This window comes from Ictidomys tridecemlineatus, chromosome 1, assembly GCF_052094955.1.
Source record: "Ictidomys tridecemlineatus isolate mIctTri1 chromosome 1, mIctTri1.hap1, whole genome shotgun sequence".
Taxonomy (NCBI): Eukaryota; Metazoa; Chordata; class Mammalia; order Rodentia; family Sciuridae; genus Ictidomys; species Ictidomys tridecemlineatus.
Genome location: NC_135477.1, coordinates 105,019,168 through 105,091,256, shown reverse-complemented (window position 1 = coordinate 105,091,256; position 72,089 = coordinate 105,019,168).

Genomic DNA, 72,089 nt, shown 5'->3' with positions numbered 1-72,089 from the left:
GGAATGGAACCAACATTTGACCCAGCTATCCCACTCCTCAGTTTATACACAAAGGACTTAAAATCAGCGTACTATAGTAATGCAGCCACATCAATGTTTATAGCAGCTCAACTCGCAATAGCTAAATTAAGGAACCAACCTAGGTGTCCTTCAACAGATGAATGGACAATGAAACTGTGGCACATATACACAATGGAATATTACTCAGCTTTAAAAGAGAATAAAATTATGGTACTTGCAGGTAAACGGATGAAGTTGGAGAATATCATGCTAGCAAAGTAAACCAATCCCCCCAAAACCAAAAGCCAAATGCTGTCTCTGATAAGTGGATGCTGATCCATAATTGGGGGGCAGGGAGATGGAGCATAATTGATCGGGCAAAGGGGAAGAAGGGGAGGAGAAGGGGAATGGGGGCAAAAAAGATGGTGGTATGAGATGGGCATCATTACCCTAGGTACATGTGTGATTGTACATATGGTGCAATGCTACAATATGTAGGACCAGAGAAATGAATAGTTGTGCTGCAATTGTGTACAATGAATCAAAAATGCATTCTGCTTTCATATATACCTAATTGTAATAAATAAATACATAAATTTTTAAGAAATAAAATAGAAAAGACAAACAATTGTATAACTCCAAGAAATTAAAATTATATTGGAGAACTGATGAGTGATTAACTAGGGTTAATCAGTGGAGAAGATGAACTGCAAAGAGAGTACAAAAAGTTCTATAATTTTGATTGTGGTAATTACTACATAACCACATACAATTTCCATATATCATAACATAGCTCATTTAAAATTGGTGATATTTATTGTTTGCAAATTATACCCCAATAAAAGGTGTATTTTATTTTAATAAAATAATTTCAATAAAATAAAAAAAAGATACAAAATCTATCTTGATTCAGGGATCCAAGCAAGTACTAGGAATTAAACTGCTATAGATTATCCTTGAGATGATGTTTACTTACTCTCCCTGACCTGAGAAAAAGGCAGGAGGATAATCATATATTATGATAGAAACTAAGCCTCAAAAAATAACTAGTAATAAGCAGTAAGAAAATGTATCATTAAAGTTTTCATGCAGAATGATGCTTCAGAATGAAAAAGTCGTGTTTCTTCAAGTGGTATGATATGTAGTCAAATTATTTGTATCCCTTGTTTTCCAAATTACATTCAGCCTAATGTTTTACACTTCATAGGTGCTTGTGGTTCATAAAAGTAATATTTCATAAAATGAGATACTGTGAGCATCTGTTACAATGTATTTTTTGAAGAAAGTACACATGCAAGAGACTAACCATATGCTTCAATAAAAAATATGCACTTTTCAAAATGCAAACTCAGTGTTTATTTATTATTGGAGCTTTTAGCATGGATAATACACTATCACAGATACTATGTGGTGCTTCAAGAGACAAATTGAGGAATACTAATGTTGGGGGCCAAATCCTGGCCCCACCACTTCTTGACTGTATATATTTGTGGTAAGGAACTTCTCTAAACCTAAGTTTCCCTATCTGTAAAATGGAATAGAAATACTAACTATATTATTGTCAAGTTTTATAGCCTAATGACACATCATAATGCAGCAATACTATATCTTCTCTGTCTAGTTATCACTCAACTAAATTATTTTTTATTACTGTTGCCATTGTTGCTGTAATACAAAGTTCAGTAAGATTCACTCACTATTCTCAAGTCTTGCTTCAAGAGTCTTGAAGAATAGGATGGGAGAGGAGGTGAAGAGTGGAAAGATGAGAGAAAGAAATGCATACATATAACAATAATATTTGCTGTGTGATATAATAATATTGACACATTCATGTGAAAACTGTGTTTAAATTCAATTCAACTGTGTTTAAATTCAAAGTCGGGTGAAAGGACCAAGAAAGTCTTCAATAGGAAGATGCAACCTGAGAAAGCATATGGGAAGCTGCATATAATTTCAACAGGCAAAGCATCAACATGAACAAGCTGGAAAAGAAACAAAAGGCATGCTTGGAGAACACAGAGTCAGAGGTGACAGCAGTAAGAAAAAATATAAAAATATTATTTAAATGTAGGCTGGACATATTTCTAAAGGTTAATAATGTCATGCTGAAAGTTTGAACTCAAATTAGACAAAGTTATATATTCAGCTCGTCATCCGGAGATTGAAGTCTGTTTATAGTAAGAAATCATAATAAGAGTTCTTCTGTGGTCCTAAAGTCAGAGGCCAGTAAGTGTGCTTTATAAATTCTTTGAATTGCGGTAAATATTATTGTGGTTAACATTTTAGAATTACAGAAAAAGTTTTATAACATCTAGTTAAACACAGAATTTGCACTTTCTCTAATCTTTCTTTCTCTCAAATAGTAATCAATGAAAACAGACCATGGATAAGGATCATATATCACAGATATTTTGAAGAATATTTATAATACCTGGATAATTGCCCACATTAAAAATAATGTCTTCAAAATCAAAAGATAATCTTCAGATATTCATTTTATATAACAAGTAGTTATGTAGCTCCAAACTTTATGTCCAACTAAATTACACTAGACTTGGTTTTATAAAGACTTGAAAAAGGGACATATAAGTTTCTCTTCTGTCACAGATATCTTCAAGAGAAATTGAGATATACATGCTAAAAAAATAATAACAAAACACCAGGATAAATAGAAACAATAAAATTGAATGTGGAGAGATTTAACATTTTTTGAAGCCATCTATTCTACATTACAAGATACATTTTTGTTTCTCACAGAATTCATGCAGCAGCTCCATTTTTGCAGGTCAAAGAGATTATCAAGGGGTTTTCTTCCCTACATGTGTGGCCAAGCCTGAACTCTAGAGCTAGAAGTTCAAAATGGCAAGTGCTGCCTCTTAGAGGTTTTGTGGTCTTAGGTGTTAAGCCTCTTAAAATCTCAGTTGCTTCATCAGTCAAACTGAATAGAACATATTTAATATACACAGGTATATTGAGGAGAAACTAAAAAGTCTATGATAAATAACAATTCCCTATGATAACATTTTCAAAAGTATTTAGTGAGAAATCCTAGACCTGGAAAATTGCTGTGACCAAAAATGATTCTGTAGACTTAGATTGATCTTGATAACTCTTCAGTACCAAATTTTAACCTTTGGAGATTTATAGAGTTCAATAAAGACTACGACAACAAAAAAATCTCTTAAACTTTATTTCATCCATAACCTTCTAATTTATTTTGATACAGAATACTGTTTTTCTCTTCTTTACATTTGCTTTTTCTTTTTTGGTTGAATTGCTGGTTGGTTAGTTGGTTAGTTTTTATATAGCATTAAGCCAGAACATTGTATAGGAAGTTTCCTATAATACAAAATTAGCATTCATAGGAAGCATGAAAAATTCAAATAATAAAAAGTTCAAATGAGAATGACAAATACAACTGGTTTTAGAGCTTTACAAAGGAATTAAACTTGATGCAAAGATACAAATTCAGACAAACAGAAAAGAACATGTTATGTACATAATGAATGAAATCCAAATGGAAAGTTTGTAAAGATAATAACAGTGGAGATACCAGATAAGATGGCTTACCATACACTGAAACATAAATTCACCAGGCACTAAATTCTCACTTAGGATATGAAAAAAAAATGTGACAAACAAATCTACAAAACTAAGTACAATATCCTGTAGTTATCTTTCTGACAAATATTTCTGGGGAACGTAAGTGTTCGGTCATTCAGAAAGTGTTCACAGAAAATCTCCAAAGCAGTATATAATTGTTACATGAGAGAGCAGAGTACTGGCTTATGAAAGAAAATTAGAAAGTAGTGAACTGGAGAAGGAAAATAAACAGAGAGACCAGTGAGTCAGTTACTGTTTGAATCCAGATCTAAAATGATGAGAGCAGTAGGAAACAAAGAAAAAGATTAAATTAGAAGTGAGTTCTGGGTATCAGTGACCAAGGGAGATGATAATCAAGACTAAGAATGGCTTAACTTTGGAAGCAGGTCTTTAAAGTACAAGTTTTGATACATTATGATTTGTGAATCTGTTTTAATGGATCAATACCAACATTTTATTGCATGTTCTTGAAAAAGAAATGACAATATCACAGAGTACTTGGGTAACAAGTATTGTTTCATGAAACTTTTAATCCAGAAATATGTATTATAGATTTGTACACTTGGTCATATGCTGTCCTAAACTAGTTTAAGATACTATTCAACTAAGAAATGAAATAAAGCACTCAAGTTAGAAAACAGGAGAATTTTAAGGAGAAGATATTATCAATTACCAAATGCAAAAGAACCAAACAATGCTTTCTTAGTAAAATGGTTGGATTTTTGCATAAAGTAGACCAATCAGAAAAAAAGCAGACAGTAGACCATTAAAGAATACAATTTTTCTATTATTTATTATTTATGGAATATTAACTTGGTAAACCAATACAGCTCAGTAAGATGCAAAGTAAACCAAGCATTTAAATTACTTTCATGTTTCTGATAGACTTTTCTCCTTTTAGCTAAGTCAATTTCACTTCACAATGCATCAGTTTTAAGCCCTTCAGTGTATATTACTAAGAAAATCCTTGATTTATGAAACATAATTTTTAAAAACTATGAAACAAATTACTAGCAGTATAAGCAGTAGAAACCATCCTTAAAACGATGAAGGTCTGGGGTACAAATAGCATATGCCTATAATTCCAGAAACTTAGAAGGCTGAGGCAGGAGAATCACAAGTTCAAGGTCAGCCTCTGCAACTTAGGTATGTCATGAGCACTTGGCAAGACCTGGGGTCTCAAAATAAAAAAATTAAAAGGTCTGGGAATGATGCTCAGTTGTCAAGCATCCCTGGGATCAACCCCCAATACCCAAAAGATGTGAGGGGATGAAAAAAAGGTTCTATTTACACCAAAAGCCTTGAGCAAAGTAAAAGCTATGCTGTTCTTAGAAAAATTATACCTTGATTTATGCTTGTTTTCCCTTTAATTAAAACACTACATCAATTACAATTATTTTAAAATATTTTTTAAAATATTGCTCTATGTTAAGGTGAGATAGAAGACACAGCTGCTATTGTCAGTTGTCGGTGTATTATTTGACATTCTATACCTGTTATGGGTATATTTCAACAAATGTTAAATTCAAAGAAAATCATTGAGTTTCTAGCATGCCAGGGTTTTGACCTTGGTTTCTTGTACTTAAAGAACTAACAATCTTGTAAGAGTTTAATTATGTAATTAACAACATTTAAGGCAGAATGTGCTACATGTCATGCTAGAGACAGAATCTAGAGTCAAGGGGGTTTCAAAGGATGAAGATATCATTTTTATTAGGATAATTGCTGAAGGTTTCATTGCTGAGAGTTAGCAGCTTTTTGACAAAAAAACAATTCTAACGAATAAAAATTAAGAGGAGGTATTTATGATCTAAGGAGAAAATCAAGATGAGGGATAAAGAATCAAAGTTCAGCCAGTCAGAATGTATAATGGCTAAAGAAGAATAGAGAATCCTGTGGTCACTTACCCAGAACCCCTTTCAGGAATAAAGGTCATTTTCCTCTCACTTTGGGGGATGTTGCCAGCTTACAGCCATTAGATATTAGTCCCCTCCAGAAATATCTTGTGCCTAGAGATGGCCACCTGGATCAATTTTACTCTTTCATTTTGGGTCAGTTCACATTTAATGACTGATTGGTGAGGACATTCAAAGACCCTCACAGCAATGCAGGACAACTCTGAGGCCATCCCAGCTTCAGAGTTCCCAATCAGTTGAGACCTTTATTGAGACTGCATCATAGCCCAGCATCTATCTCTGCAAAATTCATCTTCATTTATTTCCCTTACTGCACACTAATATTTCATCTTTGTTCTTTTTAGGGAAGTCAGTCTATGAAAAAGATGAATTGGGAGGGATTTCTGATTTTTAAGATGGAGAACAGAAATTGTTCAATTTATCCTCTAAGATACCTTCCAAACTTCACAAGCACAATAAGAAATAGAAATGTCATTCAATAAAACTAGGAGATCTCTTAATACCTGAATGCAATATGGGAAAAGGAAATAGAGACCAATACATTTAGCAAAATGTGAATGATGAGAACTCAAAACTGAAAAAAGTAATTTAAAAAGGAGAATCCTAAGGAAACAGAAACAACAGAGTATAGCAGCTAGGTTCAAAGAAATCATCTGCAATATCCTAGGAGAGATAAGAGAAGAAATTGTATATTGAAATGAGACATAGATTGCTATAAAAACATAAAAAAAAAACATCAGGGCTGGGGCTGTAGCTCAGTGGTAGAGCTCTGGCCTCGCATGTGTGAGGCACTGGGTTCTATCCTCAGCACCATAAAAAAGATAAATAAAGATATTGTGTCCATCTACAATTAAAATATATATGTAAAACATTAAAATAAGTTCTTGTAAATTAGAAAACAGTTAATACCATTTCAAAACAAATAAAGTAAAATTTTGAAAATTTCTCTGGAAATAGGTTGAAAAGAAAAGAGATAGATTAGGGAGGGGAAAATGCAAGTATTATTAAGGAAGGACAATATGCAAGTAAAAAGGGGAACCATGGGATATTGCTCTAGTCAATGACATGTAAATGAAAGTCCTTAGTTAACACCTTCTGGGAAAATATTTTAAAGGAAAAACTTCAGAAAAACCATGTTTTCTGCCCTTTTCCATCTCTTTTTTTCCTGTCTAAAAGTAGAGGAGATACTGGAAATAAAACATTCATCTTGCAACCTAGAAGTACCCACATGATATCAGAAGCCACATAAGAGGAAATGAGAAATCTGAATGGAGCTTATGACCTTAATGGAGCTTGAACATAAACCTTGAACCCCCTCTCTCTGAACTTCTTACCATATAAGTAAAATCTAAATCTTTTGTATAAGGCATAGTGTAGTTAAGTCTTCTATGATTAGTCAGTGCAACCCTATTTCATTATTATAGCACATTAATTAACTTAGCAAAGAATAACACTTAAGACATCACAAGGAAAAAAACTCTAAATATTAATTTCACAGAAAATTGTAATGTAACCTAAAATATTACAGACTAGCAATATAGGGATGTTATCGATCAGGTTTCCTCAGAGAAACAGAACCAATAAGAAATATGCATGATTAATAGATAAATATGATACGTCTGAGAGAGAGCATAAATAATTGGCTTATGTGGGTTTGAAGGCTAAGAATTCCAGTGATCTGCCCTCTGCAAGCTGGAGATCCAGGAAGGCCAGTGTGAGTCCCAAGGAATGAAAAGCAAGGAAGCCAATAGAATAAACTTCAGTCTGAGGATAGGAAATGAGATAAGTCCCAGCTCAAACAGTAAGGGAGAAAAATAATGGCAAAAATTTCTCCTTTTGCCTTTTGTTCTCTTGAGGCCCTGGGGGAGTTGGATGAGGACCATACACACTTGGGAAGGCAATCTACTTTGCTGAATCTACTGATTCAAATGCTAATCCCAACCAGAAACACCCTCACAGGTACGTGAAGAAATAGTGTTTAATGTACGCAGAAATAGTGGTTAGTGTGCATACTCTGTATCCCAATTTGACACATAAAATTAATCATCACAGGGGGAGTTGCAATATAGCATAATTCATTATCTATCACATTGAAGCTTAAATAAATGTCTCAAATTAATGAATTTAGACGGAGCATTACAAGCATATAATTTAAAAATCTGGACATGACTATTAAAAGTACATAGAAAAGTTGAAATTAGACACCAAAGAAAGGGCTAAGTTGGGGATTGAAAAAGACATGCAGCCAGAGAATGTATTTTTAGTGGTAATCTCTTTAGCACCATTAGACATTATTAAATGTTCTGCATGTATTTATTTTCAATTTAGAAATTATTTCAAGATAAGGAGTGGTTGCCACTAGTCCTTAACTCTGCCCTTACCCTCAGGTCTTCAAACATTAAAAATTTGGTTGAATACAACTTTCATTTTCTTAAGTGGTCCATGAGTATTTTAAATCAAAGCCCTTCAAGTGACTTCAAGTATAAAATAAGAAAAGTGCAAACCATTTTAAATCTCAAAATATTCCTTTAGGGTGGTTGGCAGATAAACATCCACACACTCCACCTTGTAACTCTTCACTGTCCCAATGTTGAGCATCTCTATTTACTGCTAAGTATAAAGAACTGGTGAAATTCCTAAATTAAATATTAATAGTCTGACAAAATGTTGCAAGCAATCTACTTGGCCATATATCTTACAAATGAGGACCAAACACCATCTATTGTCACCATGATTTTCAAGGAAAAATATGTTACATTCACAATATAAGAAGAGTATAATCTCAGAATAAAAGGAACTTTATAAAATCAAACACAATCAGTTTTATTAAAAATACAAAACAATGTGTTTCTATTTTTCTCACTAGTGAAAATATCATCATGAATGGAATGGCATTTAGGAAAAACTAAATTAAAAAATATCAACTAAATGAAACACTCCAGAAATGCAATTTTATACTATAGCCACAACTGGATTTTGTCTTCAGGGATTCTGCAAAATTCAGCAATATGCATTTAAAAACATGATCCTCTATTTGCTAACAGTCAAGCACACTAATAGTTAACTTAGAAAAGTTAGTAGTCATGTTTTAAAATAATATTCAACTGATATCTAAGAATGAGTATCCACTGAAAATTCTTCTGAAATGAATTTCACATCATTCTGTTATTAAACCCCAAATCTAGCAAACTTTGTAGAAAACAGAACAAGGGCTTATTTATCTTTTAAACTGTAAGTAATCATAGATAGTCTTAACTGTATGAACATCTAGTCATCTTATTTTAAATTAAATTGACCTTTTCTTCTCTGCCTTAATTTATTGCTAAAGGTAAATCTCACCAACTAATTAATCTGCTTAACTTCATTTTCTTCTATATACAGACAAGCTAGATATTCAAGATTCATATTCAAAATGAAAAAGTCATTAAAATTATGTTTACATGTTCTCAACTTTAAAAAGACAATTTAAAATGGATAAGAAAACCTGCAAAAAAGGTGACTTTTTAAAATTTAAATATGAAATTTTATTTCCTTCAGCACAATTGTTAGAAAATTGTTAAGGCCAATCTTTCTGACTTTTCAAGATAGAGACAGGAGAGACACATAAATAGACAAACATGGTGGAAGAGAACAGAAACTTACAGTATATAAATAAATAAGTACATTTTGTGCTAGTATAAATTCTGGCTTTTGAAATTTTAAAAATTTGGCTAATGTTTACATTTCACATTCACATTTAAATCTTTCATATAAAAGCTACTTTTATTAAAGATTTGAGATTGACAAATTTACCTCCTCGATTTTAATTGTTCAAACTTCTATGTAAAAGTGAAGTTGTTTGAAAAGTTATGTAGTTACATAGGATTATTCACACAGAATGGAATTAGTTTTCCATGTACTTTGTATTTCAGAAGTATTCATAACACTTGAGAGTCAAACTTGTGACGCTGAATTTTGCAGGTGAACATCCTGCTGTCCCTCCATAATGTCTGTTTTGTCAGAATGCAGAATAATAGATACAAATGCAAATAATTTCATATTGACCATTTTATACTCAACATTTTTAAGATCAAAAAAATAGACTCCCAAGTATACTTTGTCTAGGGGGCTGTCATCTCAAAGACACATTTTTAAAAATAACCATAGCATTATATCACCTTTGAGTTCCATTTTAACAGGAACTAGTTGTTGAGCAAAAACTGGAATTTCACCAAGGAATTTCAAATACATGTAGAAAAATTCCTTAAAATTTATTATGCCAATTCTATGTTTCAGAACACATCTCACCTGCAGTTGTCTGTTATTTAATCTTTATCCATCAGTGTTTTCCCTCTGTCTATTCCCAACACACACCAATATCCAAAGTAGAATTTGTGAAATACAAGCCAAATTCATCTCCTCAGCTTAGAAGTTCATAGTGATCTCCTAGTTCTACTAGTTAAAATACATCTAAAATCACCCATGTCATCTTGCTCTGTCTGCTTTAAAATCTTCATGTCAAGCTACATACCACCTCATTTCATCCATACTGGCTTTCCTTAATTTTCCAACCACACTTTCCTCCTCCTTACTCCAGGGTCTTATAAAAGTTGTTATTTGTGTCTAGAGCATTCTCCTATCTCTTCCTTCTTCCTCTACCTCATTTGTTGACATGGTTGTATCTGAGATCAAGCTGCAATACCTCAGGAATACTTTTCCCAGGCTCCAGCCTGTGCACGTTCTGTTATAAACTCTCAAATTTCCTTGCAATTCTTCATCATTGGAATTTATCATCCTTGACACTTCTTTTCCAACATCTAACTACTCAACAAAATTCTGAAAACAAAAGAGCAAGGATTGTATCTATTTTATTCATTGTTAGCTATCCCAGTACCTCCCATGGGATACAGAGATATTTAATAAATGTCAACAGAATCAATAAATGCAAAGAATTAGGATTTCACGTTACTAAGAATTTACATAATAAACCAAAGTGTTATAATTTGGATCTGCAATGTCCCTGAAAGGCTCATATGTTGAAGACTTGGTCCCCCGACTGGTAGTGTTATTGGAAGATGGTGGAAATTTGAGGAGGTGGGACATAGTTGAAGGAAATAGGGCATTGGAAGGGTACCCTTGAAGGGTACATAGAACCATGGCTCCTTCCTCTCTTTCTCTTTTCTTCTAGGCTGTCTTGAGCAATTTTTATTTACCACACCCTCTCTCCCTTACCACTAGCCCAGAAACACCAGAGCCAAATGACCATGAACTGAAACCTCAGAAGCCATGAGCCAAAATAAATCTTTTCTCCTTTAACTTTGTTTGTGTCAAGTATTTGTGACAGCAACAAAAGTCTGTCACAGAAAGCAGTGAGAAGGAGTTAATCAGATCTGAATATGCACATGTGCAGCTGAAATAGGGAAAGTGTCCAAACAAAGAAGAAAAATGGGGAGGGAAACTAATGAGACTGCTTTGAAAACAGCCATAGAAGAGAATATTAAACTGAACTTAGCTGATGCAGAGCTACACAGCACACTGGTATGGTTTTGTTGTTGTTGTTGCTAGGTTTTTTGTTTTTGTTTTGTTTTGGTTTGGTTTTGATTTGTTTGTTTGTTTGAAAGGGAATATTGTGGCAGGAAGTCATTTTGTGAAAGATCACACCTTAGCTGGAAGCAATAGGAAATTTTAAACTCCAGCATCTTCTCACTTCTGGAGATGGCAGCAAATTTTGCCATAGGAAAATGACTTTACATTATGTTGTGAGATTAGGGTATGCAAAGGCCACCAAAAGCCCCTGCCTACTGTTTCACAAGCTGAATTGGGGCAGGGAACAATCCTTTGCCCAGGCTCACCATGCTTCCCCCTAGTGAAGCACTGACCTACCTGGACAAACTCACCTGCCCACTAGCAGAAGATGCCCTGTGAGCCTATAGAGGAAGAGGACTGTTCAATGCCTGTACACATGGTGGAAGCTTCCAGAGCTACCTTTGTAGAACTGAAGAATGGAAGGTTGAGAACTGTGTTAACAGCACTGGGTGTGACTTTTCCCCCTTGGGAGTCAACATAGTTATTGCTTGTATCAGGCTTCCAGTCACACAAACTGAGATCATTACATTTGTATCGCCAAAGAATTTTTCATCATCTAAACCTTACAAGGAGCTACTAAGCTGATCAGGATACAGGGATAATAGATGTGGTAAGAAATAAAGGCGCAGTGCCCCATCTCAGCCTGAATCTTGTTGAGTCATTCAGGGCTCTATGCCCAGACTTATAGAGAGAACACATTGGAGCTTGAACATTTACCACACCTCCAATAACTCACCAGCTCCTAATTCAGAATTCCCCCAGAGTCTCTCCATCACAAATATCTAACAAGGAGGAAATTTAGTCTTTTCAATTATACTTCTTGATTTTGCTTGTTTAGTTTTCTATGGAGATAAATTTTGATCCTTTTCATTGATTGTGACTATATACTTTTAGTTGTAACTGTGTTAAAAAAGGTGTTTTTAAATAATTTGTTAATTATATTTACTCTTTTTTATTCTTTCTCATTCTATACTCTTCTCTTTTGTACTTCTTTCTTTTCCTTTTTTCTTCTTCTATTCCTTTTGTCCATTTTTTATTTATTTTGTTTTTATTATATTTTGACTTGTCTACTTATTTTAATATTTTTTTTAATTGTAGGCAGACACAATCTCTTTATTCCATGTGGTGCTGAGGATCAAACCCAGTCTCACATATGCTAGGTGAGCGCTCTACCACTGAACCACAACCCCAGCCCCAATTTGTCTATTTTTTGATTTAGCTATTTCATCTTTCCTTTTTTTTTTTGAGTTGTATATTTTACATCTTTTTCTGGTTATTTTGTTTTTGTTGTGTTTGAATTTTGCCCTCATCATTTCTTTTTCTCTTATCTTTCCCTGTTTGATATACTTTAAAATGAATTTTACATGTTTGGGGCTGTACTAGAGATTGAACTTGGGGTATTCTGCTGCCAAGCTACATCCTTAGACCTTTTTATTTTTGTCTTTTAGATTCAGGGTGCACTCTTGCTAAGAGGTCTAGTGGGTTAGTCAGCTTTTCATCATTGTAAACAAACTAACAGACAAGAATAATTTGAAAGAGAAAAGATTTATTTGGCTCACTGGGTCAGAGTTTCAAGAGTTTCCACCAGTTTCAAGGCAGAAATATCATGGCAGAAGGGTATTGTGGAGGAAAGCTTCTCAAGACATAGCAGCAGAAGGAAAAGAGAATGAGGAAGGAGCAAGGTTCAGATATAGTCCCCAAGAACACACCCCAAGTGACCTACTTCCTTCAACCATGCCTACCTGCTTATAATTAACATGGAGTACTCCTTTCAAATTTTAATCTATCAAATGGATTAATCTGTTGATGATGTCAGAGCTCTCATAACCCAATCTCCACATCTCTGAAGATGGCTCTCTTTGTTTAGCACATGTATATTTGGAGGGACATTACAGATCCAAACCACAGCACACACACGGACTGGCCTGAGACTTGTCATTCTCCTATCTCAGCTCCCCACAGTGGATGGGATTACATGGTTGCACTAGTGTGCTCAGCTAATTTTGTATCCTTTATTGCTTTATTTCTTCAGTCTTTTCTGTATACTATTACTCCCCACTTTTTCTCATCAGTTAGTGGAACTATAGAAAGCATTTTATATTAGTGTTAGAATATAGTTTGTTGTCAAGCTAACACAGTTACGAGTAATCATTCTCTCCTCTCAAATTGGGGCTGGCAACTGAACACACATAGCACTTTAAGCACAGTAAGTAAGAACTTAGATACTGAGGTAAACTCCCAATATGAGGAATACCATGATTAAGCAGCCAAGCCTGGTGGCACATGCCTGTAATTCCAGTGACCTGGTAAGCTGAGGCAGGAAGATCACAAGTTCAAGGCCACTTTCGGTAACTTAACAAGACCCTCAGCAATTTAGCAAGACCCTACCTCAAAATGTAAAAGACTGGGGATGTAGCTCAGTGGTAAAGCACTCCTGGGTTCAATCCCCAGTGCTGAAAAGAGAGAGATTGAGAGAGAGAGAGATAAAGATAAAGAGAGAGAGAAAGAGAGAGAGAGATAAAGATAGATAGATAGAGAGAGAGAGAGAGAGAGAGAGAGAGAGGAAGCAACTCACTAAAAAAAAAAAAAACCCTCACACAACAGTGGAAGAGATAGGTATCCCAAAAGACACAAATATCAACATAGAAATATAGTAAAAGTGAACAAACAAGCAAAGAATATGCTCCAAAAGTACATGCTTCTTCAATAACTAAATCCATGGATAAGTGGAGGAAATGTCAGACAAAGAAGGCTAAAGGTTTATTGTTAAAATGATCAGTGAACTAGAAGAAGACCTAAGGAATTAAAACTGTGGGAGGTAATATAGACTACGAAAGACTGTTTCTCTATAGAGATAAAAATTCTGAAAAAGAATAAAACAGAAATCTAGAAAACGAAAGGCCAAGTATGTCAAATAAAACAAATCATTTGAAAATCTCTCCAACAAAACTAGGTAAGTAAAAGACAGAATTTAAGAGCTTGAAGAAAAACTACATGAATATGCACATGGTAATAAAGAAAAAAAAAGAAAAGAAACTATTATGAGAATACACAATATTAAGAAACCTAACTTAAGTCTCATAGTTATTAAGGAAGGAACAGAGATACAGGTTAATATCATTGATAACTTATTCAGTGAAAGAACAACTGAAAATTTTTCAAACTTTGCAAATCAGATAAACATTCAGATACTAGAGATATTTAGAAGCCCAAAATAGACAAGACCAGAAAAGAACCTGCCTATGATATGGCATACTTAAAATGCCAAAAAATTCAGAGAAAAGAAATAATTTTGAAAGCAGAAAGAGAAAAACACCAAGTCATTTACAAAGGCAAACTAATCAGTATAACAGAAGATTTCTTAGTAGGAACCCCAAATGCCAGAAGGACTTCAAATGGAGTATTTCAAGCTCTAAAAGAAAATAACTGCCATCTTTGATTGCTATATCAAGCAAAACTGTCCACCAAAACAGGAGAAAAAATAAAAACCTTTTGAGATAAACATAAACTAAATGAATTCATAATCACAAATCCAATATTATGGAACATAAGGAAAGTAATCCTACACACAGAAGAAATGGTAACAAGAAGATGTAATGATTATAAATACTTATAACCCTGTTTCAGTCCACTTGATTTCATAAAACAACCACCATTTGACATAGAGTCTCAGATAGACCCTAATATAGTAATAGCAGGTGGCTTCAATATACCTCTTTTACTAAAAGATAGATCATCCTGACCTAAAATCAACAAAGATACTACAGATTTAAAACATACTGTAAATCAAATAGACTTAAAAGACATTTCAAGACTATTTCATCCAATAACAGCTAACTGTACTTTCTTTTCAACTCTATTGAACTTTCTCCAAAATTATGTATTAGGCCACAAATCATATCTTGTTTGTTTGTTTATTTTTGTGGTGCTGGGGATTGAACCCAGGGCCTTGTGCATTCAAGGCAAGCACTCTACTAACTGAGGTATATCCCCAGCCTAATCAAATCTTAAATGAATACAAAAAATTGAAGTAATTATTTGCAACTTTTTGGATCCTAATGGAATTGCATTAGAATTCAACAGCAAGAAAAACAATTGAAATGAAAAAAAATACTTGGAAATTGAACAATATCCTCTTAAGTAACAATCAGGTTATCAAAGTAATCAGAGGTGAAATTTAAACATTATTAAAATCAAGCAAAAATAGAAATACAACATACCAAAATCTCTGCAACACTGTGAAGGCAGTTTAATAGAAGAAATGTTGTGACTTTGAGTGCCAGCACGCACACACCAAAAAAGTCAGAAACATCTCAAATAACCTATTGGCACATCCTAAGGTTTTAGGAAAAGAAGGACAAATCACTTGGAAAATTTGTAGAAAGAAAGAAACAATAAAAAGGAAAACTGAAATTGATGAAATAGAGAGTAGCAAAAAAAAACAACAAAGAAGGGCATCAATAAAACAAAAAGTTGTTTCTTTGAAAAGATAACAGAGATGGATAAATCTATAGGCAAACTGTCCAAGACAGAGGAGTAGAAGATCCAAATTAATAAAATTAAATACAAAAAAAGGAGATGTTACAACAGACAACATTGAAATTCATAAGACCATTTGGAACTATTTTGAAAACTTGGTATTTCAATAAATTAGGAAATCTAGAAGAAATTAATAAATCTTTAGACACATGTAACCTACAAGAGTTGAACCAAAAAGATACAGAAAACTTAAACAGTCCAATAACATGCAGTGAGATTGAAACAGTAATAAAAAACAATATTGAAAAACTAAATTGCCAATATCAAAAAGGAAACAGGTACTTTATCAGATGGATATTGAAGGAGTAAGAAGATATTATGGAAGTTTTATGTCCAGGCATTTAGAAAACTTAGGTGAATACATTTAGAGAATGAATTAACAAATACTGGTATGCTGAAACAATGAAATCCTACATAAAGGTATAAGTAATAAATTATTGCTACTTATATAAATAAAACTCAAAATATTACCTTAAATCTCAAAATATTACAACTTATATGAAGATCAATAAAAACAAAAGTAAACTATGTATATAAACAAAAAATGATTTTAGTTTAGAAGAGGTTTGGAAGTGCTATCAACTAGAAAGAGAAATAAGGGACTTTAGAGGACATTGTATGGTTTAAGTGTGTCCCCCAAAATTTGTGAGTTAGAAACTTAGTCCATAACACAGTAGTGTTGAGAGGTGAGGCCTTTGTGAAGTGACTGGATCATGAAGAATCTTGCCTTTTGGATGCATTAATCCAGTCATAGATTAATGGGTGCTCTCAAGGGAGTGGCTTTGTTATAAAAGAATGATCTCTGTGTCTTGCTTGCTCTGTCTCATTATGATGCAGCAAGAAGACCATCAACTGGATATTATGAGAAATTAAGCCTCAGGAAAATGGCTTGAGTGGCTGTTTTCTAATCCTTTTAATGACACATAGCTAATACCATTCTAGGGGCATAGAAGATAAATCAATTCACTATAAATATTGTGTGCATTTAGGCATTAAGATTTAATTCTGTCCTAGATCTCCTGTTGAGAAACACTGTCTAGGATTGTGCTATACCACTGTAGCACTAGCCCCATGTAGTCATATGAATTTAAATTTAAATCATTTAAAATTAAATAAAATTTAAAATTCAATTCCTCAGAATACTAGCAATATTTCAAATGCTCAAAAGTCATATGTGGTAATTGGCACCTATACTGGACAATACAGATATAAAACATTACCATCATCATAGATAGCTCTTTCAGACAGTGCTTATCTATAGATCACAGTTTCTTAGGCTTTTATAGATGTCAAAGCTCAATGAACTTAACACTAATAATCTGTGCATATAACCAAGCATTGTAGTCCATGACTATAATCCCAGCTACTCAGGACACTGAAACAGGAAGATCTCAATTTTGAGGCCAGCCTGGATATCAAATGAGACTCTTTCTCAAAAAAAAAAAAAAAGCTGGGGACATACATAGCGCTGTGATAAAGGATCCCTGGGTTCAATTACAAATGTGGGTAGGGGCAGAGGCAGGTGTACATCTAATTATATGTCAATTTTACCATATTTTTTAAAAAATAAGAAACTAATACAAATAAGATTTTGAAGTCCGATTACAATACAGTCTCAATAAACATGAAAAAATATATATATTTTTTCTGTCAGTTTTCACAACATCAAAAATATCTACTAAACTATAACATTTCATAAGGTTACTAATCTTGAATAATTGTTTCTTGGGGCTGGGGATGTGGCTCAAGCGGTAGCGCGCTCGCCTGGCATGCGTGCAGCCCGGGTTCGATCCTCAGCACCACATACCAACAAAGATGTTGTGTCTGCCAAGAACTAAAAAATAAATATTAAAAATTCTCTCTCTCCTCTCTCTCTCTCCTCTCTCACTCTCTCTTTAAAAAAAATATAAAAAAAGAATAATTGTTTCTTATAAAAATGGCAATTTGGAAATGTATATCTGGGATTTAATTCATTTGAAAATATAATTAATACTCCCAGGGCTGGCCATCACTAATTTTGTCTTAAAAGAATTACAAGACCGAGGATATAGCAGTACAATTCACAATGTTCAGAGAATGCAGTCAGGCTCAGTGTACCTCAATGGATGAAGAAAATGTTGACCATATACACAATGGAGTTTTATGCAGCCATAAAGAAGAATGAAATTGTGTTAGCTGCAGGTAAATGAATGGAACTGGAGAAAAGCATGATGACTGAAATAAAAGAAAGTCAAAAGTTGTATGTTTTCTCTCAGATGTGGAATATAGAAAAAAGGGGGGACCGGGATTTTCTTGACCTCTGAAACCATGAACCAAAATAAACTTTTCCTTTTTTATATTGTTCTTTTCAGGTCTTTTGGTTACAGTGACAAAAAAAAGTAACTAAAACAAAAATTGGTACCAAGAGTGGGGTTTTTGCTATAACTAACCTGATCATGTGGTTCTTCTGAACCTTTGGAGCTGATTTGCTACGGGTGGAATTTTTAAATACTTAGAGATGCAAGCTGGAAAAGCTTTAGAATGTTTTAAGCGGAGCTTAATGGATGATTCATGTGAGAGCTGTAAAGACCCCAAGGCTGATAGGATTGTGGACAATAAAGACTGCTCATGAGGTTTCAGAGGAGGAGGAGGAATGTATTAGAAATTGGATTATAAGCCATTCATGTTATATGCTGGCTAAGAAGTTGTCTATATTTTGCCCCTGTCCTGAGACTTCTGTGAGGCTCAATATAAAGATAATAGATTAATTAATCTTGCAGAGAAAATTTCAAGGGAGTAGAGCATTCAGGCAATGGCATGGATATTGTTGGCAGCTTTTAGACAAGCTTACTGTGATAATCAGGAATAGAAAGATTTGAAAAACATGTTAGCTTGGCCAGAAAAGTGAAAGTAAAACTGGGTCTAAGAAAATTGCAGTTGATAAAGACATTACATCCACTAAAGAAATGCTAAAGGCTTTACACATACACAATAGGAAAGATAGCTAGAAAGCATCTCAGGAATTGACAAGACTACATCCATCTCAGGTTCAAGGTTAGAAAAGAAACAATAGCTTTATGAAGAGACCACGGGAAACCTAGAATATTGTTCCACCATGGCACTCAGAGGGTCCAGGAGGCTTAGCTACGGCTCAAGAAGGTGGTGGATCTTGGCATCAAACACATGGTGCTGGTTTTTCAGGAGTACAGAATGCTGCGGTTAGGGTTCATGATTTCCACCAGGATTTTAAAGGAAGGCCTGGGAGGTCAGGCAAAGTGTAGCAAGGTTAGGGTCTCTGTGGGCAGCCCCTGAGAGGGCACTGCATAATGTGAGAAGAAAACTGAAACTACAATGGAGACCCTAGAGATTAAGAGATGCCAGTACCACGGGACATGTGCTGAGGAAAACTGAAGGAGTACCAAAAACAAGCCTGAGAGACTACATGGGCTGCAGCCAGAAGGGTCATAGGAGAGGAGCTACACAAGCCCTTTGGAGCAAACATCACAATGCCATGTATCCTATTTAAACTCAAAGACAGAAGAAATTTAGGCTTAAAACTAACAACTAATGCAGGATTTGCCCTGTGTTTATTTTTGTGCTTTTATTTAAGTGTGTTTTGTTTTGTTTTTAATTCAGAGATATTTTGCAACAATTTTTTCTGGCAAAGGCAAGATGCACTTTCAAAAGAGGACAATATTAGGAAGCACATTTCCATATCAAGGTTCCAGCTAAATATGGTCTCCACCCTAGAAGCAAAATTAGGTCCACAATCTCTCACCTTGATCAACTGTGACTTCACTCTCTTAATCCTTCCAAACTCATACTTTACATCATCTTTAAAACTGGCCGATTAATACCAACCAAAAAATTATTAAAACTCTGTTCTTATTGATGCTGAATTCATTGAGCTTTATTCTGAATGACTTTTGAGGTTTGTTACCCTCAAAATATTGGGGAAAATGAAAACCATGTCATCATGGCATGATATTAGCAGACAATGGACCCATAGAAATGAATCAAGAAGCACTACATGATTCTAATGCACGTATATTTGGAAGAAAAATATAAATAAAGTTATTCTTTTCTCTAGATCATCAATTGCTATTAATATGTATTCTACAAAATAGATGACATTATTCCAGAGGCAAAGCATTAATATATGGATCCCCAGAGTTAATCAGTCCTTACTAGGTATATCTGTAACAAAAGATTGTTATATGAAGGGTGAGTTATTCAAAATATATGCTAACAAGAGGATTTCTAAAGAAATGTTTTATTTTAAAATAGCTTATACTCCCTGTTAATATATCAAGGTAGCTTAATAAAATTATCACTGCATAAATACATGATTCTATCTATTTTCATAATTTGTTCTTAAGTATTATACTTCCTATTTGATTATTTACTTTCTAAGCATATTATGATGTGGATATGCCCATGTATAGCCACAACTCACCCAGTAATTCTAACATTATTGTTATTCAAAGAAGAAAATTAAATCACAAATGCCATCTTGCCTAGGCTTCTAAATGAAATGAAATAATTTAATGTGTATTTTTCCCTCTTTCTAGATGATTAATTTATTTCAAAGAAAATAGCACATACAATAAATACAGTCCATGTAGTGCAACAGAGAATGTCAATTACTTAATCTTATTTGAATTGATTTCCTTGAGCTGGGGTTGTGGCTCAGTGGTAGGGGTACTTACTTGCCTAGCATGTGTGAGGTCCTGGGTTCAATCCTCAGCACCACATATAAATAAATAAAATAAAGGTATTTTGTCCATCTATAACTAAAAAAATTAAAAAGAATTGATTACCTTATAATGACATGGAGGGTTTTAGATATTTTTAACCAATAAATAGAAATTTTCCTATTTAAAAATCAAAACATTGTTTTAGAATGAAGTGTTTTTAACTAAATGATATCTGATTCTAATCATTACCCACCCCCCAAACTGCAAAGGTAGTAGGATGCCTGTGTCTCTTCTACTTATCTTCTCCATTTAAAGTGCCTATATTTAGTACTTCTCAGTTAAGATACTGAAACAACCCAAATTTCCTCATAAAACCTCTTTTCGTTGCAGACACTTCACCACTGTGGATTAATTAAAGTTCTAGAATTGCTTGTATTAATCATATCAGCGCTGTCTTCAAACTTCTGCTCCTCAGTACCCTTAGAATAAAACTCTGAATTTCAGAACAAGGCATGGAAATGAAGCAAGAATTAAAGATAGGCAGTCAGTATAGATAGGTAAATGGGTCAGACTGAGAAAATGGAGGCATATTTGGAAATTTCAAGACCACCCCTGGGAGATCGGAATGTTAATGCCTCCAGAGCCTTTTGATTACCAGGATTACTTGCCTATACTGCCCCTCCCAGAGGTCTTTAATTAAGCACCTCCTGAGCAGACAGGGAGCTGGAAATTTATGCCCCCCTGGGCTGCTGCTCCCTTCCTGCCCTTGCAGACCACCAGCTTCTCACCTTTTGGCCATCTCATCAGCATCACCTGGGCCTAGTCTGGAAGTAGGAAGGACAGAGATAAGGGGGAAGAGGGAAGAACAAAGAAAGTCTAAAATGTGTAAAAGGTTCAAAGGGCACCCTCTTCTTGGGATACCAGGACACCAGCCATGACCTCTTCTCCCTCCCAGAAGAAGTCTGTGTTAACTATTTTTTAAAATAAAACCTGCTTTCTATGCTTGCCTCAGCACTCCTCTAATGTTCAAACTTCAACATTTGAGGAAGCAGAACTCGTCACAGACAACTGGTGGTTTCAGAAATACATGCAAGCTTGAGTCATTCTTATTAGGTATTTTGGTCACAGCAATGAAAATCTGACTAAAAGAAGGTTAACTCAATCTGGATTAGTTTTTTCTTCCATATTATCAAACAATTACATTTATTTGTGTGTGTAATTCTAATGCAAGTTTAATTTTAAAATTGCACTTGATTATGCATAAAAATACATATAATACAAAACTGAGCCTATATATCAAACAAACACAACAACTAATAACGAAAATACAACCTATTTTTTGTTCTCCACCCATTGCCATCCCTTCTGAAAATATTTTCTTAATACTTTTAAATACATTTAAGAGAGAGAAATAGTGAAATTCACATATAATCACTATCCATATTTAATATTTTTAATTTCAAAATCAATAATTTTGAAATTCAAGTTTTTGTTGTTTGCTTCACCTCTTCCGTTTTCTTCCTTTTAAAAGTGCATTTATTGGAAATGATACGGCCTGTCCATGGATGAAACTATAGTATATCTCGAGTTTTCTGCTCATTCTTGCATCATGAACATTTCTATAGCTGCAAATAATCTGAATCTCAATTCAGAAAATAGGATGTCAGTTCCACAATATTAATCAATTGTACCTAATGTCTCCGCTTCCCTGGCTCTGTTCTGTTTCAGAGCCAGAAGGACAGAGGGAGTAGGGTTCTTTCCTAATTTTCCAGTCTGTTTTCCTCACCTGAGTCAGGACTTTTGTAGTCCTCTCTGGCTGGTATGTGGAGAAGGTATTTGACACCATATAGACCTGGCTTTGAATTCTCTAAGACTAGCAGGCATTAAACTCTTTGTGCCATCAGGACTTTCATAGGATCTTGGGAGTTGTCTTTCAGGTCCCTTCTCTCTAGCATAAACTGCAACCAGGCAGATTATCTGTATTCCAAGTTGTCCTTGCAAAACTTCCTCAGCCTCAAAGCAGTCACCACCAGCTTCCTCCTGAAGAAGTGGTCCCTCTACCTTTTCAAAAGACCCTAACAGATAAGACCCAAGAGGGCTGCATGTCTGCTCTCTGGCATGACCCACAACAGACCCTTAGAAAGTATTCATGCATACCTTAGCTGGGCTAACTCTCAAGTAGGGACTGATCCCAATGTAGGAGCACTCTCTAGGCTCATCTTCCAAAGCAGTTTGCCTTCCAAATCTCAAATTCCAAGTTTCCAGGCAGACATCAAATTCCAATACTCAAAATTTCAATACTGCCCTCTTAAACTCTCCATATGACCCTGGGAAAATACATTCTTTTTAGAAGTAAAGGAGTTTACTCATCCTACCCTCCAAGAATGAGGAATCAGAGCAAATACCAGCCATCTCTTTAAAAAAAAATTCTCTTTACCAATTCTTCCTCCTGTGCATACTCACAAGTGACTGAATGAAATACTTCAAAGGTCATGAGATGTTTCAATACAGTAGCTACTTCTTTCCACAGTGGATATATTTTCAGACCCCCCAGTGCATGGCTGGAACATGAATAAAACCAAACTCTGGATATAAATACTGGGGTTTTTTTTTCCATATATATACATAGATATGATAAAGTTTCACTTATAAATTAGGCACAGTAAGAAATTACAAATAATAGCTAGTAATAAAATAAGAAATTATAATAATATACTCTAATAAAAGTTATGTAAATGTGCTCTCAATATCCTATGGTATTTTTACCATTTCACTTCAAGGAAGCACTTTACAGTTTCTCTTTGGCACATTTGAATTTCCAAAATCATTTCTTTTGTGCTTTGGAGCCATTATTAATCAGAGTGAGGGTTTCTTGAATATAAGTACTATGATACCACTGTAGGCAATCTGAGATGGCAGGACTACTAAGTGATTAACCAGGACTACCAAGTTACAAGTCAATACCCTAGACAAAGGATGATTGATGTCTCCAACTCGAAAGAGCAGAATGGCAGGAGATTTCATTATACTATTCAGAATGGTCTATAATTTAAAAATTTATTCATTGTTTATTTCTTGAATTTTCCACTTAAAACTTTGTACTGCAATTGAATGTAAGTAACAAACTGTGGATGAGGGAGGGTTACTGTATTACTTATTGTTTCATCTCACTTATTGACTTCCTATGTATTTTATCTACATAACTAATCAAACTTTTCACTTTAATTTTCTTTAGTTTGAAATCTTCTATCTTTCCATTTCTTTCTTGCTGTCCCTTATGCACATGTACATGCACGTGCACGCGCGCGCACAGACACACACACATACACATAAAGATACACAAATGACTGGGAATGGTATCATCTTCTGTTTACATCATACGGAGAAGACTACAATAGATTGACATCAAGATAAATTATTAGAGAATGTTGAATTTTGATACAATTTAGAGATTTATAAAAAGACTTTGAAATAAGTAAATAAAAGCAAAAAAGAAAGAAGTTTCTTTTAAGATAATAGAATTCCATGAGAAACTAAAATGGATTCAAGGTTTATTGTGAAATTATTAGTGTCTCTGGATAATTGGTTATGCCTATTTAAGAACATTTAATGAATAATATTTCCAATGGCTGAGCACCATCAGACTATTAACTTTTATAGTGAACATACAGAAGACTAAGTGCTGTCTTTGAATAAATATTGTCTTGTTGTTTAGGCATCAGACTAGATTTATTGACATGACAATCCCATATTTTCTGAAAAGGATTAAATTTTTTATTAGGCCCCCAAACTAGAAGGCAATGTCAATATTGGTGTTGGTCACAAGCGTTTATCATGCAATTCATTCAAACAGCAATTTGAGGTTTCCATAAAACTGTTAGCTCTATTTCTCTTTTCATACAAACAGGACAGACAGAGTCATTCATTCTTTTTCAAACCAGAAGGGAACAAAGGACCTCAAGTCTAGACACATTATTTTATCCAGTAACTGCCCCTGAGACTAGCCAAACCTATCAGAAGGAAGAGATGAGAATGACACAGCATACCAGGAGTGCAGTCATGTCCTGCCAAGTGAGGGCATGGGGCCATCGCTATCCACTTCTAATGAAGCAAAAGGAAAAAAAAAAAAAAAAAGGAGGCCCTGAAATAGAACCTCAAATAATAACCAATAACTGCATTGCCAAGAAAAAAAAATAAGGGTATACACTTGATTATACATGAAAAGAATGGAGCCATGTTGAACTTTAGTTTATTTGCTCATTTGTTTGAAATCATATATGCAAAGACTTTACATGGTGCTCAGGACATTTTAAATATTTAATAAATGACTATTTTATCATTTACATGCTTACAATAAGTTTCTACCAAAGGAATATTTGCAAAGCAAAAGCTCTTGATAAAATCAAGTATGTTCAGAGAAGAAATGACTATTCCTTATTAAAACAATTTTTATTGTCCTTTCTTGTTGAAAGAGAAGGTGAAGTTGGAGACGGGAACAATATAATACCACATGTATCTATTATGAGATAAGACTAAGCTAGAAATAATAAGGCAATTTTTACTATTTAGTAATTATGGGCTTTCAACAAAGCCAGATACAAGATATTAAGAAATACATATAATTGGTTTGATATGCTCCAGATCTGCACATTATTCAACCCAGAAATTAAAAAGAAAAACAAGTATTATTCATTCAGCAATTCTGTCATGGCTTTAACCTCAGAAAGGTAAAGTCTTACATACATCCTGAAAAGAGTAGGTTGATCTTCCTAAGTTACCAAAGAAAATACTTTAATGTTACTCTAACAACATAATGACTTACCTACAACATTGCCTGGTATAGAGTAAGTGCTCTGTAAATATTTGTTAATTTAATGAATGAACCAAGGGAATAATATAATTGCATTTGCCAATGATCAATAAGGGTATTATCTTCTGAATGAAATAATTGCATTTAAACATAAAAGCTTCAAAACCAGTAAAGTAAAGCATCCTAACATAGTGTCAAAAAGATGCTCTTTAACCTTAAAAAAATTAGATACTACTGAGCTCTGATTTACTTGTGATATAAGCAGAAGAATCAAAATACCTTTACAAAAGATCAGTAGAATAGAGGAAGGAGACTAGGGGGAGGGAGGAGGGAAGGGAAAGGCAGAGGGAACAGAGACGAAAATGGAGTAAATCAAATTCCATGCATGCATGACTCTGTCAAAATGAGCCCAATGACTATGTATAACTATAAAGCTAAAAAAAAAAAAAAAGAAAGAAAGAAAGAAAAGAAAATAAAAAAGAAACACCTTTACAAAACTCTACATGAGAACACTTTGACTCATTTCTCACCAAATTAAGTCAGATCATTTTGTTTGTATTGTGAAAACTTTTATGTGAACACTTATAGGGAGATGACATGGCTTAATCACTCATTTTGAAAACTGCTCATGACTAGTGAAAAATATTTCTTTTGCCAGTTTACTACCTACATATTGCCCAATGAAAATACAAACAGATTTTAGGTGTTTGGGGGAGAATGTTTTTGCTTACTAAGATATTTTTCAGATAATAACAGATGTTGAAGTTTAAAGTTTTATTTGAAATTGAAATTTACACACTTTGAAATTTGGACTGGGGTAATGGCTCAGTACTAGAGTACATGCCTAGCATGTGTGAGGAACTGGGTTCAATTCTCAGCACTACATATAAATAAATAAATATCCATTGACAACTAAATTTTTTTAATTTAAAAAAAAGAAAAATCATTTAAATACAGGTCATCATTTGCTACAAATAAAATAAGGTTAACATTTACCTATGCCCATGTAACATAAAATCTTCAGACTATGACAGTGTAAATATATATAATAAAACTGCAAGCATATATTAGTGAATGATCAAGAGCAATTTAAAACCTAAATGGAGGTTTTAGGATTAGATATATGAAAAGAACCACATTCATTTTTTCTTCAAAAGTAACTTTAATGGCTTTAGTCAGATTAAATCCATTCTGTACAAGTAATCTGCTATTCAAATTATAGTAATTATGTTCTGAAAATATCATTCTTTTAGATCCTAGGGACTGAACCCAGGGCCTTGTACCTGCTAAGCACATGTTCTATTACTGAGTTACAACCTTACACCTACATAATTTTTTTTCAAGTGCTGGGGATAGCAGCCATGGCCTTGCACACGGTAAGTAAGTGCTCTAGCACTTAGCTATATATACCCTTTACTCCAAAACACCAATTTTGAATTTGAAACATATATCCCTTTTCTGGAACCACTGCTGCTCTATATTCTACCTTTACAAGAGAAAGTAAATATACAAAGTAAATATACAAAGATCATATAATAATCTGAAGGTCATTTTAAAACAACACACACACACACAAACTATCATATTACTAAAAGAGCTAAAAATTAAATCATAAGGATGAAACTCCTTATATTTCAATTTCATATAATTTCTAGAAGAAGAAAAAGGGCAATATTGTGAAAGTAGTTTCCAGGTAATAGTGAGAACCTTTCCTGCCTGGAGTAATCTCAAAACACTATACTTAAATACAATATTTTTGCTAATAACAATATTTTCATATTTCATTTGGGTATTGTATATTTCCATATTAATGTTTTGCTATGGTATACAAACCTTAATATATCCATAGCTAAATTTGTTATCTGTCTTTTCCATCTTTAGTCGATTCTCATGTAATCTCCCTCTGAGTTAAAAGCATGGTCCCATTTTATTCTCCTAATCTATGAACTTCATAGTTTTCCTCAAAGATACCATTTCTGAGGAGGTTCTGATGACTCAGCATGTCCTTTCAAATCCATCTCAAAGTTTTTCTCATATATGGCTGAGCTTCTTGCCTCCATATTTATCAAAATTCCTTCATTATCTCTCAACTAAATTGCCTCTTAATTGCTGCCCCCGCCTCCACTTGCTTCCAATTTGATTCACTCTATAAACTGCTCCCAGAATTATCTTCATTTAAAAGTATTTATTATATAATCATGTCTCTTCTCTTATTAAAAGCTTATTTAGGATCACTCTAGTTTTTAAGAAAAGGTTTCAAAATCTTTAACTTGTCGTGTTATTCTCTTCAAAACTTAACCACATGCTATAGCATCAAACTTCTGCCTTCTGAGCCCCTAGAATTAATAAACCTACTAACTTTCTCATGCATAAGTTATGTAATGCTTACGAATGGTTATATATGCTACTATTTTCTCCCCATGGAATACTCATTTCTGAAAAATTCTTACGTATTCTCCAAACCAAACAATTTCATTTTTTTCTATGGAATATTCCCTCGTTCCTCCAGAGTAAGGCACTCTTTCCTATTCATTGTTACAAGGAAGTACCATGAAAAAAGAAGATATGGAATTCTGAAAACAGGAAATTACAGCCTAAGAGAGGCAAAGGGAATTCCCAGAACGATGATGAAAATAATTTTCTAGAAGTCAACTATGCAGTGAGCCAGGAGAACAACCAACATCCTATAAAGCTGGAAGATGGACATTAATGAAAGGCAAAGGAAGAAGCATGATACCGATAAATTAGTAGGTGCTTTTGATCAACTGAGAAGAAATAGTACAGCTTGTTTTCAGAGAATTTGGAAAATAATAATAGACATCTAGAACCCTTTCCTCCCCCTGAGGCTACTATTATCTGCAGGATAAATAAAAATCTATGAAAGAAAGAAAATGCAATCAGTTTTTATGAAACTGGGCTCTAAACAATAGTTACTAATGATAGCAATGTAAGCCTTGACTACTAAATACAATTTTTTAATCACAGTGATATAATTCCTGAACATTGAATCAAATAAATTTATGATATAATTAAAATGATAATATTTTATGACAATTAAGACTTCATCTTCCGTAAGAAGATCCGATGATCTAAAACTGAAAATTCCAGAAGTAGAGGCACAAGTAGATTCTTTAGACATATGGAGGAGAAGGCCAGAAGAAACTGCAGAAGTGCTGGATATGACTTCCCTGAGGATCCAAGAGAATCTCCGCCCCACAACTCCAGGGTATTGTCCAGGTGGTGTTTTTAGAAAAGGATGCCCCCGCAATGCACACAGAAGACTTAGGATCAAAAGATCAGGAGTAGGTACAGTGAGGCAGAGGAACACTGTTTTCTTTTTTTCATTACAGACTTGTAGTATTTGACCTCTCACACTGTACATAAGAAAAATTAATGTAGAAGAAAAACAGCAGTGGCATTCAAAATAATGCATCTTTGGGGTTTATCTTAAATATCACTTTTGCACCAATTAATTGTAGGTAAATCTTTTTTATGTATTTTCATAACATCTTCAACTGTTCTTTCATAAGAGACAACAATAGAATTATTATTTTTTAAACCTTACTCCTAAAATCATATTCAAATAGCATCAAGTATCTTTCTCAGAAGTTAGGCAGTAATATTAAAACTCGTTATTTTAAGAGTCAGTATCAACAAAAACGAATAGACTAGAATAACAGATAGTACTAAATACATTTATAAATTTCAACAAACTGAACTAAGAAATCCTAGCAATAGTTGCAATGAAAATCTCAAACTATAAGTGACATTGGGAAGAGCAGATTCAGTTCTCATATATGACACAATTAGAATATCAGTTAACAAGTGAAGTTAGTTAAAGTACAGAATAGAAATCATTTTTAAGTTAAATTCAATGTAGACCATGTTGATTCCTGACCCAATGGCAACATATCACTTCTTTCTTAGCTTACCCATAGTACTTAGGTTTGAGTGGGAATATTTTCCCTATAGGTAGTCTCCTCTTGAGCTTCAAGATATGAACCAGGATCAGACCAAGTCATTTTAGCAATCCTCCTAGTACTGTTATAATTCAGAGGTAGGCATGTGACCCAGTACTGGACCCCAAAGCAAGAGGAGTCTGCTAGGAGTCATGAATGGTCCTTCTCTTTGAAAATTAAGAAGTAAAATGTAGAGAGATGCTGGGTTCCCTTCCATCTGCCTAAGATGATGACATAGAATGTGCATCTGGCACTTTGACCCCCATATTGCTGCCTAGAGAAGCACAGGAATGCAGACTTAATACCTTATCATCCTTGACATGATATTTTTTAAAAGCCTTAGAATAGACTAAGTATAAAATTCTTCTATAAAAAAGTAAATATTCTTAGTATTTAAGCAATTTTCTATTTGGAAATTCGATTGCTTATTATATGAAACCATCCTAAGGCATATATTTTTAAGTTTTTATTTTCACTGAATACATTACTTAAGCAATAATTTAATCCAAGGTAAAGTCCTTTATTTTAAATACAAGTCTCAAGTTTGGAATTCTGATTAGTCTTTCTTTCAAAGGAAACTAGCACATAATTATTCTTAACACACAGTCTGGTTTTTATACATACTTAACCCAATGACAATATTTTTTTACTGACTTCCTGAATCATCCTTCCAAAATTTTAATGTGACATTTAATGTTTTTCTTTTTTATAGTTATGAAATATGTTTTACTCAGAAGAATATATTTGAAATATACTCAATTTAAAAATTAATAATATAACAAAAAACTATATGCATCAAGTCACTGAGCGTAAGAAACAGATCATTAGCAGGAAGTTTGAAGCCTAAGACTAGAATTACTGACTGCAAAGATACATATGTGCATCATCAACCTTATTACATAATGCCAAGTTGTTTTCCAAAATGTTTCTAACAGTTTATACTGTCTATCAGCAATATAAGAATGTCCCATATTATTTTGTCAAGATGCAATGTTCTCCAACATCTTGGTTTGTGCTAAGGATATGATATATTATTAGGGGTTTCAACCTAATCTTCATCGAAATACAGATTTCTCCACTTATCTGTTTCTTTTCCATGGCTTTAATTAAATGATGTAATTAGAATAGCAGGTATGATTGGTAGTAAACAGGTTTAGGAAGTAATACTGTAACTTTTGGTAATCACACAACTCAGCTGATGGGAGAAGAGTTGAGTACACTAAAGAACAGCCTAATAGCTACAGGCATTAATCATGTCACAACATCAGGTTCCCAGAAGGAAAGCATAATCCAATTTAATCATGAATAACTAAGTTGAGATCAGTTCAGAGAGTTTCCATTGCCATTTCCAATGAAAACCTTGCTATAGTTGGTATCTAATTTCTAGGTTGGATTCTGCTTAGATTCAATATGCAACTACATTCACTTTTAAGATCATATTTGTCTTCTGCTTCCCCAGAGAATTCACGCTATTTTTTTCATTATTTAAAATGGTGAAATATTTAAAAAATACAAAGAATGACCTTAATATAATGTTATGTATTCCATGAATCTTTATTTTTAAAAGAACTTACAGTTACATCCAAATCCCCTGTGGATCCTTAATCAATCACATATTTTATGCTTATTTCCTGGTAAATAAAATATGAATTTAGTACTTACTATTCTTTTACTAGTCAGCATCTTTCAAGAAATAGATGACACATTAAGAAGTGTTCATTAAAGAAAGTTAATGAAGGGGTAATTTACAATGCTGTGGACAGGGTTAAGGGAAACCAATAAAAGATGGGAATCACCCTAAGAAGAGCAAGAGTGTAAAGTCAGTACCACTCAGGCCTGAAAGACAATTAGAGTAAGTTCCTGGGACCCTAATAGAATTGCAGCACCAAAGAAGACTGCCCGAGATAATATGCAATCTGGTTGAGGAAAAAGAGTGACTGGACTTCCAGTGGCCACACCCCACCCAACCAGTGGCAGCATTGTCAAAGTGGAGTATGCAGATGCCAATATTAGAGGTGGAAGAAACAAGAAAGCAGGAAACATCTACTTTTTATTGTTCATATGAGTGTCTAGAGGGTAGAATTAAAATAACTTGATGAAAATCTTTCAAAGAATAGGAACTTCATAGTAAATTTACTAAAAAAAATTGATCAAAATGCTTATGATACACATGTGATAGTTATGAGCTAAAATAATCCTTTCTATAGTCATTTAGTCATTTTTAATTCAATGACATTAGAACTTTAAAATCAGAAGTTTAATTTTTACTTTAACAAATTATGATATAATTTAAGGGGATTTTTATTGCAATAAAAAATTTAAGCCTACAGTATTTCACTCTGAAAATAAATTTATAATGTTACACATGAATAGCTTTATGTTATATGTATAAATATATACAGCTATGTTATAGCCATGAGTGACTTTTTAGTAACTACTTTATGACAAATAACAGTAAATAAAGAATAAAATAATGTTTCTAAATTTCTGCAATTTGTATTTGGGGTAAAAATGGGAGTTCATAACTCACTTGAATCAAATGAATGAAAGATGATATGTCATGAGCTTTGTAATGTTTTGAACAACCAATAAATAAATAAATAAATAACAACTCCCCCCATGCCAACTACCCCAGACACAGCACTTATTAGTATAGATCAGTCCAAAAACAAAATCTGAGTCAGACTTAGTTGCAGGTGATTTATTAGAAGAGTTATACCCGAGAAATAGAGGCAATATGAAACCAGGACTGAGAAATAGTGTAGAAAAGTTTACCCCCCCCAAAAAAGGAAAATAACTTGAGGGATTCACACTCACATAGCCCAATTATATAGGACACAAATAGCTCAAAATCATTTAATTTCACATTTTCAGCATTGGCATATTGTCTTCCAAGTTACCAATAAAATAATAATATGCTTGAAGTCAGAAATTTAATTACTTACTTTAACATGAACAGCAATAAAAAGGATATAGTCATTTAAATCAACTAAGAAAAACAATTCTATATAATTAAATATTCATTTGAAAGAAATTTTATCAAAATAATGATAGAAAACTATTTGTTCAACATGAAAAGCTGTTTTAATCAAAAACTTAGTACTGTTAGCATACTAATGGTGAGATTTCTAGAAGCATTTCCTTTAGAATGGAAATGCATGTTCATACTCATGCATAGAAATAATAAAATAATATTTAAAATGTAATGGATTATAAGAAAATTCTAAAAATTATAATAATTTTCTTATAATCCATTATATTTTAAATATTATTTTATTATAATTTTTCCTATTTACATATAAAAAAGCAGAGTTCAAACTGTTTTTCTTCAGATGTTTTCATAGTCTACACATAAAATTCAAGAGAATCAACAGATTAATGTGATAACTATAATGCAAGTTCACCAAGGTTGGTGAAACGATCATTAGAATTACTATAAAACAGAAATAGTGTGTTTTAAAAAGTAATATTAATTTATTTAATACATTTTGAGAACCCACATTGTTTCCACACTCATCTAGCAGTGAGCAAAAGAGACAAAATGCCTGCTTTATTGAAGCTTACATTCCAGTTTTAAAAAGAAGAAAGAAAGGAAGAAAAAAAAGAAAGAAAATATCTAATACACTACAGCAACAAAAAAAAAATGAAGTACCTAGCAATAAACCAAACAAAACATTTGTGAAAACTCTTTGGAGAATTATGAAATATTATTGAAAAACATAGAATTTGATTATTAGAGAAATACCTGTGTTACTGGATTGAAACAGTGTCTTAAAAGATGTCACTTGGTCTTATGTTATGGTTTAGATCTGGAATGTCCCCCAAAGGCTGATGGATTGAAGGCCGGATCCCCATGTTAGAGATGTAGGTAATGATTGGATTATGAGGCTCTAACCTCATCAGTGAATCAAATCTTTGATGAATTTATAATTTGTGACATTATTGGAAGGTCATAGAAACTACAGAAGATGGTCATTAGGGTATACCACTATGGTCTTCTCCCCAGTCCCTTCCTTTCAACCCCTCTGTTTCCTGGATACCGTGAAGTAGGCAGCATTATTCCACCTCACCCTTGCACCATGATAGCTGCCTCACTACTGGCCCACAGCAGTGGAGTCAGCTGATCATGGACTGAACCTTCAGGCACTGTGAACCAAACTATACCTTTCTTCCTTTAAGTTATTTTTTCTCAAGTATTTAGTCACAGTGACATGAAGCTGACACAATCAATAAATTAAATACAATTCAAATTAAAATGCAATAATGAGAGGTGGATTCTTAAATTAATATGGAAGTTTTAAAAACACCAAAAATAAGCAAAATATTTTTGAAGAACAGGAGTCCAGTCTCAAGAAATCCGGACTGTTATAATATTGCAAAGATAGAGCTGTTTTGGTCAAGGATAGAAAAATAAACCAATGAAGGTGAATAAAGCTAAGAAATAGATTTAAGCATACTTAATATATGACTGAGTTTATATTAAAAAATCAAAGGCAGGCCAGGTGCAATGAAACATGCTGTAATCCCAGCTACTCAAGGGGCTAAGACAAGACAATCACAAGTTGAAGGCCAACTGTCTGGGCACTTTAGCAAGATACTGTCCCAAAATAAAAGAATTTAAAAATGACTGGGGTAGTTCAGTGATAGAATAACCCTAGGTTCAATTCCCAGTACCAAAATAAATAAATAAAGTCAAGGGCAGAAGGATTCATTATTCAAAAACTGGATCTGAATGAAATAGACTTATCTGTATGGAAAAAATACCTATAAAGATCACATTTTTATGATCTTGAGGTAGGAATGTATTTTTCACACAAGATACTAAATAAGGACAGATAAAATGGGGAAATGGTTGATACAGTTAATTTCATTAAAACTTAAACTTACATAGAAGAGTAGAATTATTAAAATAAAAAGACAAGACCACTTGCCAAGAGAATTTATTTACAATGCACATAAACTTCAAATCATTCACACACAGGAATGAGTGAGTACTTAGAGTACACACAAAAATCAACATAAGTAATCTTAAGGGAAAATGAGTAAGTGATGTCCACAGGCAATTCTAAAATGAGGAAGCAGAGATGGCCAATAAAGAAAAACATGTTCACATTAAATAACAGTCAGAGGAAGACAAATAAAATATTCTATCAGATTGATATCAACAAAAATTTAAGTGTCTTTCAATACCAAGAACTGGTGAGTGTAAATTGTGAAATCCACTTTAGAAAGAAATTTGATATTTTTTAGTAAAGTTAAAAATATTCCCATGACCCATGAATTCTAATTTCACATATAAAAAGACACTAGAGAGGTTTATAAGGAATCATTTTAGCATTGTCATTCAAATTATTTATACCAACTTTGTTCACTTAACATGTTTATACTTTAGATATTTCAACCCAACATTTGATGAAACTCACTAAGAAGATTTATAAACTTCAAAAATATGAATGCTATCCTGTTTATTATAAAACATGAAATAAAGAATGAATTCTACATATTTTAAGTTTGGATTAGTGAAATTTTAATAACAGCCGTTAGTTCTATCTTAGGCAGTGTTTGAGTCCTCCAAGATTTCTTTGTTTGAGTCCTCCAAGATTTCTTACAAATGTTTTTAAGTTATTAAATTTTTAATGAAAATATTGAGTAAACACACTGAATTTTTCCACCTCACATTTTGTAAATAAATCTTAATTACATATAACTTTATTTATCTCTCTTATTTTGAGTTCACTGGAAGCAAGGCCTCTATTTTTATTGTTTTAATTATTGATATTATTAATAATGTACATATTTGAGATAAAAATAAGTGTTGTTATTAAGAACAATAAATCTTATCTTTATAATATTCACTTTGTGTTCCCAGAAAAACAAAGTGTTTTAAGCTTAGCAATAAAAAAATAGATTTTTTTCAAACCTAGAGCAATATAGGACTATAGGAAATGTGCCATAAAAGCAGAAAAAAATGTGTCACATACTGATGGTGATTCACATAATGATAAGATAGGGAAAAAATTAAGACATAGTCTTTAATATCCCTTTTTGGTGAGCTCAAAGATAAACTTAGACATCTTATTATTTTTTTTGGCATATTGAAGTTTTAAAGAATTTCTTGGAGCAGACAGTGAATAACAGGTAGCACCAACCATCAGAGGGGCTGGGGATGAAGAGTGGCTTTTCAAAGGTGTTCCTGGAATCAAGACAAAGAAAACTGTTAACTGGTTAATGAGCAACAGTAGCCTTAAAGTTCAAGATTACTTGACGTTTTCTGATTGATTAAGCTAAAATTTTACTTTCCTAGGATACAAGCTGAGTAGCTATTTTAAGTTATTTTGTTTTACTTAGTAAGAACTCAAGGTTCTAGAGTACCTCTGTCTATGCCCCTCAATTATTTCATTAAGAGTTAAATTAAGAAAATAGTTAGCTTTGTATCCAAATAATACAATATGATTCCCCTGTAAACATGTACTTAATAAAAGTAAACAAGCAAAAATGGTGTACTCATATATTGTTAGAAGGACTGTAAATTAGTAGAACCATTTTAGAACACAATGCTCCAAATGTTTATAGCCATGTTTAAAGCAATGCAAGTCACAGTGGTCAAGTTATGGAATCCCAGGTGTCCATCAACAAACTGATAAAGAAAATATGGTAGAGATACACAATGGAATTTTACTCAGCCACAAAGAAAAATGAAATTATGGCATTTACTGGTAAATGAGTGGAACTGGAGATCATGCTAAGTGAAATAAGCTAGACCCAGAAAGTCAAGGGTGGAATGTTTTTTTTTCTCTCATATGCAGAAGCTAGAGCAAAATAAGGAGGAAAAAGGGGTACCCCATGAAAATAGAAGGAAGATCAATGGAATAGACAAAGGGGATCGAGGGGGGGAGGAAAGATAGGAAAAGGGAGGAAATGAGAAATGAAATTGACCAAACTATACTATGTACATATATTAATATACCACAGTAAATTTCACTTTTATGCATACCTATAAAGTGCCAATTTAAAAAACAAATAAAAGGAAGAAATACCAATAGAATAGCCAGATACGGTGGTACATGCCTATAATCCTAGCAAGTAGGGAGGCTGAGGCAGGAGGATCAAAAGTTTGGGGATGTAGCTCAGTGGTAGAGCACCCCTGAGTTCAATCCTCAGTATCAAGGGGGAAAAAGGAAAAAACAGAAAGACCAGTAGAGTAGAGGAAGGGGAATGAGGGTGGGGGTAAGGGGAGGGAAAAAGGAAGTACTGAGTACTAAAAAGGAGTAAACTATATTCTATGTATGTATGATTATGTCACAGTGAATTTCACTATTACATAGAACTATAATGTGCTACCAAAAAATAAATTAAATTTTTAAAAAAAGATACAATAATACAAGTTCTAGGGCTCTCAGAATATTTTCATACTCTTCCCAAGTTAAAATATTAGGTAGAGGACCTTTATTTGCTTAGAAAAATGAATTTAAAGATTGAAAACCAATTTGAAATTGAATTAATTTATGTACTTTCAGCAATTTGTATCAATCCAACTGTCAAACTACGTGGAAAAAATATTCTAATGTTTAAAAAGCTGAATTTTAAGGAAAATCTCTAAAAATGAATAAAATACTTAATGTCAGTATTAATAATCTGCAAAAAATATATTAGGAACAAATAATAAAGAATTTCAGCATAAGTTCCAGTAATTAAAGCTGATTATAAACTAAATCTTATTCTCAAAGTAAAAATTGACCAGAAGTTTAATCATAGTAGCCACCAAGTGGATAAAATTTAGTATTACACTACAAACACCTAACTCCAGTACTTAACTCTAGTACTTACTGACATAACAAAAAGATGTACTCATCACTAAAAACTAAATAACTAAATAACATGCTATACAATCAACTAATCCACCTTCACTGTCAAAATGTTCTGCAGAATAGAGAAAATTGTTACCAATTTGATAGCCATCAAAATTTAGGACCTACATAAATGAATAAAACATTATAAAAATACATTTTAAATTGATTGAATAAATATTTAAAAAATCAATTGAAATAATAGCAAAGGTAGGCCCTAACCATATAATAGTATCCAATATTTGTAAGTATTAAATGGATCAAATAGAACAATAAAGTACAAGGTACCAAGTTCTGTGGAGAATTAAGTATCTCTAAATTAAGGAGAAGGCTTATGTAGTATGAAAATGCTTATACACATTTACAAATACAACACTAGATAGGGAGAATGTCTTTACATCTTAATATACCTATGCTAGTTGGGGCTGTTAATGGGCTTGTTGTCCAAAGGAGCAAGGATCTTTTTATATGATGGATAGTTGGCCAGGGAATAGATTTCTATGATATATATATAATAACAGTAATAACAGTATCCAATAACATGTTTCTCAATGCTTCTAAATTCTTTATACATACTAATTCATTAATCTAATAATAAGTAGTTGTAGTAGACCGAATAATGGCCACCCAAAGACATCAAGTCCTAATTCTTAAAACCTGCAAATTTTACTTTATGAAGAAAAAAGAGTCTGCTGACATGATGAAGTTAAGGCACTTGAAATGGTGAGGTTATCCTGAACTGTCCAGATATGCTCTAAGTGTAATGAAAATTCTCCTCAAAAGAGGAAAGCTGAGGAAGTTTTGACACAAAGAGACAAGAAGGTGATGTGAATACAAGGGCAGAGACCACAAGACAAAGATTGCCAGAAGCTTCAAGAGGCAAGCAATGAATCTTCTCCTATGACCTTGGAGTCTTGTTTTCAAGCCTGTGATTCTAATTTTAGACTTGTGGTCTCCAGATCTATGAGAGTAAAGCAGTCTGTTGTTTTAAGCCAGCAAGTTTGTGATAATTTGTGGCATCATCCACAGTATGCTAATACAGTTACTATCTTTTTTATTTTTATAGAGGGGAAAACTGAATTGATTGAGCTTCATGTGAAAGCTGTCCTGCCTCTGAATGTTTTGAAGGTGTGAGCCATTAAATTTTCTTCATTGTGTGAGTATTCTATTACCTATATTACCCACCTGAGAGAAACACTGTTTCACAATCTTCTCTGATTATTTCATATGCATGAATCTTAAGTAAATTAGATTACAAGTAATTTTGATATTTTAATTTTTACTTTTTATAAAGATCATATTACTTGTTTTTTTTTTTTTTTGAGAGGGGGAATGGGGATTGAACTCAGGGGCACTCAATCACTGAGCCACATCACCAGTCCTATTTTGTATTTTATTTAGAGAAAGGGTCTCATTGAGTTGCTTAGTGCCTCTTTGTTGCTGAGGTTGACTTTGAATTTATAATTCTCCTGTCTCAGCCATCTGAGCCACTGTGATTATAGGCATGTAACACCACATGTGACAAAGAGCAAATTACTTTTGAAATGAAGAAGAATATTTCAATTTAAAAAGCTAAATTTCTTTTTGGTTTGTATTTTCTATTAGTATGTATTAAATGTACAATTAATAAAGTTCAACATAATATTTCAATATATTTAAACTGTTATGTACCAATCAAATCCAGCCTCCTCTCATCCACCCTCCCCCTGCCCTTCTCAACCAGTCACTATTCCACAAGGGTCTGACTTTTTTAACTTTCATATATGATAAATAAATATGATACTTCCCCTTCTGTGTCTACCTTATTTCACTTAACATAATGTCCTCCAGTTCCATCCTTTTTGCTACAAATTACAGGATTTCATCTTTATAACTGAATAATATTCTACTGTATATACATATGCCACATTTTCTTAAAATGTTAAATGTCTAGTAATGGTATCAGAGATACTACCTATCTGGTCATAAACTCTGTTAATGGAGAATAGTATGGTTTTTCAAATAAGTGAAGCAAAATATAAGAAAAACAGAAGCAGTCTTACTATCAGTGAGCAAGGAAGAATGGTGATCATGGGGACTATGGGAAAGTATACACTCATTTCAATAAAGAATCCTCAATTCAAAGTAATTCACAAAATGTAAGATACTGCATAAGCCAAGTAAAATATACCTGTGGGTAGAATCTGAGCATTAGGCCCTGATTTGTAAGCACTCTTGGAAAAGCTCAGAAGGAATATAAGGCGCATTTGTGGATATACTGGAAGTAGTGGGTTATTGTGAAAGAAAACAATTAAAGCAGAAATTTGAACATTGGAATCAAGAATCCTAGGTTCTAATTCCAAATATGTTATTCAGTAAAACTCAAAGCATGCTAAATTCTAATGATGATTTTAATTAAAAAATCAAATATTGTGATAAGATTCAATGACAGCAAGAATCTGCTGTGTAAAAGACATTAACAATTTAGAGGTGAATGAAAGACAGAGCCCTTGGAATAGAAAACTGAAAACCTAGCCTGGTATGGTGGTGCAACCTATAATCCCAACAACTCAGGAGGACAAGGCTGGAGGATCACAAGTTTGAAGTCAGCCTGGGCAATTTAGCAAAACCCTGTCTTAAAAAAATTAAAATAAAAAATTCTAGGGTGTGGTTCAGTGACAGACAGTCTGTGGATTCAATTCCTAGTGCAAAAAAAAAAAAAAAGCAAATCTTCTCATAGATAAATAAACTCTTGACAGACAGCCAGGGATGCTCACCTTTGACCAGCATTCTCCCTGAATTACACTGGGAAGACACAGACTTGATATGTATCCAAGAAATGGACAACAGACACTGGTAAAATGTTCCCCAAGGTAAGTAAAAGAGATCAATTTTTCTTGATATGGGCATTTATGGATAGGCAATGAGAATTTGATTCAAAATAAAGGAGATTTATATTTCTAGTTTCTGATGGCATGTTTGATGGATTTATCAAGAAAATGGAAGAGATTGATAAAAAGCATCACTATTAGCAAATGTATTTTAATAGTATTTAGAAGATAATCTAGAAACCCATTCATATGCTATTTTATCAGTGGCTCCGTGGTTCTAAAAAAATGTATGCAAATTTTCAAATAATATGTGAATAATGTGCCCAGCCATAGCTATTACAATAGTGTAAGAGAGACTAAAGAGTGAAACAAATAAATTATCTATAATCCATTGCCTCTAAGTGAGCATTTCTAAGCAGGTATTTTGTCTTGTGGAGAAACATTACATTTGGAAACAAATTAATCAGAATTTTTTACATCTTTTGAAATGCACCCTTCCCCATTTAATTATTAAATATATTTATGTATGATGCCCATCTCTTACAAGTATGACTAACTCCTTTATTGTCCTACATCCATTCCCATTACCATTTTCCCATCCCTCAAATTCACATTTTTCTCTTTAGGAGACTGGCTATCATCTCAGGGAAAAGTTGAAGACATGACATAATCTTACTGAAAGTTTGGTTCTTGTTCCCAGTGCCAATCCAATAATAACAACATGGTTTTTAGAGAAAAGGGAGAAAAGTTTTATTGCTTTGCTAACAAAGGAGAAACATAGGGGAATCCTGTCTCAGAGGCTGTGTTTCTCCCATCAGGGCAACAGGGGATTTTAAAGAGGTGATTCATGTATATATTCCATGTGTTCTCTGTTCGGAGTTGTAATTCACTTGTCTATTTGGGAAATAGAGACCTTCTGGTGCCATTCCCAATTACTTCATTCCTGTACTGGGTGTGTGCTCAAGGACAGATAACTCTGCTAGGATGGGGGAAAAGGTAATACTGTTTCCCCTGATAAGGAAAGGGGAGAGATTAAGGAGGAGCAGGAAAAGAGGAAGAGAAAGAAACAAGAAAATAAGTTGCAGTGGCAGAGCAACAAGGGCTATATTCAAAGTATAAAGTGGACCACTGTCACAAATTTAAATGAGATGTGATTGATATGTATCATCAGGCTTCTTATTGAATGTTACTCTGATTTTTCCAAAATATACCTCTGGTTCTTTGGTAACAGTATGATTGTGTACTGTCAAGTATCTAGATGTAAGCCTACTTAATAAAAAAAAAATCTGGGTTTGAAGTAATTTCTGGATAATTTCAGAAAATTCTGTTGGATGCTCATATCTGTAAAATTGTCAATTACAAAAGCCTAAAAATTCTATGTTTGATAATGATTGTGTATTTTGGACATATTTGGATACCAATTCTTTGATGCAAAACAACTGTCTACATTTTCATTAGATTTAATTTTTTTAATTTATTTTGTTCAAAAACATTTAAAACACAATTCAATGAAAATACCAACGATATCATATAATTAAGTACCATTTATTAAAATTTTTATGCTTTAGACATTCACTCTACTAGGCCCTTTCTTTATAAATATTTATACCCATATCTATATATTTATATGCATGTTTGTGTGTCCAATAACTTGAAGGTAGATTCTTTTCTCTCTCAATGATAACAAACCTGAGGTACTTTCACAAATGTGAAAAATGTGGACCTGAGTAATTTTTCCAGGGTTATATAACCTGTAGATGCAGAATTTGGAGTTAAATCCAGGTTTCTGTTCCTCCTAAACCTGTACTTTTCATAAAAACATAATGAAGGGAAAGTGAGGAATCAGAGACTGGTAAGCCAGAAATGAAAGATGGAGATCAGGCAGAGATACATAGTAGAGTTTATTTGTCATAGCTGACAAATAAAGGCCATCTCTCTATAGCAAAGAAAGGCAAAACAGGCTTGGGTTTGGGGACTTTTATGGGTAGGTGCAGGAATCAGAGTTGGGTGGGCCCTTCTGCCAGTATTAGGGGTTGGCAGAGCAACAAGGGCTATATTCAAAGTATAAAGTGGACCAGGGGTTGGGTTGGTATGAGAAAGTGGTGAGCCTTTCTCAGAAATGTCCTTGGGCAGAAAAGCAAAACTTTTTCCTTCAAATGGCAGTTGTCACTGAAGATGGCTTTCCAGATGCTAAGCAAGGACCTTATATTACCCCCTTTTTGTGTTTTTTATTGGGCCCCTCAGGGAACAGGTTTGCAGGTTGCTCTTCTGTAACTGTTTCCTGCTAGGAAGGGGTGGCACTTGAATCCCTTAGGGACATGGGATGTCACTGGAATGATGACAGAGGTTGAGTGGTGGTGGAATGCTGTTTGGTGAGGGATTGGTATTCCTGTAACAAAAGTTAGTTTATAGTTTGGTTAGAGACTATTTGGGGTCTGGTCTTGAAAAAAATCTAATGACACAGGGGGCAAGCATTAAAAGAAGGCCTATGACAAGAGAGGGGTCAGGAAAGGAAGTGCTCACTGGAAAGGGGGGTTACTTAGGTGCCATCCTTCAGCAGAGGATAGCTGTTGTCTTTGACATTCAAGGTCCTGTTGAAGTTGTTTTGTCTTGTCCTTTACTATACCAGACTGACTGACATAAAAATAGCATTCCTCCTGTAGGTAAAAAGTCCACCTTTTTTGGCCATAAGAACATTATGGCCCCTTTGATTCTTTAGAACCACAGCAGCTAAAGAATCAAGCTGGGATTGTACGGTCAGTGTGGTTTGAGCAAGTTGCTGTATGTCTCCTAGAAATTGAATGATAATTCCTGATAATAGTACCCCTGGGAATGAGTGTAGAATGAGGGAGGAGGGAAAAATGAAAAATGGAAGGATGGTACTTATGGTTCTGCAGTGTCCTTGTGATCCTCAGAGACCAAAGGAAGAATGGGGATTCTGGCCTTGGAGAAATGCAGCTTGAGAGGGCCCGTGGGTGTCACTGTATAAAAAGACAAAGTTATAAATCCAATATGAGATATCCTTAAGGCAGGCTGACAAGGGAGTGGTAAGAATGACCCAATAGGTATCAATCCATTTTGCAGATAGTTGAGAGAAGGTGGGGAGCCTGTTTGGGGGGTTAAAAAGTACCAGGTCACCAGGAAACAGAGTGGGAAAAGGGGAAGAGGCAGAACTAGGCTTTGCCAGAACAGCATCACTGTATTGCTGTTCCTAATATATGCAAGAAGGGGCTAGAAAAGATGAGGAGCAAGGGGTAGGTAGTGGATAATCAGAGAGTGGTGAGCTGAGCGAGGAGATAGGTTGTCCATATAGAAGCTCAAAAGGGGAGATGTTGAGTGGCTTCTTTAGGAGGACCCATAACCTAAGAGCCAAGGGAAGGAGTTTAGTCCAATCAGGAGGAGGCCTAGGTATGTTACCATTGCCAAGGAAAGCTGTACCTTGGATGGAGAAACCCTATGGCCACAGGCAGAAAGGTGTCCTGATGACTGACCTCAAAGGAGGGACTGCAAAGAAGGAGGTCGTCAACATATTGTAGCACCATAGGCTGAGTGAGATGTATGGATGCTAGATCCTTAGCCAAGGCCTGTCCGAAGATAAGAGGACTGTCTCAGAACCCTTGGGGGAGAACTGTCCATGTCAACAAAGTGGAGTTACATGACTCAGGGTCTGTCCATGTAAAGGTGAAATGTCTTGAAAGTAAGGATGTATGGGAATAAAGAAGAGGCATCTTTCAGGTCTAGCACTGAGAAGTAAGAGGTCCCAGGATGACCGCAGAATTGATGGAATGAAGGGCTTGGACCAAGTGGTAGGAACCACTGGACTATTTTTTACTTTCAAGATGTGAGTGTTATGAGGGAAATGAGTAGGTCTAAGGAACCCCTCTTTCAAGAAGTCTTGAATGATAGACTGTAAGCCTAGGAGATTTTGTCTGGAGAGTGAGTATTGTGATTGGGCCAGAAAGTGGAGGGAGTTTTTGAGATAGATGTGAATGGGCTCATGGTGTGAGGTGATAGAAGGACTTGAAATATCCCAGGCAGTAGGGTCCACCTCAGAAGGGGGTAATGGGAAGCCACTGGCAGACAGAATAGTAGACGATCCTAAGGTAAGGGTGAGGATCAGGGGAGTGTCAGGCAAGTCTGAATGGAAGCCTATATGAGGGGAGAAGGAAAGCATAACCCCCAATGTTGTGAGGATGTCCCTTTCCATAAGGGGAACAGGGCACTGTGGCATGACCAAAAAGAAGTGGGTAAAGATTACAGAGCCAAAAGCACCAACAAGGCTAGGTGTTTGTAAGTGTTGATAAGGTTTACCCTCAACCCAACAATAGAGGTCATAGAATGAGTAGTAGGCCCCAGAACTCTTTGAGGACTGAATATGTAGCCCTGGTGTCTAGGAGGAAGGAGATAGGCCTACCTGAAATACGCAGTTTCCCTGGGTTCCCATGGAGTGATGGTAGTGGTCAGGTTATGGGGACCTGGGCCTTGTCAGTCCTCTGCAGCTGGTCCTAAGAGTTATAAAGGGGAACTAGAAGGGTTGGGTGGCCGGAGACCACTATGGGCTTGGGGACAGTCAAAAGCCCAGTGGCCCTCCTGATGGCATTTAGGACAAGGGCTCAGAGGCTTGTGAAGCTTGGGACATGTACAAGCCTAGTGACCCTTCTGGGGGGGGTCCCCAGGGGCCCTTCCCCAGGCCAGTGGAACCAGGGACAGATGCTGAGGCTGGATGGATGGCTTAAGTGAGTATCTGATATTTCTGCTTCCAGGCCTTCTGGTCTCTCCCATTATACACCTTAAAGGCTACTCCCAGAACCTCAGCTTGGGGAGTTTGGGGGCCACCCTCGAGGTGCCTTAGTTTGGCCTTAATATCGGGGAAACTCTTGGAGAAAAAGTAGGTCATTAGTAGTTGTCTCTCACCTGGAATCTCAGGGTCCAGATTAGTATATTGTAATAAAACCTTGGTCAGGCGATCTAAAAATGCTAAAGAGTTTTCATTCTTATCTTGGATGATTTCCTGGAGCTTTTCATAATTGATAGCCTAATGGGCTGCCTTTATAAGTCCTGCCATGAGGCAAGTAATGGATTAGTTTCCACTAGTTACTCCTCCAGGTGAATTATAATCCTAATCAGGAACGGCTTCAGTGCCAATCAGAAGGGCAAGGGAGATCTGATGTACCTCATGAGCATAATTTCTAGCTTGCTCCCAAACTGCCTGCACTCCTTGGGCAGGAGGGTGTTAGACATGATTATATGGACATTACAAAAGGTCAAATGATATGATTGAGTCAGATATTGAAACTCTTTGATGTATGTGGTGGGGCTTGAAGTATAGGCCCAAGCCACTTTTCTATCTGTGAAAGATCTGACAAAGAGAAAGGCGTATAAACCCATATTACACCATCTACCCCAGCCACCTCACATAGAGGACATAGAGATGCAGGTTGGGCAGCGGCAGCCCATAAGCAGTTAGCAGGAGGAGAGAGTGGCAAAGGGGCTGAGGGGCAGTTGCTGCGGCGGCTTCATCGGAAAGGGAATTGTGGTATGGTAGGGGTTCATCTGCTGGGCACTGGGGAGGTGAGAGGTAAGAGGACTGGTGTGGGAGAGCAAGAGTTGCAGAGAGAAAGCTTAAAACATAGAGAGGAGAAGGCCTGAACATACAGTATCCCTTTCCGTTTTCCCAAACACTAACAATAGTTGAAGAAGATCCCTGATAATATTGGAATCTAGAGTGTCGTTAATGATCATTTAGAATCATTATCCAAAGGATATTGAGGCCAGATCTGATTACACAAGCAGATAAGTTTGGGTGGGGTTAGGTTCAGGGTGAGAGAGAGAGAGAGAGAGAGAGAGACCCTTGGTTAGCCAGGAGAAAGCCTAGGGGACCATGGGAGGGAATGGATGAGGAGCTGCCCATGGTGAGACAGAGGTGATTTAGAGGTGGGGCATCCCCCAGTCTCTCGTATCACCTAGTTGAGAGGATGGTTATGCTCAGGGGCTCATCACCACAGCTGGGTAAGCATCGGGACAGGAGCCCGTAGAGGCACTTGGGCACCTGGCAGGGACTAGGCAGTAGGGGCAGAAGCCCATGGAGATTAACCCAAGTCTGAGAGGTAGTCCCACCAGGAACAATTCTCAATCACCCTTGGTGTTTTTTTTTTTCTCAAAACCCAGGACCCAAATAAAAGATTACCTATAGACCCAGTCAACAGTAGGGATCAGCCATAGCTGTGAAAGCAGTTGCTAGAGGTAGCCTTGACCACATGTCCCAATGGTCATTTCCTGAGACCCATAGGTCACTTAGGTTGACTAGAGTCAGTGGTCTTACCTAGAATGTCCGGTGGTGGGTACAGAATGGAGGGCTTGGTCCCACAGTGGAATTTAGATCAAGGAGGCCGGGGACTCTCAGTGACCCTCAAAGAGGGGAGCGGGCATACCAGGGAACCCGATCCCAGGTTTTGGCACCAAAATAAAGGGAAAGTGAAGAAAGAGAGATAGGTAAGCAAGAAATGAAAGACGGAGATCAGGCAGAGATACACAGCAGAGTTTATTTGTCAGAGCTGACAAAGGCCATCTCTCTATAGCAAAGAGAGGCAAAACAGGCTTGGGTTTGGGGACTTTTATGGGGCAGGTTCAGAAATCAAAGCTGGAGGGGTCCTCATGTGGGCATTAGGGGTTGGGTTGGTATGAGAGAGTGGTGAGCCTTTCTCAGAAATGTCCTTGGGCAGGAAAGCAAAACTTTTTCCTTCAAATGGAGGTTGTCACTTAAGATGGCTGTCCAGATGCTAAGTAAGGACCTTATACATACTTAATCTTCAAAGGAAGCATTTCAAAATGTTCCCATGGATCACAAAGAGGGAGTATAGTTGTGTGGAAATTTCAGGGAGATAACAATAGAAAGGGCTTTAATCAATTGACCTGACTCTATTCTAAACCTGTGTGGCCTGGACAAATAAAAGACTCCGCCTGCTAATTTGACATATTGAAACTATTAATAGATATACACAATAAATATCCATTTCTGAATACATGCTGTGGGTCAAACACTCACAAATACCAGACAAACATTTTGAGATAGGAACTTAGGGATTAAAGAAAGGACTGAGTCTTAAAAGGGAAATGCCTATGAACTCTTAGAAGGCAGAAAACTCCCATGGACCATTGGAATGAAAAACAACTCTCAAGCAACCCACCCCCAACCTGGCCAATGAAAAAGCAACAAAACCGCAAGATAACTAGAAGGCATCAGGAGTGACTGCTCCTTTAGGAAGTATACCCATTAAAGGCTTTAGTGAACAAGAAGTGACACTAACCTCATCTTAATAGTAAGGCACACATTAATGAGGCATGTGGTGCAGCAAATAGCACAATTACAACACACAAGGGCAACGCACAGTGCAAGGAAAACTGGCATGAAATGTTGTAAGCCTTTCCTGACTCCACATCTAGTCCAGCACCGTAGCTACGCTGTAAGTATTGGAACCCCAGGCTGAAACTATGCATGACTCTCTGGGGTTGCCTGCACTTTCATTTTTGACTATGTACTTTCCCATTACAATAAATTCCTTGCTCTGCTACTCTGACCCAACATGTCCTTAAATTCTTTTCTGCAATGAGTCAAGAACCCAAAAATTCCAAGTGAAGGTCTCCTCTGCTCATGAACAATTGGATTAAGACAATTTCATTTAATCTTTGCAAGAATCTCATGAAGTAGATATTCTATTCATTTTGGAGATGTTAAAACTGAGTTCAAAGATCCTAAGTAAATTGACCAAAGCTATATTTCATAGGCTATTTTTCAGGGGGTTTGTGTAATGTTCATGTGAAGATACTGTAGAGATTCTAAAACTCCAGAGGCAAGGGTACTACCTTCAGATTTTTATTTCATTTTTTCCATTATTTTTTTCCTCCAACTTACATACACTCTGGAAGACACAGTTTCATTAATCTTATAAGAAAAATGGTGTGGTCCCTTGACAAAAGCTTATTCCATCAGCATTTTTTTTTTCCTCATTGAAATCTCTACTTCCATTCTCAATAGAAGAGAGACATGTAAATTATTGAACAGGGAGGTTAAAAATCAAATTAGATACCTAAACTGAGTGTGCTTTGTTTTTCCAAGTTATTTATTTTAAGGGCTTTAGACATTTGTTCTCTCACCTTGCGTTGGTCAAACGAAGAAACATTTATATTTTAAAAATTAAATTCATAATTTTTCATCAATTTTACAATTGCTTGTTACTACATTTGTTAGAAATAAGAGGTAGCTCAAGAAATCAAATGTGCTCAAAAGTGGGCAGGCAAGGCAAAACTTTACTTCTGCAGAAGGGTGTGCTCCCAAAGGGAATCCAGCAAGAAAGCACAAATGGGCAGGTATCCCACCAACATTTATATTTGTCTCTAAGGAAGTACTGACCCTAGGAAGAGCTCAAGGTATAATCTACACGATTAGCTAATTTTAGAATTAGGGTGGTCAAGGAAAGGACTACCAATGAATCCAGTTAAGTCTGAATGTTAGATTTTGAAAATAAACCACCAGACTTTCTATTTCTCACCATCTTAGCAATTTAAAATTGGGATGAGTATTTCAACCTATAGTGTGTCATGGTTTATTGACAATGCTTTTTCTTACTTAGAGGTACATAAATCAATTGTGAAACTTTGAATCAATAGCATCTTAAATATGATCAAAAATAAGAGCATCATTACATTTCTCTCTTCTTTTTACAGTAAAAGCTTATTTCAAAAACAAACCATTCCATCACAGTCTCATCAGGATGGCTACATAGAATTAAGTGCCATTAGTAAAAATTCATCATTAATCACTATAATCTATTAATATTTATTTAATTGTCATAGTCATTCTCTGACATGTTAGTATTATCTTTAATTTCTACTTTCAGAAAATTATCATTTTAAGACAAATTTTGAAGTTGTCCCTTAGCAATTAATATTAAAATTCAAACACAAAAATTGTAATGAAATATTGCTTTAAAATATGTTTGAATCTTATGAAGGATCATAATTTCCTTTTTTATCTAGTGGGAACACTTATGAAAAATAGAGCATGCAGGTTCTAATTGTGGCAAATAAAGATGTACCTGACAATTTCTTTGCACTTCACTTTGTGGGCCCTGAAGCATTTGAACACTTATTAAGATTAGGCACTGAGAATTTCAAAAGTTGGGTTTTTCTAGCCACTTTGGTCTGGATGTCCCCTAAAATTTACATGCTGAAACTAATACCTATTGTGGTAGTACTAAGAGATGGGGCCTTCTGGGAAGCGTTTTTGTCATGGGGGCTGTACCCTCCTGAATGTATTACTCCATCTCTTATAAAAAGAGCTGGAGAGAACTGCCTTTGTCCCTTTTTGCTCTTCTGCTCTTTCCCCTTTGAGAACACAGTGGTCACCTCCTTTTCTTTGCCTTTCTGTCATCGTTTGATATGAGGTATCCCCAAAGCTGATGTGTGAAACAATGCAAGAAAATTTAAAGGTGAAATGATTAGGTTTGAGAGCTTTAACCTAATCAGTGCAATGATCCACTTGAATGGATTAACTGGGTTGATGACCCTAGGCAGGTAGGGTGTAACTGGAGGAAGAAGGTCACTGGAGCACGCTGTTTGGGTATATTTATTCCTATTGAGGAATCTCTGTCTGCTTCTGGTGACCATGTACCGAGCTGCTTTCCTCCACCACACTCTTCCAACAGGATGTTCTGCCTCACCTCAGGCCAGAGCAATTTTGCCAACTATCTATGGACTGAGACTTCTGAAACCATGAGTACCAAACAAACTTTTCCTCCTCTAAAATTGTTTTTGTCAGGTCTTTTGGTTACAAAGATGAAAGAGCTGATTAAAACACCTTGTACCCATTCTACCACATAAAGACATGATATAAGGCCCTCACCAGTCACCAAAGACTAGCAACTTGATTTGGGGCTTCCCAGCTACCAGAAGTGTAAGAAATAGTTGGCACACATCTGTAATCCAAGCTACTCAGGCAGCAAAGGCAGGAAGATCACAAGTTCAAGGCCAGCCTGGGCAACTTAAAACTAAAAAATAAAAAATAAAAAGGACTGGAATGTGATTCAGTGGTAGCCCCTTTTCTGGCTTTAATCCCAAGCACCACGCACAAGAGGAGAAGGAGAAGAGGAGAACAGAAAGAGGGGCAAAAAAAAGGAGAGAGAGAGAGCGCGAGAGAGATTTCTGTCCTTTATAAACTACCTAGACTGTGGTATGTTACAGCAACACAAACAGTACTTTAGAGAAATTATTTGGAGCTAGAGATGTAGCTCAGTAATACAGTGCTTAGTTGGCATGGGTTTGATACCCAGCATTTCAAAAACAAATAAAAAAATGACTACATGTGTGAAACTTCTTCCTTCCTCCCTCCCCCCCCTCTCTCTCTCTCTCTCTCTCTCTCTCTCTCTCTCTCTCTCTTTCTCTCTCTCTCTCTTTCTTCATGTTGTCCAGGTTGATCTCAAACCCTGAGTCAAGAGATTCTCCTGCCTAAGTCTCTTGAATAACTAGCCAATAGATGCAAGCTACCATGCCCACTTTAAAACTTTCTTCTTTGGTAAGCATGTATAGAAAACTCTCCTATATACAATCTTTATCTAAAAAAGATTCTGGGAAACTACACATTGCCCACAAAAGCAGTGTCAAGCCGATATCATCTCATTTAAAGATGATCCCCAAATTATGATGGTTGGACTTAGGAGTCTTTGACTTTACAATGGTGATATGCATTCAGAAAACAAAATGCTTTGATGATATTTTCTGTATGATCTCTCATCATGCTGGACAGTAGCAGCAATTCACATCTCCATCAGTCACTTGATAATGAGAGTAAACAATTGATACTCTGTGTTACTGAGCTATTATGTTCAGTAGGTTAAGTGAATCAAACACATTTTCAACTTACAGTGGGTTTATAGGGACATAACCTACCTCAAGTTAAGGAATATCTGCATTCCCCATAAAGGGTCCTGAGACATATGTACAAGCATCTTTAAGGAGTTTCAGAGACACTGAGAAATAAGCAGCAGAGGCATCTTTCTATTCACAAAATGACATCTTTTCCCCTAAAATTTCTACTTTTTATAAGAAAGTCTCAAGTAATTAATAAAATAGGAATCTGTGTTCCTAACAATCTATGCATGGAATTTTAATTAAAAAAATATGTCAAATTATTGCAGTTAACCCACTCTGTACACAGTTAACACTGGATTCTCCATTGATTCTCTATTGACTAGGTTTTAGTTTCATTAGAGCAGAAATAGTCACCATCTTAGAGAATACAGATATTTGAAGAAATAGAAACAAAGTAAAATTGAAGAAATTGAAACAAAGTAAAGAATAAATTATCTTAACCCTCTAATGAGAATTTTTTTTTGTACTGGTGACTGAATCCAGGGGAATTCTACCACTGAGCTACAGAACTTTCTATTTTTTACTTTGAGACAGATCCTTACTAAAGCTGGCCTTAAACTTGCAATCCTCCTGTCTCAACCTCCCAAATCACTAGGATTACAGGTGTGCACTACACACCTGGCCTGAACATATCATTTTAATATAATACTAGCTAATGCCAGGGATGACTTAAGGTGTCAGAAACAATACATGTTTTGAAACAATATATTTTATGAAAAACCTCTCTTAATGAAGAGAAGTTATAACACTGTAAAACAAATCAGGTTTTATCTGAAAATATTATAATAATTAAAGTTGGGAAAAACTAAATGAAGAACCTTAGCATCAAGGCAGTAATTTGGCTATTGAAGTAATACATAAGGTATGAAAACTGTGTGAAACTACTGACAATTTAAGGAAGTAGACTCTAAAATAAGGTTATTATTTCATTTTGTCCATTACTGAATAGGGCTCTAGTTTTCAGAATAAAACAATTTGGAGAATAATCTGATACAAGGGATAGGAAGATCAAATAGTTCAAGAAAAAAAAGATGTTTTTATGTATTAATTAAACTAAATAAACACTTAGGATGAATGACCTAGACAAACACATATTTGTTTCAATAAATGTATTTGTGAAAAATAGGTAGAGAATGGTAAAGATTTATAAAATTTAACACATTAAAAACATAAAATTTATATATATGTGTGTGTATATGTATATGAGTCAACCCTGTGTAATAAATATCAACCATAAATATGTATATTTATACTTATATATGTTAATGAGGCATCATTTAATGTTTGATACATGCTAATACAGGATAAGCATTATCTATCTCCTCAAATATTTATCATTTTCATTTTCAGGGGAATGAGGGGTACCAGGGATTGAACTCAACAGCATTCAACCACTGAGCCATATCCCTAGCCCTATTTTGTATTTTATTTAGATACAGGGTCTGAGTTGCTTAGTGCCTCATATTTACTGAGGCTGGCTTTGAACTCTCAGTCCTCCTGCCTCAACCTCCCAAGGCACTAGGATTACAGGTGTGTGCCACGGCACCTGGCTATTTATCAATTTCTTTACAATAAATTTTCAAAATCCTTTCTTCTAGCTCCTTGAAATATATAATGCATTGTTATCTGTTAGAGTGAGTAAAGATTTGCCTTCAGCAGTGTGGGTGGGCATCAAACAATCAACTGAAGACCTCCAGAAAAAAACAAAAAGACAGAATAAGTGTAAATTCCCTTTCTTCTTGAAGCAAGACATCCATCTTCTACCCATGCACATCAACACTCCTGTTTATTTGGCCTTCACTCTCAGTCCTGTGTACCATTAGCTGCCCAGAGTCGTAGGCCTACAGACTTGAATTGAAACCACATCATGGGCTTTCCTGGTTCTCTACCTTGCAGATGGCAGATCATAGGATTTCTCAGCCAATGTAATCTAGTGAGCCAATCTTGAATAATAAATCTCTTTATATATACCTCCATATATATTCTATTGGCTCTGTTTCTCTGGGGAACCTGCCTAATACATATACAAAAGTAAGAAAAATAAAGCATGGTAGGGTTTTTCTTTTAAATCTTTATAGTTTTGGTTGGACCTTGATAATGAAAGCAATTTTAGAGGAACCTTTATAAGATATAGTCTCATATTTTCCCAGTTAACCTATTTTAAAAAAACTTTAATATAAATGCTTTTCTAACTACTATGACATGTTGAAGTGTTATAATACCCCAAAGCTGCTAATTCACACCTCCTAGTTCAAACTTTACTGAAATTTCTAGACAGAAAGGCAAGAAAGAAAGAAGGAAATTAGGAAGGAAGAAGGAAATAAGTGAGCAAATGTATCAGGTTCTCTCTCTCTTTTTTTTTTTTGTACCAGGGATTGAATCCAGGGGCACTCAGCCGCTGAGGCACATTCCCAGCCCTATTTCATATTTTACTTAGAGACAGGGTCTCACTGAGTTGCTTAGCACTTCGCCATTTCTGAGGCTGGCTTTGAACTCTAGATCCTCCTATCTCAGCTTCCTGAGCTGCTGGGATTACATTACTGCATGCACCACTACACCTGGCAGGTTCTAACTCTTAAAAAGCAGTTATGTATAAAAACTGTAATTTTATGATTAAATATAGATATTTTTGAGTGTTAAATATTGAAAACAGTATATTTAGAGTGACTTTTTACCTATCTAGCGCTGATTCTTTCAGGCACTTCGTTTTGGGTTAAGGGAAGCTCACTACAACAAGAGCCGGCAGGACCAATTTACATTTGCAATTTTTTTCTGCACTTAAGCCCATGAAAAGGGGTCAAAAGCAATATCCAGAAATCGACTGGTGGGCAAAGATGAGTGGTGTAGCAAAGAGTGTAAGTATACAGCCAAGTTGGCTGGATGGACTGCCAAGAGTTCTATGGAAACAAAACCTAAAGCTAAACTCACACATCAAAAAGAGGACCAAATCAGGCATGACAGAGAATAGGCTGAAGACTTATGGGCAATATGGGCAGCCGGGCTTCCCACCTTCCTTTGTGAGAAGGAATGGGCAGCAAGTGTGAGTTACTTAGATCTTAAAGCCTGCAATCTAGTTGCTGGTCAATGGCCTTTAGACAGATAATTAAAATTTTCTACATTTAATAATAATATAATGTTTATGTATATCTTCAGTTAAAGAAAAAGATATGAAAACTATTAAAATGATGAGTAGTTCTCAAAAGTCAAAGTTGAACCAGAGCATAAGATCCATTTCCTCATTTCTAGCATCATTACATCTGCCTGTTATGCTGCTTCCCATCAAAATGATTTAAAGTTATTCTTTTTTCCCCTAATGCTATGCCCCAATGATGAGACATAAATCTCAAAGTAATTTTAGAGTTATATTTCTTTTCGGAATGCAAAGGCAATCTCTAGTTGATGGGGGAGAGTGAAATAATACTAAATGAAGGGGTTTTAACTTAAAGAGTTGTCTTCTATATTACTTTTGTCTCAGAAATTTATATATTTCAAATGTGAGCTCTCACAACAAAATTTTGGTTCCCTGTGTACTCACAAACTAGGAATACGACATAAACATTAACATTGTAGGCTTAACAGTCAAATACACAAAGGTTTTAATCATGACTTGATAAACTATGTGATCTTGGGCAAATGACTTAACTTCTTAGGTCAATAGATTCTTTATTCATAAGGTAAGGTTAATAATAGTAGCTCCATCAAAGGACTGTTGTGTAGATTAAATTAAAAATGCACTTTAGAGCTTAGCCCAATTCCTAGCATAGAGTTAGTGCACAATTAACATGTGCTAATAATAGTAGTAATAGTTCTCCATAGATTTATGGCAGGAAGTTCACATGAGGAAACCCAAGACTTCCTCTTGGTGCTTCAGTTATGCTAGTATCCATGACAAGGAACTGGTGTCACCTGTGAGGCTTCATCAGGGAGGATGGTGTGCCTCCTAGTGTTTTCCAGGAGCACTGGTGCTGCACCACACACACAGAGCTCTGAAAATCTAAGCAGATTTCAAAGTTGCTTAAATAGTTTTCTTGGCCAGGAGTTATGTAAGTTGCCAATTGGCAGTGGAATGATTTTCCACTCAAACTTGGCAGCAGCAGGATTTAAACAGAAAACTGGGAGGAGGGCAAAGGAAGTAATATGCTTCCTTCCTCAGGGCAATTTTAGACTATTTAGCACCATGGAAAAAAATTGTAAAGGAGAAAGACATTCCATAGAAGGATTGCAGTATTTATATTAATTTATCAAAAAATAAATAGGAAGGAATTTCTAGTTATGATCAGAAAAATGTTCCTTATACCATCGTTTTCATATTCTATGAACTCTCCTCCAACTCCTTCTCCTCCTCCTGTTGCTGCCACTGATGCTGTCAGAGTTTCCTCCAAACTTTGCTCTTCTCATGTGAGTAGAGTGAATTTGGGTATTCTGAATCAAGTAGGAGATGTTTGATTTTGGTGGTCCTCTACAAGTTCTTCTTTGTCTTCAAAATATAAAATAGAATCCAATATCAAAATAAGTCAGTTGATATTTCCACCATTCTTGAGAGTAAAATAAATCAAAGTGAATTTGAGTGGATTTTTAAATCTTCCCTAGTCAAACTCCAACTCAAATTATTTTGATGGCATTCTAACCAAATTAAGAGACTTGCAGGGATTAATTTTCTATATGCTTCTTCAGAAAACACTAACCCATATCACTAACAGGAAGTGTTTTCTTATTAATACATACATGACTTAAGTCCAAAGATTTTATGCAAGGCATAAAGATATATAAAATATATCTAAAGGGGAGGAAAACAGGTGAGAAATCGGGGAAAAAATTAAGAGCAATTGTAGGAAAAAAACTAAAGACACCACTACTAAGTATGTGCCATCAACTTAAATCTCTGCATCACAGAAGTATATGCAAAGAGATCAATTATTTAATATGTACAAGCTTGACAACAACAACAATCATTTGCACAAGAAAGCTTACATTTAGCTAGTAGAATTTCCTCCTGCTAAGGTTTGCAACAATTTGCTTATTTCAAACGAGGACAATACTATTGGGCTATGGAAATAAATATACTTATATTTCAGAGATTCCTGCTGATATATTTAGAGAGAAGATGCCATGGTATCAGCAAAAATAAATATAGTTAGCTAAAACAGAGAATAAAGAGTTAGCCAACGTGTTCTATGATGATATTCCCCTGTGTAATTGTTAGCCACTGGTATTGCTTAAACATATCTTTGAGAAATTTGAATTCTAGTGATGGATTTGATTTACTATAAGATACCTTAGATTACAGATCAGTAGTTTTCTCCTTCATGGAAGTATATGACTTTGGTAGAAAGATTCTTGACCTTCCAAATACGTCCATGTCTTAATTCCTGAAACCTGTGACTATGTTACCAAACATGCCAAAAGAGACTTTAGAAATGTAATTAAGTTAAGGACTTCAAGATGGTTAGGATTATTCTGGTTTACTGGAGTGAGTTCAATATAATCACAAGAGTCTCTGGAAGAGGGAGGCAAGCAGCTCAGTGTCAGAAGACATTGATGACAGAAGCAGAGATTGAAGTGATAATGCAGGCAAGGTAGCATGAACTCTGGAAGGCAGGTGGCATCTGAAAGCTGAAAAAGGAATTCTCCCCAGAAGCCTCTGGAAGGAAAACATCCCTGATGTTACCTTGATTGTAGAACTTCTGACCTCCGAAACTATGTAAGATAATAACTTTGTCTTCTTTAAGTCACTGTCACATAATAAGAAATATTTGGTCTCTGCACCTGGTTCCTGACACAGAGCTCCTAAATCCCTTGGAATTTCCTGGGTGGTAGAAGCATCATTTTTTCTAATGAGATTCTTGGTAGGCTACTGGATAGCCTCAGGATAGGGGTTGTTTGCCAGGGGAAACTAACCATATGATTAAGGATTGAAACTTTCATCCTACCCCTAATTTCCAGTGATGGGAGAAGGGCTAAAAGTTGACTTAATCACCAATGGCCAATGATGTGATTAATTATGCCTAAGTTGTGAAGCCTCTATAAAAACCCAAAAGGCCAAGGTCTGAAGAGCTTCCAGACAGCTGAACACATGGTGGTGCTTGGAGGGCAGAGCTCCAGGGATAGGGCATGGAAGCTCCTCGTCCCTTTTCACATACCTTGCTCTAATGTACTTTGCATCTAGCTATTCATCTGTACCTTTTGTAATACTCTTTATATTAAATGGTAAAATCTAAGTAAAGTGCTTTCCTGAGGCACTCAGGAAATCACTCTAGGAAATTAACTGAATCAGAATAGGGAGTGCAGAAACCTTACTTAAAGCTGGCTGTTCATAAATAAAGGTCGGGGATGGTTAGGAGTAGATCAATTCCATATATATATATACACACACATATGGAAATGGAAATATCTCATTAATTTGTGCTATTAATTGACTTGTAATTACAATAATAATTACTTTTAAGAGAAGTGAGGTGACAACCTACTACTTGGCAATTGATATCTCAAGTTGGAGGTATCATTCTTTTAGAATTGAGCCCTTACCCTGTGGCATCTAATGCTATTTCCAGGTAGACAACATCAGAATTGAACTGGATGAGAGGACAACCAGTTGGTATCTTCTAGAGAATTGCTTGGTATATGGGGGGAAATCACACACAATCAGTCAGTGTCAGAGTATTATGGTGTGCAAGAGTCAGTAAAACATTTTTTTCTATATTCATCAAATTTGTGGTAATTTGACTAATGTAAATGACTAGAAACTATGTTACTTCTTGAACAAATGACTTTCTACCCAGGATCAAAAGCAAATGAATATGTGCAGATATTTAGAAATTATGCCCATTTGAAAACATATCCTCTCTATTTTACGGCAAAATGAGGCCCAGTTATATTAAGAAACATAACGATTTTCATACTGGGCTTCATAGCACTCTTATTCAGTGAGTTATTAATAAGCGTTAAATTCCTACCACTCAAAAAGATTCTAAAATCAAGTAATTTGGCAAAACTGTGCTATTTTATTATGAAATAACTAAAATGATTCTTAAAAGTTATCCCAGGAGTCTAAATTTACTAAGAAACTTTGGGAGTTATTTTAAAAAATCCATATGAAATCAACTTCACTCTAAGGGACAGGTGAAAGATGAAATATATGTACTGAAGATATTTTCAATGGTCCAACATACAGAGTACACATATGAACATAACATAATAAAAGTGTCATCCAAGCCTTAGAATTTCTTGTTTATCAACCCTCATCATAATTTCACTATTCTCAGCCATGCCCATTTGGCCATATCTGTAGTTACTGCTCATTAAACACAAAGCCTACTCAGCAATAGATTATCAGATAACAGAGCTGGACCCCTAATGTCTCTGCCACCTGCCACTAACCCTAACCATGGGATCATGACTTGGCTTTTATTTGGAGAAGTGACACAAGGACTACTCACCAATCAAAGTGTGGGGGTGGGGGGGAAGCAAGCCATTTATCTCACTTACTTAATTCAGCTCCTTATAATTCACTCAAGCTACTCCCTCTAGCAAAAGGGGGAAAACACTTGACAAGAATATAAGTTTAGTGAGCCACAAATCTGAAATATGACTATTGCAGAAGTTACAGGTCTCCCCTAAAGAACATGATTATAACTGTAATCTCAAGTTTCTGGGGCATAAAAAAAAATGGCTTCAAAGCTGATCAATTACAGCACGAATCTTGGTCTTCATAATAATAACAAAGTGAACATTTTAACATTTTTTTTACCATAGGACTAATGAGCACCAGAAAGTTTCAAGAGAAAAGAGAAACTATAAAGTGTTTTTCATACATTTAGAACCTAGAAACTTTCTTCTGTGATAATTTGGAAAACAATTCACTAATCACATATGGAAATTTCCCATAAATTAGTCATTATCTTTGAAAATTATTGTTCAAAACCAAAAAAAGAGTCAATACTAAAAAAAAATCTATGTGGGCAATCTGAGAATTCATTTTGGTCAAGTTAAAATAAAGATACTTTTTTCTATGTGTCAGAGAGGAGCTTTGGGCCCTTCCTGTTGAACAGCTGTAGCCAAGCAATCAAGACAGACAAACAGTGTCCAACTGTCAGGAACAAAATTAATCAGAAATTGAGGTCATGAGACCATGATAGGGTCAGAATCACAGAAGTCAACATCTGGCATGAAATTGTCACAGTTAATAGAAACCCAGGTCACCCAAAATTGTCCCTACTTCCAACCCAAATAAAAAGCTCAGAAGCTAAAATAACATGATTCAAAATTATACCTCATCATCATTCAAAGTACTAAAATTTAAATCATAAGGAAAAAATATTGAAAACAAAACAAAAAGATGTATACAAAAAAAATAACTGTCATTATTTAAAAGCATCATGGAAAGTCATATATGTCTGACAAAGGAGCAATCACTTATCATCTGAAAATTCCATAAGTCATAGGCTCAGACAAGAATAATTTCCTTGTCTAATCCTTGTCCTCCTTCCTTGTTTTTTATAAGAACTGGGAGAAAGAAAAATAAAGCTTCACATAGTGAAACACATCTGTATTTATAGCTACTCAGGAAGCTGAGGCAGGAGGATTGCAAGTTTGAGGCCAGCCTAGGCCATTTAGAGAGAACTTGTCTCAAAATAAAAATGAAAAGGGCTGGGATTGTAGCTCAGTGGTAGAGCACAAGACAAGCATGTATGAGGCACTGGGTTCAATCCTCAGCACCATATAACAATAAATAAATAAGCCATGCACCATGTTTTGTGCCTGTAATCCCAGTGGCTCAGGAGAATGGAAGATTGCGAGTTCAAAGCCAGCCTCAGCAATGGTTAGGTGCTAAGCAACTCAGTGAGATCCTGTCTCTAAATAAAATAGAACATAGGGCTGGGGATGTGGCTCAATGGTCAAGTGGTCCCTGAGTTCAATTCCCACTCCATACCTATCTAAATAAATAAATAAAATATTGTGTTCACCTACAACTTTAAAAAAGAGAAGGGGATCTGGGGATGTATCTCAGTGATAAAATGCTCCTGGGTTCAATCCCCAGTACCAAAACAAAAACAAAACAAAACAAAACTGAAAAAAATTTCTACTTTTGAGAATGTTTTTTAAAAAAATGGCATAAAAGCAGGGAGCAATACATGCCTAGGGGATGGGCTTGTGGCTCAGGGGTAGAGCACTCGCCTAGCATGCATGAGGTACTGGGTTCTATCCTCAGCACCACATAAAGTAAAATAAAGACACTGTGTCCACCGATAACTAAAAAATAATTTAAAAAAAACAACAAATACATGCCTATAATCCCAGCTACTTAGGAGACTGGGGCAGAAATATCACAAGTTCCAGGCCAGCTTTGGCAACTTAATGAGACCTCTATCTTAAAATAAAATTAAAGTGGCCTGGAGATGTAGCTCAGTGGTAGAGGGCCTCTGGATTCAGTCTCCAGTAGTGGTGTGATGGGGAGGTCAGGCAAGGGATGGCATAAAATTTGACCATTAACTTATTTTTTTTTCACCACAGAAAATTATCAACTGAACTTCCCTATTCCAAAATACTGGAAAAAAGAGAAATTACCTACCTCGGAGTTGGAGGGTGACTCAAAGGTAGAGCATGTGCATGTATGAAGCCCTAGGTTCAGTCTCCAGCACCAAAACCAAAAAAATAAAATAAAATAACAAGTTATTCACCTGTAAATAAAACCATTATAAACACAGCTTTTATTTTAAACCTGAGAAAGCTTATAAATACTCCCAATTACATACCCTAACACATAAAACCCGATCAGTGTAGCACAGTATTAATCTTTCAGAAAGAAACTTTACAGCACATGGTAGCTAGCTGTGAGTTTATTATCTTGGGTGAATTATCTGTCCTTTGATAATAAACATGATGTAATTAATTTTGAAAACAAGATACATTTAACGTATAATACTTATGTTTTCACAAAACAAACATTAAGTATAATCACAGTAATAAATATATTTTGTCATTGAAATATATGAACTTATTAATAGATATTTACTGAATGCTTTCTTCAGAACTAACAATTATGATTATTTGTGTCTATCTCATAACTTCATGCATTAAATCACTCTCCCCACAAACACAAAATTCTTTGTGACCAAAAAACTTTTTTTTTAATTCTGTAATTCTGTATCTTTAGTTCTCTGTAGATATCTAAACCTATTTTATCTATAAAGAGAAAGTTTTTAAAATTCTACACTGGAATAAGTCCTTAAATTGTGCATTATGGGGGTACTTATATTTCTTTACAGTTTTGGATGACATGCTTTCTTAAAGTACAGAATTAGTTTACCTTTTTTCTTAGATTTATGAGTTGGTTATAATTTGGACTGACACTTTCTAATAAAAAATAAATTCAAGAGAAAAAGCATTTTAATGTATGTTTTCTTATAGGTACTAATTTTAAAAGTTAGCCATTTCCTAAAACAAAATCAAATTAAATCCTCAGAGATTTTATTTTGTTTAAGAGTATGCCTATTTTCACTTAGTCTTAAAGTTTAATAGCATTTCCACTTGATAAAGTGTTTTAGCAGAAACATGCACAGTAAAAACAGCCATGAAAATTGAAATGATACACTGCAATCTGGAATATTTTAGAAGAAAATTGCCTAAACAAAAGATTTTTCAATAGCTAGACAAGCAACTATACTTGTAAAAAGAAAATTGTTTCTCAAAGAAAATAATAGGAATGAACTCTAATTTATTGCAATTGCAAATTACTTTTCCAAAAGTGTTGTAGTGATGACCCTGATTTCTTTGAAAATACAGTAACTGTTTTTTTAATGGAATCATGCTTCTCACAACCAGTTATCATGTTGTCATATCTTGTATTGCATAAGTAATTGCAGTGCACAAGAGGAGAGCACTGCCATTGTTTATAGGAGAAGTTAAAACATAATATCAGTAATTGAAGCATCATTTTCAGGCAAATCTATTAACAACCAACACAAATACTTTTCACAGCATGATCCACATTATGTTAGGGATGAAAAAAATATAATCTTTACTCCTTCATATGTTAGGTACTAAGGAATTAATGCTAGCAAATTTCGTGTTCGGTTTTTTCACATGCTGACTTGAAGAAAGTTTTACTTTTCACACTTTAGGTAAATAAAATTATCTTCATTAAAAAATTACTAGAAAAAATTACTATTGCCAAGAACTGAGTCCATTAGGCATTATTTCCTTAAAAATATTATTCAGAAATGGAATTTATATGAATAAGTTGGATTATATCTGTGATTAATTCAGTTTACTAACTTACCAACAACATAAGATGTTATGGGGGAAGGATATAATTTTTTTCAATATAATTATTTACATTATACACATGAAGAAATTGAGGCTGAGAAATGTTAAGTAACTAGCCCAAGGTCATATAGTTTATAAATGGTAGAACTGGGCCTTTCTGGACCAATTGGGACCACCAAAATTGCCTGTTTAACCCTTAATTTGAATTTCAAAGTATTCTGTTAAAAAACACACACACACACACACAAAATGCATTCTTTAAACCAAATATATTCAGAAATATATTTGGTTTAAAGAATGCAAAAATTACTATCAAAAGTATTTGTTTTCTTAGTCTACAAATGTGTTCCATAGATCAATTAATGTTGATTTTAGTAAAGCATTTTATGCATGTTTTCTTTCATGACAATATGCACACCCCAATTCACATACATAAGCAAAGCAGATTAAAAGAGCTAAACATACATCCAAAGAAATCCCCCAGGTACAGAATTTCTAGTCCCATTGTTAAGCTTTCCACTAGATGGCTCACCTAAACGTGATTCTTAAGCCTATTGAATGACATCTCCCTGAAGCAAAACCTCTTGGCCATTCTGCATGGGCAATGGAGGCAAGCTCCAAGGCCTATTGCAGGAAAAACCATCATGAATAACGTTCTTGATGGATTTTTCTTTAATAGACACTACTATTGCTGTATGTATATACGTGACTGAACAACCAATGTGATTCAGCAAACTGTACACTCAGAAAAAGGAGTAAGTATACCCCATTTGATTCAAATATATGATATGCAAGATCATTGAACTGTCATATGTAACTAATTAAAACAAATACTAAAAAAAGAAAAGTCTAAAAAAAAAGAAACTGAAAGACATTCCATCTGCAAAAAAAAAAAAAAAACTTTGCTTTCCTTTTAGTCAGAAGTTTGTCATTTTTATTCTCAGCCCTAAGTAAGCATCCCCATTTTAAAATATTTAAGGCTTAATTTTAAATTCTTTTTTTGTGGTAGTTACTCTATCCAGGTGTTTGCCCTACCCTCAAAGCAACATGAACTCATTCTTAAACCAACTTCTTTGTCTTACAAAGAAAAGCAGAGAAGTTCTGCTTGTGTATATCATAAGATTTTTCTCATAAAGGCTTTTTAAATAAACACAATAAATTTCTATTTTCTTAGCAATCTGAAAAATTTTTATATAATACTTACTTAAATTTCTAAATAATCAGATGTAAATGTTAGTGTGGGTTCATCAATCTACCCTGGTCTATCTTGCACCTGGCTCAAGTATCTTGTTCCTTAAAGATGTCTCATCACCACCTCCAAAAGGCCTCCAGTAACTCCAGGATGGGATAGGTGTGACTCCAATCTCCCACCACAGGTTGTAGAGAAAAGTGCTGTGTTAGAATCATGCAGTGTAATACCTTTTCAAGTCTGTTTCTGCTTGCAGAATGTAAAAGCAGGAATCCTATCTATCTCTGTGTGTGTGTGTGTGTGTGTGTGTGTTTTGTTTGGTTGGTTGGTTTTTGTTTGTTTGTTTGTTTTAGTTATAGATGGGCACAATATCTGAGTATTGTGGGGTTTGATCCTCAGTACCACATTCAGTGTGGAGAAAGGAATGCACAACAGTCATTGCCATGACTCTTTTGCTTATCTTTTCCTTTCTTTCCTCTTTTTTTGGAATGATTCAGACCATTGTTTGTGAGGCAAGACAAGGCAGGTGTCTAGGTCCAAAACTTTAGAAAGGTAAAAAGGCTGACCAACATGGAAATTATCATGTTCTTGCAGGAATGCCCATTCTCTATTCATGTGAGAGGGCAACCTGAAGTAGGAAGTTGGAAGCCAAGCTAGGGTGACATAGAATAACCCACAGCCTAAGTAGGACCTGAGCAAGTGATGAAGGAGTCTGTGGATTGTGGCAGCCCAGTATAGACACATCTCATAGCACAAAGAGCATAAAGATTGGAGGTGACCCACCTCGGGATGACAGAGCCCTAACTGGCTGAGGAGATACACTTGTGTGTGAAGGAAGGACCCAGAGCAGAATGCTAGAGTCCAGACAGGGTAAGCAAGTCATCCCATGGAGAGGCACCCTGCATGGAGAATGGGAGCTCAATCAGAGTGAGATGTCTGAGCTGCAGTGCATTCATAAGGGAATCTATGCAAGATTAGTGGCCCTGTGTGGATCAGAGCCTGAGTCAACAAGGAAGGCAAGGGGATATGCTCAGCAAGTCTAAGCCTGAGCACAGGAAGGAGGGACTTCTAAGCAGGGAGGACATAAGAGGGGCTGGCTGAGCAAAATGAGAAGAACATTTGTATGGGGGCCCAAGGTACACTGGCCAGGTGTAAGGTTTCCATATTGAGCAATGAGATCTAGCCTAGAATGTTGATACATGGGTGTCGATAGCAAGGCGTCCACGTAGGGACTAGTGACATTGGTTATGTACAGAAGATTTGAAAAATAACTAAACCTAAGCAAAAAAAAAAAAATCAGTGGGAACAGAAAATAATTCACAGAATGTGATAGATTCTGGCCTTGGAAGATCTAGGGTGAATCCACCTTCTTCCAATTCCCTCTCCACAGGCCTATTCTCTGCCTTGTGACATAGGGTGGGTCTATCAGTTGGATCCCCTCATTTCATCTAACCCACAGCCCTCCTTACCCAGGAACCCACCCTCTGTTGAGATACTCGAAGGAGGGTGTAAGCCCATCAACTTCCCATACTGTCCACTGACCATAAGAAGCTCACACACTCCTGCCATTCCAAATCTCAGGAATACAGGCTGACCCCTGCTGCCTCCTGTCTCTGCCCATTGTTTCTCACCAGTTATGCTCAAATAGTCCTGGAAACAGGTCAGCTATTCAGCTACATAAGCAGACTCCAACCTGTTCTTGCAGGAATGCCCATTCTCTATAAGCAATTCTCTTGGAAACCAATATTAACTATTCTTTCCCTACCTTCTCTCTCTATATGTCCTGAACTTTCTTTTCTTTTTCCCACCCCTCTCTAGAGGTCCCTTGTTCTCTTGCATACACTGGGGGAACCCATAGTTAGAAAAAGGGGCTGGTATATGGTCAGGAATTGTAGATTGAATTTGAGTCCTAAAGGAATTGACATACTATGATCTCTTCAGAATTTAAGTTATTTGCTGTCCATAAAATTCTAAGTTTTGTCCCCTAGTCCAGAGCAACAGGTCAAGTCCAACTCAATAGTTTAATATATCTGTTAATAAAAAGAAAAATGTTGGGAAAGAACACACCGAACTAGTGATCATGTTTAAATCTAACAGGAGACTGGTATGGAGAACTGAAAAGAAAGTGCTGTCTGAATCTTTTCCAAAACTACAGTCATGTTATTACTCGTATAATTTAAAGTAAATCAAAAGAAAATTTCAAAACCAATGAAATTTTAAGCACTAATCACCAACAGTCAAAAAGAACATAGCAGTGGATATAAATCACAGGATGGGCTTTTTCATCATAAAATTAATGAATAATATTAAAAGATTAATAGATAAACCATATAAGTAAATAATTATATGTATATGCATAACTCAAGACTGTTTGGGGGATGTTGGATATATAAATTTTTTTCTTCTTTTCTAAAATTTCTACAATGAATATATATAAATATATCTTTAAAATTGGGGTGGGAGGAGACTCAAAAAGAGCCTCTCTCATCCCTATCTTCCCCCCTAAAAGATATGTATGTATTTATATGCCAAATACACATACATTGAGTCTTAGTACTAATAAAATTAAAAGAAATATAGAAAAATTAAAAGAAATAAAGAAATTCAGGGCCCAGAATGGGAATCTAATGATTTTTCCTTTTCCTTTAAAGTACAAATATATAAAAACAGCTTCAATGATCTAATAGTTTATTATTGATTTTATATTTTTTTTAAAAAAGGAAACCAAGCGTGGTGGTGCACACCTGTAATCCCAGCTACCTGGAAGACTGAGGCAGGAAGAAATCACAAATTTGAGGCCAACCTGAGCAGCTGAGCAAGATCTTGTTTCAAAATAATAAGGTCTGAGGGGTATCATGCAGTAGGAGAACACTTGTCTAGCATGCCTAGATTCAATCTCCAGCCCCATAAATAAAGAAATAGAATAAAGGAGTCAACTAAGACTATATATATATATATATATATATATATATATATATATATATATATATATTGTACTAGGGATTGATCCCAGGGGAGCTTTTCCACTGAGCTACATCTCCAGTTCTTTTTTATTTTAAGGCAGAGTCTGACTAAAATGTTGAGGCTGGCCTTGAACTTGAAATTCTTCTGCCTTGGCCTTTTGAATTGCTGGGATTACAGGCATGCTCCACTGCATCCTGCTCAATTGAATCTTTAATATAACAATCTTTAAAGAAGTATCAACACAAATTTCAACATTCTTGAGTTAACTAATAAGTATTTTTTTATTATTCTAGAACATTCTATGAACAATTTTCCACAGCTTGCTGACTTTTTATTTCCTTTTATGAAGAAAAATTCATGATAAAAATCTTCCTCCGTGGGCTGGGGTTGTAGCTCAGTAGTATAGCACATGCCTAGCCTATATGAGGCACTAGGTTTGATTCTAAGCACCACTTATAAATAAAGAAAGATCCACCAACAACTAAAAAAAATATTTTTAAAAAATCTTCCTCAGTGAAAAAGAAAATGTGTTTCCTCTAGCCTTTAATGATTCTGATATTTAATATAACTCTTTAATTTTGAAACTTCTATTTTTTCTGTCTTCACTTAATTAGTGTATGAGAAGACAGATTACCAAAAACAAAATAAATTTCAAAATTTAAAATGTCAACCTATATATGAAATAATTATAATAAAATATCAACATAATATAATATAATAATATAATCAAATATAATTATTAGTTATAGTCATGAAACATGAAAAACTTTATATAGTATATTTCCCTCAAAATAAGAGTGTATGTGTGTGTATATGTGTGTGTGTATATGTGTGTGTGTATATATATATACATATATAATTATATATATAATTTTTATATATTTATATATATCTATGTTTCTATGTGTGTGTGTGTCTATATGTGTGTATGCTCGTGCCAAGAATTGACACCAGGGGCACTTAACCACTGAGCCACATCCTCAGCCTTTTTTTTATTTTTTGTTTTGAGAAAGGGTCTCTCCAAGTTGCTTAGGGCCTTGTTAAATTGCTGAGGCTGGATCCTCCTGCCTTAGCCTCCCAAGCCACTATGATTACAAGTGTGTGCCACCATATTTGGCTACAGTTTATAACTTTTAAAGCAAAAGTTTTTTAACTTTTAAAACAAAGTTTTAACTTTCATAATGTACTTTCTTTCTCTCGAGGAGAAAAATGAACAATACTTGTAGAGCTAGCCTTATGTCAAAATTAACCTGGAATCAACTAGCCAAATATCTCATTATGGTCTACACCCATGAGAGAAAATTTTCTTCAAGAAACTAACTAACCCATAATAATTAAACAATAAGACACTTGCCACATTCATGCCAGCTCCTTGCTCTAACCAAGGAGAGCTAGAAATGAAGGAGGAAATGATCAAACCAGACAGGGGAGCACTATTATGATGTACTCACTCCCTAAGGCAGTCTTTGAAAATTCAAAGACGCGAATACTGACAGTTTAGTCTTTCTATCCCTGCAGGTTGGTAAAACACTATGAACTGAAAAAAGAAACTATAAATAACATAATTTCTTATGCAAAGAAGAAAATCAATGAGAAGCATGTGTTTATAAGATATAGTTTTGATAATTTAAACCAATCTTAATCTAATTAATTCCTACTAATTAAAACAAAAGGACAAAGAATTCTTTTTGCCTAACCAAAAAGCACAAAGATTTTCTTTCATCAAAGATGAAGTTAAATACTATGTAACAGATATACCAACACAAATATTCACTATTTTAAAGAGTGGAAAAATTTACTACTTTTTTCACATTTGATAGTTTACTTTTGTTATTCTATTGTGAAGTCTACTTCAGTAACTGTGAAAAGGATGAACAGGTTAGAATTAAGTAAAATCTTAGTGAACTGGTGAATAGCTCATCTAATCCTACTGAGAGCCTGTTAAAGGGGAGTTGGGATTTTAGCAAGTCAGAAGTTTGTCACACAGAAAATGGAAGACAACCTTTACTAGAGATCTGTGGTCCCTGGACACTTATGCGAGTGAGCAGCATGCCCCTGATCACAGCGGGAAGGTTCTCAAACATGACACATTCAGTGACAAAGCAAGGTCTCTAATTAGCGAAAGGTTCTGGTCTGACAGTAAAGGGCTTAACCTTCTTTGGCAAATAATGAGCCAGACAATGTTTTAAGCCTCTGTGTAAGTTTAGAGAAGAATGGTGGATGCTGAGAACTGCCTTACATGTGCAAACTGACAGACACAGGTGACCGAACAATGAACTGTACACTTGGCAAAGAATGAGAAAATACTTGGTATATGCTGGCGTCCTCCAGAGCAGCATTCCCTTCTGTCCCTGAATTAAAATGAAACAATTTGATAGGTCACATTATTTAGTTGAGTTGCTTTAAAGAAAATAGAAAACTTTGTGGAGGAGATAAATTTTTAAAAACTTTTTCTAAATACCAACATTTATGATAAGGCAACACCTGGCAACTTCACCGAAAATCAGAGCCAAATCTCAATTTAAAGGCTAAAAATTCATTAGTAAACACATTTAGTGTTTAGAATTACCTAGTATGATATCCAAGCCAGGGGTCCAAAAACTAAGTACCTATCCTTTTTGTCTTCTAATGCAAAAAGATACTAGTGCTCCCAAAAGTTGTTTGTATATATGATTAGTGTTTTCTTTTGTTTTGTTTTGTTTTTTACTTTCATAGCAAAAACTCTATAAAGAGTAAAAAAAAGAAGTGTGCCTACCTTCTTATTAATGTCATTAAGTCTGGGGAAAATATTTTTATTATATACCAAAACAACATACATTCTTTAATAAATGAAATAAATAACTATTAAATTAATTTCTCCTACTTCACCCACTCAACTTATTTGTACACCAAAAATAGCTGTCTTCTTGAATATTTATAAGTAAGTTGACATATATATTGATGTATATATGTACATCAATATATATGTATATATATAATTACATATACATGTATATACACACACTCTGTATATGAAAATACTAATGCTTTGTACATTCTAGCAATGCTGAGTTGTCTTTTAGTATTTATTTAGGGTTTAAAAATTACTGGATTAGTAAAAAAAAATACTAATCGTCTTTGCTAAAATATGCATCTTTAGGATCATAAACCATAAGTAAATAAAGTTAATTAATACCAATAATAATCTTAAAGGACAGTCATTGGAGTTGGAAATTTTAAATGAAGAGCACAGCAAAACAAATATCTAGTGGAGGTATTTAATGCATTACCTTCATAAATTTTGAAAATGCTGAATTCTGAAATACATCTGTCTCAAGAATTTCGGCTTTATGGAATTGAGGGATTGTTAATTTGTACATTTGTTTTTCCAATCAGGACACTGATAATTCTGTTTGTTCTTTTCCCTAATAGAAATATTTCAAAATAGCAAGCGTACATCAATTATGGAGAAAGAGAGAGAGAGGACTCACATAAACTATAGTATATAGTATTATTTACTTTTTCTTCCCTTGTTGCAACCATTTCATCTTGGGGCAGAATAGGTAAGGCTCTGCTTTATCAGGATCCCAGGAAAAAACAAAGGCACTTTACCTGTTCCATTGCTTTTTGGGTGAAGGGGTAAAATTCTGCCTTCAAAAGAGCCCTGAGCCTTCCAGTAGGAATGAATGTTCAAAGATCAGATAGAACACAGTTCAGGTTAACCAGTATGGTGAGCAAATGACTTAGTGATTAACAAAATTGTGCTAATGAATGTGAGCTATTTTATCTGGGAGAAAGTTACTGAATTTGAAAATCAGTTGAATGTAGGTAATAAATATAAATGTTGAAAAGCGTCATAAAATTTTAATTACTCATGGTTATAAAACCATTTGATATAACTTTATACCGTAGATTTTACTTGCTGACATACTCTTCCAAAATAGTTTTATATCTGAAAAATAAAAAGTGCACCCAATTGTGACCAAAGAAAGGTGATTATACTTATTACTTTCTAGTAGACTACAGACTACATTTTTTGTTGTTGTTGTTTTTGCTGTTAAATTGTTTTCTTTTTTATTTATATATGATAGCAGAATGCATTACAATTCTCATTACATATATAGAGCACAATTTTTCATATCTCTGGTTGTATACATAGTATATTCACACCAATTCATGTCTTCATACCTGTACTTTGGATAATAATGATTATCACATTACACCATCAGTAATTACCCCATGTCCCTTACCTCCCTCTCCAACCCCTCTGCCCGATCTAGAGTTCATCTATTCCTCCCATGCTCCCTCTCTCTATCCCACTAAATGAATGGAGTTAGAGAAGATAACACTAAGTGAAGTTAACCAATCCCAAAAAACCAAATGCCAATGTTTTCTTTGATATAAGAATACTCAGTATCCTGATTGGAAAAACAAATGTTCAAATTCACAATCCCTCGATTCCATAAAGCCGAAATTCTTGAGAGAGATGTATTTCAGAATTCAGTATTTTCAAAATTTATAAAGGTAATGCATTAAATACCTACACTAGATACATTGTTTTCTTATTTGTTATGCTATATATTAAAGTAAGTACTTACATGGTAATTACTATAGCTAAACTATGTTAATTTATATTACTGGCTATCATTTGTCTCCCCAGCTAGAATGTAAGCCTCCACTTTAGCAGAGGTTCACCAAGTACATAGAACAATGCCTACTAAATTCCACAAATAGTTGCCGAATGTCTGACTAAAATATAAAGTCAAAATTAAAATAAATAAATAATTTCATTTAAGTACTTTACTGTAAAACAGAATCAGGTATTAATTTCTAAAAATAATCTCCAGGAAGAGCTAATCTGTTTTCATTAAAGAAAAGGCCCATGTAACGGGCCTTCTGGCATCAACCTCAGCAGAAGAAAATCATGTCCACAGTGGACAAGTCTCAGCACATAGGTCTCCTCTCCATGCATTCTTTTGCTCCAGATCACCTCTGAGTAGTAATATTCTATCTGCCTTTGGCACTTTGTATCTGAACTGATTCTACACAAATTTATACCACTACTTGTTCAAGGAAATAAACATAAACTAAGTGTTTCGCCCCAAGGTTCTGAGAACAGATTTGAACAAATCTTGGAGCCAAAAATTAGACATAGATTGAAAATATAAGGATTTATATGTTCTCTCTGTTTACCCAAGCATTGAATATTGAGGTAACCAATAAAAAGCACAAGTGTAGCTTTTGGATTACTCACAGTTGAGAATCATTCCATTTTATTTAAAATATGAGCTATAGCTTATTAAAACCTAAACATTAATTCAAAATGTTTGGTAAGCTATAGATGACAGATGAGTATGTTACACTGTAGAAGAAACTTGAGATGGTTATGAATATTGTAAAGGATAAAATTGAGCATCTTCTTCCCAATTACAGCACCTATATATCTCAAAATATATTGACTATGACTCCCACCTTCTCTACCACTATTACCATACAAGAAAGTATTGCTCTGAGACATCAATGGCCTCCTTCTTGCCAAATCCTCTTCTCGGTCATTCTTTGGCCAGCATTTCATGATGACTACCCTCTTAGTTTAGATGATAATTCACAATCCTAGGTATCTTCCTGTTCTCATAAATAGTTCTTCTGAGACATTTTATACCTCTTTTTACTGAGGTTCTACCAGAGGGCTGACTTTTCCCTTTTGTTCTTTTGCTTACATTTCCATTGACAGCTCCTGTATTCTTATAATTTCACCTACTAGAGGGTATGGTTTCTTGCAATAGGTACTCTGTTGATGCTCAGTGTTTGTTGAATGAACTATTCCCATTATGGCCTATTTTCAAGCTTATTTGTCTTGTCACATAGGATTATGAGATGTTTATTAGAATACATCAAAAGGCAAAGTTAATATACAATTGTTTAATGAGCAAAAAATATGAAACCCTATAGAGACAGATACACAAAATAGAAAACAATATAGCATATTTCCTAAAAAAAAAAAAAAAACGAATAGTCTTTCTATGTTCCCAAGTCCCCAA